The sequence below is a fragment of the Nyctereutes procyonoides genome, unplaced genomic scaffold (assembly GCF_905146905.1).
Source record: "Nyctereutes procyonoides isolate TBG_1078 unplaced genomic scaffold, NYPRO_anot_genome, whole genome shotgun sequence".
NCBI classification, from domain to species: Eukaryota; Metazoa; Chordata; class Mammalia; order Carnivora; family Canidae; genus Nyctereutes; species Nyctereutes procyonoides.
In genome coordinates this window covers 6,109,732-6,181,820 of record NW_026575120.1, presented here as the reverse complement: position 1 = coordinate 6,181,820, position 72,089 = coordinate 6,109,732, and the positions used below count along the sequence as shown (strand labels likewise).

At 42.3% G+C, this 72,089-nt stretch overlaps 1 protein-coding gene and 1 pseudogene across 2 annotated transcripts; both read left to right on the top strand.

The window, feature by feature from the left end:
• The first annotated feature begins 33,381 nt into the window (after window positions 1-33,381).
• LOC129516107 (60S ribosomal protein L10a-like) lies at window positions 33,382-60,286 on the top strand (annotated as a pseudogene).
• On the top strand, window positions 60,273-71,539 carry PPP1R3B (protein phosphatase 1 regulatory subunit 3B). Of its 2 annotated transcripts, none has more exons than XM_055334728.1 (2): window positions 60,273-60,505; window positions 66,942-71,539. In XM_055334728.1, the coding sequence occupies exon 2, from the start codon at window positions 66,967-66,969 to the stop codon at window positions 67,822-67,824; it is 858 nt and encodes a 285-aa protein (XP_055190703.1). In that variant the 5' UTR covers window positions 60,273-60,505; window positions 66,942-66,966; the 3' UTR covers window positions 67,825-71,539. The 2 variants fall into 2 exon arrangements, with proteins under 2 accessions (XP_055190703.1, XP_055190702.1); XM_055334727.1 differs by lacking the exon at window positions 60,273-60,505 and adding an exon at window positions 61,249-61,437.
• The last annotated feature ends 550 nt before the right edge of the window (window positions 71,540-72,089 follow it).

Here is a 72,089-nt window from a genome sequence, read left to right as displayed (position 1 = left end):
AGATAGAAGATGCTTTCATGGATGAACCCTACGGACCCAAGATGAGGAAAGAAGCTGGTCACATTGCCTTAGAATCCTAGATGATAAGAACTGGAAAGGACTTAAGATATCTGTGGCTCAACCAGTCAACTCCACATGTAATGAAACAGAGGCTCAGAGAAAAGACCCAACCTTTCCCAATGTGGAAGGATAATTATTTAGATATTTCACTAGTAAGATTTTGCTAGATTATGCTATGATTACAAACAACTCTAGCCCCCAAATCTTAGTAGTTTACAATAAAGATTTATTTTGACCTCATGTTGCATAGTGGCTATGGGGTGGCTCCAGACTAGGGCTTTGCATAACCTATACGTTGGCTGTGGGTCAGTTTCATAAGAATCAAGGTTGAAAGAGCAGGCTTTATTTGGAAGATACTAGTCTCATAGCACAGGGGAAAAAGTAAGGGGAGCTAATGGAAATACAGTGTTTAGAAGGGTTATCATGTAATGTCTGCTCATATTCTATTGATCAAAGCAAGTCTCAAGCTAAGCCTGACATCATTTGGACAGAAAACTATGTTTTTCACAAGGGAGCATGGCAAGTTACAGCAATAGGTGGGGATGTTTAACCTATTTGTAGAAAGAGAGAATGAATAACTGGGAACAAGAATGCAATCTACTGCAGATATTAATTTGTGTTTCATTCATACTGAATTTTGCCATTCCCAGTAATGAAGGTAGCCCAACTGTTGCATTTGTTTGCCTCAGAAGGGTTTGTGTTGTCCAACCAGCATAGTTTGCTGGTTTTGATTTTAGAAAGTCCAAGCAAGTAAAGATGTCTCAGGGTCTGGGGGAGGAGATGAGGAAAGAAGTGAGTGCCTTGGAGAAAAAAGAAGGGGAGAAGCTTTAAGCAAAGGACAGAGATTTTATTTTTCAAGCCTGAGAAAGGAAAAGGATTTGTTGGGGGAGGGGTGGTGAAAAGGTGCATCATCGGTGATGTTGAAGAGGAAGAGGTGAACACCTGGTCTCAAAGGTTGTGAGAATCACTTGAACTTTGCTACTTCATGGGGTTTGGGGATGGCAAGACCTCATAGGAGCATGCTTCTGAGGTATTCCTGGGGAGGCCAAGGATACAAGCCTCAGTGAGAAACCCAGCTTGGTTCCGGCTTGGTTCTCCATGTTTTCAAAGAACAAAAACCTTCTCCTAAGGTTTTGGATGGTATAAGACCCCAAGGACCTACACAATACCTTGAGATACAGGGCAGAGAGGAACCATCATACCATTAAAATTACTATCAACCTAGTGGGATGGGAAGCAGAATATATTTGATTTAAAGAAATGCAATAAGACATTTCTTCCATCTCATATTATGGAATAAAATTCATTCATCAAGATCTCACAGCTAGTAAGGAACAAAACAAGAACATAAACTTTCATTTGAACAAATGTTCATTATTCTCTGTGCCAGGCCCTTTGTATTGGTTTGCTAGAGCTGCCGTAACAAAGCACCACAAATTATGTGGCTTAAACAACAGAAATTTATTGTCTCTTATTTCTGAAGTCTGCAAGTCTAAGATCAAAGCAGAGTCATACTCTCTCTGAAGGTACTAGGGAAAGATCTGTTCCAGGCCTCTCTCCTTGCTACTAGTAATTTCTTGGCTTGTGGTGTCATAAGTCCCATCTTCACATGGCATTCTCCCTGTATGTGGATCTGTGTCCAAATCCCGCCCCCCCCTTTTTTTTTAATTTCCCCCTTTTTATAAGTATGCCAGTCACAGTGGATTAGGGGCCCACCCTATTCCAGTATGACCTAACTGTAACTAATCACATCTATAATGACCCAATTTCCAAATAAGGTCACATTTACAGGGGTTAGGACTTCAACATATAAATTTGAGGGAAACACAGTTAAAACTGTAATACTCTTTCAGAGGCACTGGGGTATAATGCCCCTGACACAGTCATGGTCCCTGACTTCATGAGGTCTACCATTTGGGAGAGGGCAGATAACATGTCTGTCAAGTGTGAATGGAAGGCAGATTCCAGTTCTTTCCATTTCAACTTCCTATCTCTCAGCTATTTGGGGGCTACTTTCTAATTAAACAAACATTAGCAACACTCTTATGAGCCTTTACTGATACCTGGCAGCCTGTGGTGGTGTGCACACCCACCTCATCCTCTCCCCTAAGAAAGAAGTCAAGAGCTTTCCCCTTGTGATGTGGCTTTGGCCAAGGAATGCATCCCAAAGACATTAATGTATTTGTTGTTCCAAGTTAACTGGGTGGCTGATGTACTATTTTTAAAAGCAGAAGAAAGCCAGCAAACTCTGGTGCCCTAATGGTCACTACCCTGGAAGTGGTCAAGGTGGCTAGACCAGGGATTACATATTTACAACTTTTAGGAAATCTCTAGTGAAGTGAGGTACCAATTCTCACAGTCAAGCTCATTCCATGCCAAGCACATACACACACAACAAGGCTCCCTTGAATTACTGCCTCCAGGTCTATTTCATTGCCTTTCTCGTCCATACAAAGAGAGGAGCAGCTTCCTTATGTGGACTGAGCCACTTGTGGAATTTAAGAATAAGTTCTTAAGAACATGAAATTGAGAAGATGCAGTTTGGAACACCTGGCAAAGGATGATCCCAATGCATTTCATGAGCATTCTCCCACTTTGCATCTTTCCTGCCCAAATGATAATTTTTTTCTAATGCAATGAAAAGCTCCTGGGACCAGTTGATTTATGAAGAATCTGGAATTAGACAACCATTAAATGACCTTAAACATGCTAAAGACTATGACTTTGTCTTACAACTGGCCATTTTCTTTTTTTAAAGAACTTTAAGGTGAAATGAGATGGGATGGTCAGCCCATAGCTACAGCCGTGGTTGGATACCTCAGATGCCCTCAGCCTATCTGTTGCCTATTTTCTCCATGAGCACAGTTCTCTTCAGGGTTCTAGGGTCACAAAAACAGTCTGGATCACCATAAAGTGCCCTTGGACAAAGGCCTCCTGCATTGTGAGCCAGGTAAGGTGGCCTTGCCACTTTGGCCTGCACACTGGCACTTTCCCTCGGCTATGAGCCTGGACCTGGAACAAAAGAAATGGATCATCAGCATGGTTGTCCTTCCCCTCCACCTCTTTCCTTTTCAAGATAACAATTGTTCTCTACAGTGATGTGCCCTGTCTTTTCCATGGCCTGGCCATCTAATTAAATGGCCATTGGATATATCTTCAACATTCTGACTCATACATTTTGGGGATGCTCAAGTTCAGAGAGAGGCATGTCAGAGAGACATCACAGTGTGGGTTGAGAGGTCTAGCAGTGGAACTGATTCACCTAGGTTTGAGTTCTTTTTCTGTCACTTGCACCTATATTAAGTCAAATGATTTAATTGCTCTGTCCTTGTACTCATATTAATATTTTATAATACTAATAATATTAATTAGTAATATCATAAATAGTAATATCACTAAGAGCACCACCTATGATTTTAACTTGTTCTAGGTGAATTTGGGATTGTGTCAGTTTTTTTCTAATTGAAGATGGAGCTTTTGTGTCTATTTTTCCATATTTTGGGTGGGATTCAGAAGATGAAGGAGAAAAGTGTGTCTACTCCTCTATCCAACAACTGGCCATTCTCTGATCATAATCCCCAAGTTACCCCAAAATTCTAGTAGAGAGGTTACATTTCAATTTATTCACTCAGTAACATTCTGGTCCTTTACCTTATCCCTCTTCTCCATGTAGGAGCCAACATATTAAGCCACTGCAGGCAGCTGGACCTGAGCATGGCATACTACCTGGAGGCTGCAGAGTAAACAGCTCTTGTGGGAGGAGGGAAGAGGCTGATATGACTGCATGGTTCGGAGAAATGGACTGAAGGCATAAACATTAAAGTAACAATAATAATAATGATGGCCTTTGATTGAGCACCTAGTATGCACCAGACTCCATACTAGGGACTTTAAAGGTATTGTCTCTTTTCGTTCCATCCATTTTAAAGGTGAGAATATTAAGGCCCAGAGAAGTCAACAAACTTTTCTGAGCAATGAAATGGCAGAATGGGGATCAAAACCTACAGGGCCTCTACCTCTTGCTCATAGATTTTTCTATTTCCCAGCTCCCCTCCAAGCAGAAGTGAAAGAATCGGTCTCATTTGACTCTCAGGGGTCAAGACTGCAGGTTGGCTCCCCTCCTTGGAAAAAGTAAGCTTTCTCTCACTGTCCCCCTTTAAGAAAACTAATTAATTACATATATTCTCAAGAAAGTTACTAGGAGAGACATGAACACTTGCCATATTTTGGCGGCCCCACATCCCAACCCCTATCGTAAGTTATACCTTAATGGGAACCTTCACGGAAGGAAGCTTGGGTATGGGGCTATAACCAAAATACAGCCATAGTTCACTCTTGCCTAAGATTTTGAGTCTGGAACAGTGACTCCTAGGAGCAGGGGCAATTTAGAACTCCTCCTGGTGGAACCACTGGCAGCATCCAGGTCCTGTGGCACTCATATCAGCGGTATTGGTGACACAGCAGCAGCTCTCCAGCCTGTACCCGATGTGTGGGGGGCCTCGCCTATGTCAGTCATCCACTTCCCTTGGCATTTGTCAGATTCTTCAACCTCCCTATTAACTCTGCTAGCTACCCTGTGTTCTACCAGCAAGTTCTTTTTCTGCTTATAGTAATTAGAGTTTGTTGTTTGCAAGTACTGAAGGGGCATGAACAATTATAGACACACAAGTTAAATAGAGCAGCTCCATCCAGCTTAGGAAGAGATAAATCTTACTTTGAGATTTCTCAGCTGCAGAGGCAAGCCTGCATGATCCATCTCCCCCGCCTCGTCAAAAAAAAAAAAAAGTTATCCTTTACACATTCTAAATTTTCATCCTTTCACTCTGCTGAGCTGTTCTTTAGAAGAACCTCAATGAAAGAAGAATAGGCTTTAAGCAAGAAGTGGAGGAGATATAAATAGTGTTTAAGATGGTGCCAAATGGGAAGAGCTCAGTGTGAAAGCCAAAGGCAAATCATCTTGCTCATTGTAAAACTGTGGTTCCTCTCTATCAGGAATTTTTTTGAGTTTGCTGATGTCATGTTTCTTTAGTTCATTGCCACAGCTGCATATTGGGCAGGGCTAAGTAGAGTCCAGTTAGCCGTGGCCACATGGAGCAGTTTGAAAGCATCCTCAACCTGCCTACACCTACTCCCTAGGGACGGAGGTGGAGAATAGCTGCAGGTGTGGGGAAACAGCCTGATAGGGTAGAAAAAACATGAGAAACCAGGCAAAGGCCCAATGGGAGCAAGCAGCATGGTCAGTGCTGGGGCTGGCTGTGATTGACATGACTCATGGCTGTCCTTTCCTCAGTCATGGGGGATGGCTGATTCCTAGCAAGCATCTGTTAGATAAGCAACACAGCAGGAAGCTTACGCCCAACCCTGTGTGGAGATGAGGGTAAAGTTCAGAACTCCTGTGAAGAGCAATAGAGGGTTCAGACTATAGAACCCCAGACTTTACAGAATAGTGATATACAGAAAGAGAAAACAGGGCAAATACCAGTCATCAGACTTGGGCACAAAGGAAAGAAGAGTCACCAGGAAGAAATGGATTTGATGTAAGTACTAGAACCTTCCCTCTCTGCTGTCTACAGTCAAGGTCATTGCCAGGGGAAGGAAAGCAGCAGGGCCAGGCCCACAAATGGAAGCCTCATATTCAGACAGAAAAAGAACACTGCAAAGACTAAACAACCATTTGCAAGACATTTTGCCTCATTTAGTCTTTTCCTACCAAATTTGATAGCATCAGAAATCTGGAAAAAATCCTACAGGACAGCTAGTCTATGTCCCATCTAAAGACCAGTAAGGAAAGTAAAAGCACTCTTTGGAGCCTTTTCTCTGATTTGTTTTGGGGTAAGATTCTAAAACTTCCCTCTATATCTGAGTCTACTGTTTATTTTCTACTTTTGTTTTATGTCTGACTCAAAACTCTCAATGTTGATGAAAATTTGTTCATGAAATTATGTGTATATTTATCAGTACTCTTAAAGATGTTCCTTATTTGCTTCAAGTTCAAAGTTATGTCACCTTATTCAACAATGTAGAATTGATGTATTATTTTAGGTTTTGAGGATTCAAAAATAAATAAAATATAGTCCCATCTTTAGGAAACTATAGTGTGTAGCCTTTTTTCAAGACAAATCAATCCCAATTCCTTCAAACTTGTTCAAAAACTTTCAAGGAGAAGAATGTGGCATACGATAATGGAAGGATAAGGTGAAAGGACAAGAAAGGCAAGAAAGCATGCAGGGATGAACCTCAAATTACATCCCATTATTTCTAGGATTGGCTATCTCCCAGCACAAAAGACTAGGGCTACCATGGTGGAACACCTACTGGTCCTCAGCACTTGTTTCACACCAATCTGACACAAACAAAGAAAGCCAGTGTGATTTACTCCCTGATTGATTGACTGACAGGGAGTGGTGTGTGTGTGTAACAAACTATTACCCATATGACTTTTGCCTCACTTAACGAGAAGAGCAACAAAGATACACATACACCCATATAAAACTTCCCTCACCATGCACACACACACATACACACAGATGGAAAGATTTATAAATATAAAATCAAAGGCAAAAAATTATACAGGAAATTATTTATGTACTCATCTTTTATGTATCAAAAAATAATCAAAAACAAAAGTACAAAGCAAATGACCACCAATAGCATAATAATAGCTCTCTTACAGAGAAAGGGCTCTAATAATTCAAGAATAAAAAGACCAACACAAGGGACCCCTGGGTGGCTCAGTGGTTTAGCGCTGCCTTTGGCCCAGGGCGTCATCCTGGAGACCCGGGATGGAGTCCCACATCAGGCTCCCTGCATGGAGCCTGCTTTTCCCTCTGCCTGTGTCTCTGCCTCTCTCTCTCTCTCTCTCTCTCTGTATCTCTCATGAATAAATAAATAAAATCTTTAAAAAAAAAAGACTAACACAATAGCTAAGTTGACACAAGAGATTAATAGAAATTCACAGAAGAAAAAGCACAAATAGTAAACATGTATGGGGAAAAGTTCAATCTCCTTAATAAGCAAATTAATTAAAATTATAACAAAATTATTCAAATGAGATATCAAGTTGCCTTTATTAAATTAACTAATATTTTTACATATCTCAACATAAGTAAGAGTGTGGTGATGTGGGCATTCTCAGATACTACTGTAATATTGATACAGCCTTACTGGAGGTCCACTTTCTGAAGCAAGTCACAACCAGTCTGATCCCAATTTCCTTGCCTGTGTAATGAAGGAGAAGATCTCAAAGGGTTACTTACTTGAAACTGGGTGTGATTTACCACACCAGTTCTTACACTCCAAGTCAACAGAACATTCCAGGGTTTTCTGTGACTGTAATCTAGCAAAAGCTGTCTTCAGTCAAGCTATTGGAGAGAATGTCCAAAATGATACATTTTTTTCTCCAATATGTCTTTTATAAGAGCTTTAGTACTTGCAAGAATAGAAGTAGGATAAATCAATTAATAAGGTACAAGCAAATATGAGCATAAATGCCTTGAAATAGTCCATCTTTCTTAGTTCAACAGTTTGCTGGGTTATGTTTTTGTTGATGATGTTGCCTGTGGACATATGTGTTTATAATTTGTTGTTATAAACATCATATGGCCATACTTACTGCTGATAAGTTGTTCCTACTTGCTATGATGGAGTTAAATATAAATATTTTATGCCATTCCACAGGAATGTCATGATTTCTTCATATCTTTTCACTCGTTCATTCCTTCAGTTGATATTTATATAGTATTCCTTTCAGGCTAGGCTCTGTTCTGGGCTGGAGATATAATCATGAGCAAAACAAAGTCCCCAATCTCACAGAGTTTACATTCTTGTGGGAGAAAACAAACCATAAACAATAAAAGATAAATATCTAATGTGATAGATGATGATAAATAAAGCAGAAGAAAAATTCAGCAGAATGAGGAAGATAAGAAACAATAGGGGAAGAGAGTGGAAAAGAGATTGCTGTAATTTACAGGATGGTCAAGGAGGGTCTCACTAATAAGGGATATTTGAGCAGAGCCCCAGAAGACAAAGGAAAGACATGCACTTATCTAAAAGAAGAGGATTCCGATTAGAGGAAAGAGCGAGGCCCTGAAGTGGGAGCAAACTTAGCATGTTCAAAGGACGGCAAGGAGGACCATTTGGGCAGAGCAGATAGAGTAAGGGTAATACTGGTGGGTGACAAGGGCTGCTCACATAAGACTTTGTAAATAGGGTGACCATACATCTTATCTGCCTATGATAGCCTTGTTTATGCCTACTGTTCTGGAATAATTCATAATAACTCTCCCTTTTCAAACTGTCCCTGTTTGTAGGACAAATTATAATGTCACTTTACTTACAGATCATTGTATGGATTTTAGCTTTTACTCTAAGCAAAGGGAGAAGCCATTGAAGGATTTAAAGCAAAGAAGCAAGCATTCTGACTTTTATTTAATAGGAAGGGGGTTTGGTAGAAAAAGAGAGATCTGTTAGAGGCTCCTACAACTTAAGCTAGGCAAGAAACAATGGTGGCCTAGGCTGGGACAGAAGTAATGAAGAAGTGGTGGAACTCTGAATGTTTTAAAGGTAGAGCCTATAGGATGTACTTAGAGATTTCACTGGAGAGTGAGAAAAAGAACAGTCATGATACCTCCAGAGGAATATGTTTGGAACCCCTAATTTATTATATGTTTGGTTTCTACAGAACCTTCACACATAATGGGCCTCGACTGCTTGAATTTTAGATCTTGGTATACTTGTCATGGATGTGAACAAAACATCTGTTGCCCAAAATAGACAATCTGGCAAATAGAGATTATGGTCTTGGAACCCAAAGACCTACGAAATGAAGAATAATATGATTTGGGCAACTTTTTGGAGCCTCAAATCATAACTGGCACAGGCTCTACAGACAGTTCAAGGCTGTCCAAAGCTGTTCCTGATTCACATAGGTGATGGGGCTCAAAGGACAGATGCTTCATCAACTCTCTGACTGACTCCATTGGGAACCACTCTTTAGCTTTGGGAGAAAGTGTTGCTTGCTGGATCTGGTTAATCTCCTTTTGATTGCACATGTAATTCTACACAGTCATTCTCCAGCAAAGAAAAGACATAGAGTAGATGATTTCTGCTTTGAGTCAGGGTCTCAGTGATGATGAGTCTGTCCTGCCATTTAGGGTTAAGGAAAGATCACTGAAGAGTGATAACATTGTCAAGTGGTTACGTGTGACATATGCCTAGTCCAAATCCCAAAACTATAAAAAGTATTGAACAGTGTTAAATAATTCAGAAACTTACTGAATCTGGAAATTTGATGCCACATTAATATTTTCTGATCACATTCTATAGAACCCTATACTGCTATTATTTGATTTTCCATTCAGCTAATGAGCTATGCAGTAAACATTGTCCTTTCAGAGTAGCCTAAGCCATTGGCCACTGATAACTCCTCTCCATTTATTTGTCTCTCATCCTGTTATTTCCATCAGAGAAATTTTATAGGTTTCTTCAAAAAGATTTTTCTCATTTCTTTTTAAGTATATTGTATTTTATGATTTCAGTGCTATCGTGAATGGATCTCTTTTCCATTAAATTTTCTTTGTTTTGTTTTATTTTTTTATTTTTTTAATTTTTTTTATTTTTTTTAATTTTTTTAAATTTATTTATGATAGTCACAGAGAGAGAGAGAGAGAGAGAGAGAGGCAGAGACACAGGCAGAGGGAGAAGCAGGCTCCATGCACCGGGAGCCCGATGTGGGATTCGATGCCGGGTCTCCAGGATCGCGCCCTGGGCCAAAGGCAGGCGCCAAACCGCTGCGCCACCCAGGAATCCCTGTTTTATTTTTTTAAATTCAATTTGCCAACATATAGTAAAACACCCGGTGTTCATCCCATCAAGTGCCCTCCTTAGTTCCCATCACCTAGTCACCCTATCCTCCCACCCTCCTCCCTTTCTGCAGCCCTGTGTTTGTTTCCCAGAGTTAGGAGTCTCTTATGGTTTGACTTCCTCTCTAATTTTCCCCACTCAGTTCCCCTCCTTTCCCTTAGTCCCTTTACTATTTCTTATATTTCACATATAAGTGAAACCATATGATGACTGTCTTTCTCTGATTGACTTATTTCACTCAGCATAATGCCCTCTAGTTCCATCCACATTGAAGCAAATGGTAGGTATTCATCCTTTCTGATGGCTGAGTAATATTCCATTGTATACATAGACCACATCTTCTTTATCCATTCATCTGTCGAAGGACATCGAGGCTCCTTCCACAGTTTGGCTATTATGGACATTGCTGCTATAAACGTCGGGGTGCAGGTGTCCTGTCGTTTCACTACACCTTTGGGGTATCTTTGGGGTAAATCTCTAGCAGTGCAATTGCTGGGTCATAGGGTAGTGCTATTTTTAACTCTTTGAGGAACCTCCACACTGTTTTCCAGAGTGGCTGCATCAGCTTGCATTCTCACCAAGAGGGTTCCCCTTTCTCCCCATCCTTGCTAACATTTTTTGTTTCCTGTCTTATTAATTTTAGCCATTCTCACTGGTGTGAGGTGGTATCTCATGGTGGTTTTTTTTTTTTTTTAAGATTTTATTTTTTTATTCATGAGAGGCAGAGAGAGAGAGAGAGAAAGAGAGGCAGAGACACAGGCAGAGGGAGAAGCAGGCTCCATGCAGGGAGCCTGACGTGGGACTCCATCCAAGGTCTCCAGGATCACACCCCGGGCTGAAGGCAGCGCTAAACCACTGAGCCACTGGGGCTGTCCCTCATGGTGGTTTTGATTTGTACTTCCCAGATGGCAAGTGATGTGGAGCATTTTTTCATGTGTTTGTTGGCCATGTGTAGATCTTTGGAGAAATGTCTGTTCATATCTTCTGCCCATTTCATGATTGGATTATTTGTTTCTTGGGTGTTGAGTTTGATATGTTCTTTATAGATCTTAGATACTAGCCCTTTATCCGATATGTCATTTGCAAATATTTTCTCCCCTTCTGTAGGTTTTCTTTTAGTTTTGTTGATTGTTTCCTTTGCTCCATTAGATTTTCTAACAGATAATTGATGTGTGAAGAAAAGCAACTGGGTTTTGTACCTATTTTTTCTCTACATTTTACTGGCCATACTTATTCATATCAATATTTTTTCAGCTTATCATCTTGGATTTTCTCTATATAAAAATAAATCACTGGAAAATAAATTTGTTTACATCTTCCTTTCCAATCTGTGTATATTGTATTCCATTTTTCCCATATTTCACTGACTATAGTCTCTATAACAATGTTGGATACTAGTAGTAATGGGGTGGGGCATTGTTTCTGATTTTTATAGGATTCCTTTATTAATTCACTATTTAATACAATGGTTACTATTGGTTTCTGCTATATATTCATTGCCATATCAATTTTAGTATACGTGCTGCCAAAGTGAGCACTCATTGCCATATCAAAAAAGTTTCTTTCAATTTCTAGCATATTAAGAATTTTTATTAGCATTAATTGGGGTTTTAGAGCACTGATGAATATCACTTTACCTGTTCCCCACTTTAAGTCTAAAACTAATTCTCAGCAAGAATCAGACTGATGCAGATCAAATCACCAGCTAAATTAGTAAGACCAATTGGAGAATGTGGCATAGATGTGTGGACTCATGTGGCTCCCTAATTATTCACCTAGAAATAAATTCATTCAGGTAAGGTGGGTAATGGCAAGCCTCCTCCACAGAGGCACAGCTGCCCTGGTAAATATAATATCACATGGAGAAAAGCATTCCAGAAAAGAGCCTCTTTGGAAAGTAAGCCCATCTAAAACAGAGAGATCAGAAGGGGCAGAGGCAAGAGATCTGTCTTTTCTTCAACATTCACCAGACATTCCCGTGAAAGGAAGATATAGAGAGAGGACAGACACAATATGATTAGAAATTCCTTTATGGAAAGAGGAAGCTCACTGAATAGAGGTGCCCCCCACAAAAATGGTTAGTTGATTTTGCCCAATATTGCTAGGCATCAGTATTAGTTATCTATTGCTACATAACAAATTAACACCAACTTAGCCACTTAACGCAACACACATTTAGTGTCTCACAGTATCTGTGAGTGAGGAATCTAGGCTCAGCTTAGCTGGGTCCTCTGTTCAGGGTTTCTTATGCAGTTAAGGTGTTGGCCAGGGCTGAGGTCTCATGTAAAGGCCTAACTGGGGAAATATTTGTTTCTAAGCTCACTTATGTAGTTGTTGGCAGGAATCAGGCAGGCCACTGGGGCTGACCTAACTGAGGGTCTCAATTCCTAGCTGGCTCTTGACTAGAGGCCACTCTCAGCTCCTTGCCATGTGGACCACCCCCAACATAAAAAGCCAGCAAGGGGGAGAGTCTGCTACTTCATAAAAGCCAACAAGGGGGAGAGTCTGCTACTAAGAGGGAAGTCAGAATCTTTTATAACTTAATCAAGGAAATAACATCCCCCTCAATATTCCTAGTTTGCTGTTGGAAGCAAGTTACTCAAGAGGAAGGGACTACCCAAAGTGAACACCAGAAGGCAGGGATCAGTGGGGGCCATCTGGGAGGTTGCCTAGCAGAGGCATCTATAAATAAGACGTAACTAATACATTTCTTAAATTTGAACAACTCTCAAATTCCTGAAAGAAATTTGCTTGAATCATGACATGTTATTCCTTTGACTGCTAGATTAAATTGCTAATATTGTATAGGATATTTATATACATTTTTATATATTTGTATTTTTTATGTATTTGGTCTATAATTTTTGTCATTTTTAATGGGTTTGAAATCTGGATTTTATATACATGTGTATTATATATAAAATATATAATATATATTACATATAATATTATGTATTATAAAATATATATACACACACATACACTTTCCTTTCTCATTCTTAAAATTGTATGGATTTGCCTTCTGAAGTGTTCTCATGGCCAGATTTCCCAGCAGTATGTCTCTCTTGACATTTTAAAATGCTGGCTGTATGGTTTTGTCAATTTCAAATTTCTGTTTTCTAATTATTTATTAATTTTTTTCCAACTTTATTTTGGTCTTTTTTTTATAACCTTTTGAGTTAAGTTTTACGTAATTTTCATTTTTCTTGTTTGATCATAAGACGATTTAAGGCTATGAATTTTTCTTGAGTACGGCTTTGGCTATATCAATACCTGTAGGTTCTGATGTGTGCCATTTCATTTTTAGAATTTATGAGTCTTCTAGGTTTTAGATTTAATTTCCTTACTTAAGAGATAGGTAAAAAAGTAGTTTTGCTTTTGTTTTTAAGTAATTAGACCACTTTTGTCATCTTCTAATATTTAATTTCCACTTAATTATATTGCAATAAAATAATACATCCTTTAATAGTACTAATTTTTGCATTTTATTTAGATTCTCTCTGTGACTTAGTACATGACCAACTTTTGCAAATATTCATTGGAGATTTAAAAAATCTCTGTAAAGAAAAAATTTTATATATCTATAATTAAGTTTATTATACATTCAAAATATTTAAAGTCTTATTTATTTTTAAACTACTTAATCTGTTTAACACTAAAAGAGTAATATTAAAATCTACCACTAATATTGGAATCTATTAAATTCTCATAAGCTTTCTAATAGTTTTATTACCTTATATATATTTTTGGCATGTTTGTGAATAAAGCTTTATGACTGTGATAGGTTTTGTGTTATTGCGTCTTTTATTATTTTTAATTACCATATTGTCCTAGTTAGATAATTTTGTTCTTATTTTTCCTTTATGTGATAATCTTGCCATCCTGCTGTATTTTTTGTCTTAGTATATCTTGTCCCATCCTTTTATTTTAAACCTTGATATGACTTATTTTTTTAAGTGCAATCTTAGGTATGCAGCTAAATTGTTTTTGAAACACTCTAAGAGTCTTTGTTTTGACAGATCTTAACCTATTCATGTTGACTGATTTTACTTACTTGTGCTGTTAAAATTTAGTACAAATATCTTGGAAACACAAGGTGATGAGCTCATATATTCCATAAAGTTTTTCTCACTAGTTCCTATTCTTATCTAGAGCTATTCCTGCAGAAAACGGTCAACTTTGTACTGAATAAACACAGGACATTGGTGAACTTGGAGCAACAAAACTGGGTTGCTAACTGCCTCAACTTAGATCTGTTACTTGCATCCAGTACTTAAGTGAAATGGAGGTAGAGTAGAGGTCTGGGGGCTGTTTCTGGGTTGAAAAAACTACACTGACAACACTTCAGTATATGTCAGCTCTTCTGCAGTGATAACAGACATGGCAGCAATGTTATCCTATAACCTGTCTTAAAGGACCCAGAGCAACAATTTAGCTGCATACCTAAGATTGCACTTAAAAAATAAGTCATATCAAGGTTTAAAATAAAGAGATGGGACAAGATATACTAAGACAATAAAAAATACAGCAGGATGGCAAGATTATCACATAAAGGAAAAATAAGAACAAAATTATCTAACTAGGACAATATGGTAATTAAAAATAATAAAAGACGCAATCACACAAAACCTATCACAGTCATAAAGCTTTATTCACCAACATGCCAAAAATATATATAAGGTAATAAAACTATTAGAAAATACAGAGAAATACTAAGAAAGCTGCATTTGCCAATTCTGTCTTTTCTTTAACACGGAGATAGCATCCTTGCTCAAGGGAGAGTATCCTTGAGGGTACTCCCAACAGATCTCCAGGTCTCCAGAAAACTTTTGCATTCTCTTGCCCTAACTTCTTCAGAAATTGGACAGAAGTCCATGCTTTGCATGTTGGAAGCTCTGATGTTTCCCTATGCTGTTTGTATAAAATTAATCTAGATGAAAGACAAGGTTGAAGCAAAATAGATGGATTGCATAACAGTCCTCTTGTGGTCTGCCTGGGGTATTCTAAATAAAATCAGAGAAAGAAAAAATGATATATTGTGATCCCACCCTCAAAACTCCCTCTGTAAAAGTTACTTGAAAGAAGCCTCTAATAAATGTGGGATCCTAAATAAGAAATAAGACAGCCTTGCTGTCTCTGGAAGAATAAAAGGTGGGGCACCTGGGTAGTTCAGTGGTTGAGTGTCTGCCTTTGGCTCAGATTGTGATCCTGGAGTCCTGGGATCAAGTCCCACATCAGGCTCCCCATAGAGAACCTGTTTTTCCCACTGCATATATCTCTGCCTCTTTCTCTGTGTCTCTCATGAATAAATAAATAAAATCTTAAAAAAAAAGAATAAAAGGTAAAGTTTGCTTTACTATAGAAAGTTACTAAGAGTAATATTGTAAGAAGGAAAGGTGAGGAGTTTTTAAATGGCATGTTTAAGTTCACATGTAATTTCTCTTTTATAACTATATCCAGGCACTTAAGAAGGTGAGATATTAAATGATTTTATGTATATTTTCAGATTAAGCAGGTATGTAAATATATGAGGACTAGGATTCTAACTATCCAAGAAAAGAGCTACAGATGAGAAAAGAGGAAGGCAGGAATGAGCCCCATGGGTTTGGATTGGAACTGGATGTAGAATGCACTTATGGTTTTTAATATGTGCACAGGTAGACAGAAACAAAAACAAATGATGCTTACCTGAATCAATTATTAGAGGGATGTTTTTAATTTTATCATTATTTCTATGTTTATTACTTGAAATATACAGTAAGGAAGAGCTTCCTCTTCTCCCTTTTTAAATTTACTGTAAAATTGTTTGTTTATATCAGTATGGGCTTATGATTCTTATTTTCTTCTATGACTTATATAATCCACTACCATCGTGATTTATTTTCTTGTTCAAATTACCCAGTTTTGGCTATTGGGAGCCCCTTCAAAGAGGTTCCTGTGTCCTTGTGACACGTTCCTATCATTCTTTGGGTGCTCGCTTACTTTCCGACACATGAAAATGTTCCAGGCTAGTCTTGTCTTTTCCCTGCCTCAGCCCTGGAATTAGCCAGTTCTTTGAGGAAGCCTGTTCCTTTTCTTGGAGAATGGCATTTAGAATCTATAATACATATATTTCTTATCTCTGCCCTTGGGAGAGCCCAGAAGAAATGACACACCAAAAGCAATGAGAACAACCAGTTCCAAGATCTTAAGATTCTAAATACCATTCTCCAAGAAAAGGAACAGACTTCCTCAAAGAACTGGCTAATTCCAGGGCTGGGGCAGGGAAAAGACAAGACTAGCCTGGAACATTTTCATGTGGCGGAAAGTAAGAGAGCGCCCAAAGAATGATAGGAACGTGTCACAAGGACACAGGAACCTCTTTGAAGGGGCTCCCAATAGCCAAAACTGGGTAATTTGAACAAGAAAATAAATCACGATGGTAGTGGATTATATAAGTCATAGAAGAAAATAAGAATCATAAGCCCATTCTGTTATAAACAATTTTACCATAAATAAAAAAAGAAGAGGAAGCTCTTCCTTACTGTATAATTTCAAGTAACAAACATAGAAATAATGATAAAATTAAAAACATCCCTGTAATAACTGCTTCAGGTAAACATCATAAGGAAGCTAAATGTAGTTGATATCAAGGTGTCTCCTCATCAGATTAAAAAAAAAAAACCAACAGAGAAAAAAGAACTACAGTAAAGGAACCTGGCAGACATCATCTTAAACCAGGTCATCAAAGTGAACTTCACCAGTAACAGGACATATTAACATCCTGATATACACACAAAAATTGTACAACCTGAATCTATTCCTGAAGGACCATGAGACCTACCTAAACTGAAGGTTGTTCTACAAAATAACTAGCCTGTGCTTCAAAAGTGTCAGGGTCATGAAAGAAAAAAAAAAAAAGACTGAGGAACCACTGCAGATTAAAGGAAACTAGGAGACAGGAAAATGAAATGTCAGGTAAAATCCTTGACTGGATCCTGGACCAGGAAAATAACATTAATGGAACATCCAGAAAAATCTGAATGTCTGGAGATTAGGTAATTACACTGCATCAGTGTTAATTGCCTGATCTTGATCACTATGGCTATGTAAGATGTTAAATTTGGGAACTCTGGATAAGACATATATGGTATTTTAAATATTTTTTAACCCTGAGATTATTTCAAAATGAAAGTTAAAAAAAGAAAAAAAATTCTCTAAGCCATACTTTTCTGGAGATAGACAATATGGCCTTGCTCCCTTGCCCTTTCCTTGTGGTTTTGAGCTTGGGAACTCACTGGGCTATGATATCCCCATATATTATAACAGTAGTTTAGGCTCCCAGAGACTGAAAGTCCAGATGAGATGATATACTCCACGGACACAGTCATACTCATAGTCATGAGGCTATTCAGGGAACTCAGAAGTTTCCATACTCAGAGCCATGAAAAAGAAAATTAGAAGTATATGCAAAGGGGCAAGCAAAATTCTTGTCTTTTTTCCCTTTGTACTTCTTTTTGTTTTCTGGCCACATTGAACTAAGCCTGGATGAAGTCCAATCTCTTCAAAATACAGGCTGAAAAAAGGCGTGTTTATGGTACTAGATTCAGGACTCTAGTAGAAACTTCTAAGAATGGTCAAATGGAAGGTTGGGGGAGAGCTTCCAGGCTCTCATCATCAACTTGAAGAAAATCTGCTGGCCAAAATCTGTAGCCAGGCAGACAGACTCTCAAGTGCTCTCTGAAAGGAGGACAAGAATTGGACCTTCAGTAAAAGAAGAAACTGATTCTGGTTCTCGAGCAACTGCTCATCCTCATGGAGCCTCCAAAGACCAAAAAGAGTGCAGAGAGGAAGAGCCCAAGAGCCAAGAGTGGAGGTTCTTCCTCCCCAAGCATCTTGTTGCACTGTCCATTTCTCCTGCAAGACTGCGTGTCTCCAGCAGTTTAGAGGTTCCAGAAGTTTCTTCTTTGTATTTTCATTCCTTGAAGTCCAGTCATCTCATTCCATCTAAATGAATATAGCTTTAATTCAGACCCAATGTTTGATGTTTCTTTATAAAGGTTGTTTTGGCTGTGGGGTCAGTTCATACTAAATCCAATAGATTTATTCTAATATACTTGCCTACACAGAAAAATTCAGTGTAGGTTAATTCCTCTCTGAATCACTGAGAGACTATAGATATGATAAAAAATTGTGGCTGCTATATAGGTAACATTAGGAATATTTATGTTTTATCAATGTGAAATAAGCAGCAACGGGTCCCCTTGCACATTTCTTGCATTTTTAATATAACCAGAGCTGCAAAGCAGGTCTGGTAGAAGAAATCCCTGCTGTATTAGTTTTCTGCTACAGATATGGAAAATCATTCGATTTTTGCTGGGGCAGGACATTCTATCTTTCTGTTTAGACCTTCAGACGTTGCGTGTGTGCCTGGACTCACAAGTAGATGAGATGCTGCCCTAATGATCCAGGCACTCCAACTAGAGGCTTTGTATAACCTCTCAAGAAAAATATGCAAGACTCATGAGCAGGGCTAATGGAATGCCATTTGTTCCAACTTCTAAATTTTCTTATAGGTGAGGAATCAAAATGGCAATCAGTAAATTTAAATTTTAATTTGAACCCCTCTTCTACCAACACTAAACTTCCTCTAGAGACAAGCTGCTTGGTCATCTGCATGCATGACAAGTTCCCAACTCCTGCTGCCAGATGCTGCTTGCTACGGAGTGAAAAATGTGTTTAAAACTGAACCTTTTTTTTTTTTAAGAAAAAAAAATATCTAAGACACTAAGATAGGGTACTTTTTCCCAAAAGGACTTGCACAAATGGAGAGTTTTTAATGAATACTGATAAGTCTGAATTTGAAATGAAAGATTAACAGCTATGTAAGCCAGTGACAGATGTTGCAACCCAATATAATGTGGCCTCATACACCATGGGCATCCCTCCCGATAGAACTAAAGCAGAGCTGCTTGTTAATATAGAAAACATCTCCTGTCTTTCTTCCACTTGAAAGGAGCCACTCGGTTTCCTCAGTACCAGACTGGTTGTTTTAAATACTAGTTATAATTTATTGTCTTGGCATGAGCTTTTGGGGGAGGTTTACTGTTGAATTTTATTTATATAAATCTCATTACTTTTTAATTATTTTGCAGCAAAAACAAAACTTGAAGACAACATTGAAATGCACGAGCGATTCTAACTTATATTCGAAGATACAGAAAAATAACAAAAACCTATATAAATGGCATTTTTAAAGGCTCAACTCCTCTAAACCAGGAAACTTTCGTACAAATGAGACAAATGAGAGATGAGAAGACACCAGAGGTAAATGCTTTGCTTTTGTCCACCAATCAGTTGAAAGGTAAATACTTTGCTCAGTATCCACCAATCAGGAGGAAAATCTGAATCAGAACTGGAAGTTCTAGAAAACCAGGCCAGAACAAAGAACAGAAAGGTAGGGGGCAGCGGAACAAGATGTTCTTTGCCTTGGTGAGATCATAAAGTTCTGTGATAGTCCATAGTTTAGACATGGGTTGATTCTATTTCTCATCTCTTCTGGCAATGTTCTTTAGAGAATTAGCATTGTGAATTTGAATGGAATTATGTCAAATGAAAACCCCTTTTTAACTGTCTTGAGTCCAATTTATACATATATAAAAAATAAGGATCCTGTGATTTAAAAAAAACTATGACCTACTTCGAAGAATCTCAAAATGCACAGAAGATACAATCAGGATAGGTTAATGAGGAGGCCTATTTATCTGCAAATGCAAAAGCAGTTCTCAGACATTTTCTTGGTCGTTTTATTACAGTGAGTTATTGGAACTTGAGTTGGGGAACTATTGGTCTGGAGGTACAATGGGAAAGAGCATGGGAAAACAAAAGCATTCCAAAGACTTGGAAAACCAAAAAGGTAGGCAAATTTTTATTTCAATGATTTCTAGTTTGACTTTTAATATTGTGTCATGTTATTTGTTTGCTTCTTGGCATTTATTGCAATCTGCAACCATTTGATTTATTTATTAGTTAGCTTATTACCCTTCTCTCAGACGCAAGCCTTGTTCAGCGTTCTAAAGCCAGAGCTTCACTCAGAGCCTGCCATATGGCAGACAGGTACTCAGAGATGATTTTTTAATGAATGAAAAAGGATGTGAATGAAGGAAATTCATAATCAGTAAGTCAATACAGAATCAACAAGGAATCAATAAGTATATCAATGGAAAATCAAATTCTATTTTTAAAATGTAATGCTCTTTTATTGCAGGAACTCCTACTATATAAAGACCAAATGGTCTCTGATGTTCTGTAACTGACACCATCTTGAATGTCTCCCATGGATCATAGTACCTATGACATAGGTATGCTCTTCACCAACACAGGTCTTTGAGGACTGTTGGTTAAGTTTTCAGTTTAGTGTACTCTGAAATGATCCTGTAGGTTTTATATGCTGTCATTTTTCTGAAGCTTCTGTCTGAATGACAAAGGCTTCTAAACTAATGTTTTGGACTGAGTCACTGAAATAGAGAGCAAGAACATTTCATGTACCTTCTTCTTCTCAATTAGCTGAGGAAGCATTTCTTAAAATTCTGTGGGGAGAAAATCACTCCTCAGAAGCCAGCTGGAACTGAAGAGAAAGTTGTCTAAGAAAAGTATTGGTTGTCAGCAGAAGACAGAAGTTATATGACAGTAAATTTAGGTTTTGATGGTATCATTGTAACCACATTTTACAAGTGGGAACTTGACAAGCTATATGAGTAAGGACCTTGGGGCAACTTGTGTAATGGGGGCTCCTGTGACACCAGCCTCTCTGAGGTAAGTCCCACACCACCCCTAGCTCTGATGAGGCCACTTTGAGTCACTTCCTAAAATGAAGCTCCAGCCAGCACCTCTGAAAAGAAGGGTCTCATCATCTTGGCCCTGAAAAGCTAGGAGATACCAGGCCCCCGTAGGAGAGGCCACAGGAGGGCCTAGGTCAACACTCCTGGGAGTACCAGAGCTCCAAAGTAAAGAGAAGCACTCCCAGGGCTGATGGTATTTGGGAATAGAGAGGAAAATTAGTGCAGTGCTGGACTACTCAGTCTAGAAGGGCCTTTCATTTAATAAAGGCAAAATTGGGACCCAGAGAGGTAAAGTGATTTATGTAAGATGAAATCTCAGTAGGAAAATAGTTGCCAGGCAGGATATAGGTCTTAAGAGACTAGAAACAGAAGGTCAGGTTTGATTGTGCAATAGATGTGTCAAATCCTTCTGTCCAGTGGAGATTGTCCAGGAACCCCTCAGCCTAGATGTGGATCTCTTTCTGGAACAGACCACCCCCTTTTACTTCTGCAGCATAAACAGTAGGAGACGTAAAGAGATTTACACCATAGCAAGTACATAAGAGAAGTTCTGGCAACTGCACAGATCTGAGGGGGAGCACATTACAGAAAGCCATCCCTTGAGTGTTTGAAATAGAGTTAATGAAACCAGGACATTCCATTCTAAAGTTGATTCAACTGCACTCAGAGGCAAGGAAGTTTCCACAGTTGGTGGGAGAGGTCTGATAATGCCGAGGAGAGCATTCCGACTCCAACCTGCAGGAGACAGAGAAGATGTGGAGTAGTGGCAGCAAGACAACAAAGAGGAAAGTCCAGATGCACATGACAGAGACACTGCCTTCAGCCACCACGGGCTCAGGGTTTCACAGTGACCGGCGCCTGGATCTTTCCTTGCACAGCAATGAATCCCAGCATGCTTTCTGGCAGGCCTTGGTCATCCACACAGTTTTGCTCAGGGTGCTGGTAAACTGTGTAGACAACATTCCATACCAGGGCTTCTGTCATTCTCAACTAAACCATTTAGAGGGTCCGTCATGCCTGAGCAATTTTGTTAAAGGTAAGAATTAAATTTCCCAAGTGTGCCAGCATTAAATCTTACCGACTCACAAGACATGGCGGGGAGGTTGGGGGGCAGACTGGATGTCCCAGTGGGGAAGCACACTACACAGAGATGTGTCTGAGAAGGGCGATCCAGCCTGAGTGTACTGCACATGACTCATGCTTCTCTGAGGCTCTTGAAAGAGTCAGGGAAATCTGGGAGGGCAGAAGTTTACATCTGGAAAAAGCACGAGTGCAGGGCTAGGCAGAGCTGGGTCGGAACCCTAGGCTATAGCACTGAATGACCATCTTGGCCCTAAAGTTTCAGGAACTTCTCTTTCCTTATCTGTGTAATAGGAACTGGATCATTTAAGGACTAAAAATCTAATAAACTGGCCACATGGTGGGTATACATATTCATTTTGTCCTTTATCTGTACAATAAACCTGTGAACATTTCCCCAAAACTTGTTTTTTTAATTGAGGTAAAATACACATAACCTAAAATTTACTATCTCAATCATTTTTGGTGTAGAGTTTGGTAATGTAAAGTACATTCACATGGTTGTGCAACCATTTCAGAAACTTTTTCATCTTGCAAAAGTGAACCTCTATGCCCATGCAATAAGTCCCTGTTTCCCCCTGCCACAAAACTATTTAATTGAAAAGAACAAATCAAAAAAGTAAGAACTTCAACCACTACACTGAAGAGCTACTAAGAATCAAGTTTGTCTAATGAACTAAATTCCAGATTAAAAAAAAATATAAGACATCCCAGTTGTTCAACAATTAGCAGTTCATGAAGGAACACATGATGAGTTAAAGGTGTATGAAAAGATTAATCCAGCAGAACTCCTTTTTAAACAAAATTACAAGGGTATAAAATTGCCACATTATATTCAAACCGCCAGTGGAAGCGTCCACCTTCATTTCAAAGGCAGCATGTATTATGGGGCAGATATTTCGCGGGTCTGTGTGATTTGAGTAGAAAAGAGAAAAGTCGAGTATACAATAAAGTAGTGTTTTCCAGGCTTCTCTGATGATAAGAATCATCCGAGGTGTTGTTAAAACTACAAATTCCTGGGCCCCATCCCAGACCCACTGAATCAGAATCTTCGGGTTGGATTCCAGATATAAAGTTTTAAAACAACAATCTTCCAGGGGGTAAGAGATCTGTATCCAAGTACATGTCCATCTTTCACAAAAGCTGCTGGGTAACACTGATTACAATATAAAACAAGTAATCCAGTATGGTAGTTCCAATGTGTTAGACTCTGAAAGGCAAGCTCAAGTGTTTGTTCCAAACACAGCCTCTCGATTAGTTGCAAACGAGGCTAATTGTTAGGGGACACTGTTAGGGCGCTTGGAACAGAATCAGAGACATGGTGCCTTTAGGATTTGGATAGAACTGGTCTAAGGACATGAGAGACTCCTAACTCCTAACTCCGGGAAACGAACAAGGGGTGATGGAAAGGGAGGTGGATGGGGGGTGGGGGTGACTGGGTGACAGACACTGAGGGGGCACTTGATGGGATGAGCACTGGGTGTTATGCTATATGTTGGCAAATTGAACTCCAATAAAAAAAAAAAAAAAGAACTGGTCTAAGGGCACAGGCCATAAATACAACATGGTGGGGGGAGGGCTTATGCATATCCATGTCACACTGCTCTTTCCAACTTCCAAAACAAAAAGTATGACTTTTCAAAACATCATAGAACATGGAACCAGTTTATAGCAACAGGCTCTTATTTGTTCTTTGACCAATTTTTCATCACAGTGGAAACTGAAAACAAAGAGAAATTCTGTACTACCTCCTAGAGAAACCCATCTACACCACCTGGAGCTTCTAGTTCCAGGTGCAGGCTCTACTGCAAGCAACCAAGTGGATAAAAAGGAAAGATCCTGGGGGTGCCACTGGGGACAGAGATGGGTAACAGGATCACAAGAGGAACTTAGCTCTGGCTTTAAGTTGGGGGGGGAGGGGTTTGTACCTGATGAAGCTTCCAGCCCTATGCCTCCTGCCCAGCTCCCACTAGGACAGGTGCTTGGAGAATCAGCCTTCATTGACTTCTAACCTGACTATTGCATGTCAGTTACAAGTAAGAGTGGGGTTTTTAAAAGATTTTTATTTATCTATTCATGAGAGTCACAGAGAGACAGAGACATAGGCAGAGGGAGAAGCAGGCTCTATGCAAGGAGCCTGATGCGGGAGTCCATCCTGGGACCCCAGGATCATGGCCTGAGCTAAAGGCAGATGTTCAACACGGAGCCACCCAAGCGTCCCACAAGCAAGAGTGTGTTAATGCCACCATCTGTGGCAGTGATTCTTTGCTCAATGTTATTTATTTATCCTCTTTATTTCAATATCTCTCTTTATTTCAGTAGTTCAATCCAATATCTTAAGTACCTTTATTTCAATTTACATCCAAGAAAGAAAAATAAGAAACATTTCCTTGCAAAGCTCAATCAACACTCTCCATTTGTCGAAAAGTGCGCTTTTCTTGTGTCTGTACGTGACTTCCACTTCCAATATTTTAAGCATTGATTCATATATAATTCACTCAGCCCGATCTTCCACTGCTTTCCTTTCTCATTGTTGAAGGATTAATAGATTGTGTCTAACCAAAGTCATTTAGAAAGTGGTGCTGTGGGTGGAGGAGAAAGTGGGGACTCTTTCAAAACTGTGCAGTCCGTGTTTAAAGAAATTCCACGTACATCTAACTTCTAGACTAACGCACGTGGCCTCAGATAAATCCGTCTGTTTCAATCCCCACTTCCTTCAGGTCTGCATCACTGAAGCATTGCACACCATTCTGAATGAATATTATTCAAGTCGCTGATAAAAAGCACAAACAATTGTAAATCCCTTTTGCTATTATAAAATTTCACAGATCTGCTGCTGCTGGATCGTGGCTCACCGGCAAGGGAAGAACTAACCAGTCAAGGTCAGAGGATGGTGGAGAAGGGGGAAGAGAGGGCTGGAAATAGGGAAAGAATGGAATATGTCCATGAGGGTGCATAAGTTTTTAATAAGATTCGATTCTTGAAACTGCCCAAACTTAGCACACGTTTGCGATTCCTTAAAAGATATATACTCAATTAAAAACTCAGCCAGATTTTCGGCAAATGCATATTCTACAGGATAAAGTAGGTTTTTCAAGTGCTTCATCTCTCTAATGGGGCAATCTTAGAAATTACTTTTGTTATAACTAAAGAATTAGAAGGACACATCTAAAGGCTTAAGTTTTCAAACCTGAAAATGAGATTTGCACCCAGGAGAAAGCTAGAGGATAAGGTTATGACTCCACCTTTCGTGCCAGGGAGAAATGCGATGACCAAAATAATTTTAAGCAGCGGGAGTACATTATTTTGCCAAGGCTACCTGGTAGTCCTGATCATCCACTGGTCCTTGTGTCAAAATAGTAGAGATAGAAGGCCATGTTATTCATAGAGATAGAACTACATATACCAATATTTTATCTGGATTTCACACAGCAGATGCCTAGGTATAGTGATACACAGGAAAGTGCTAGAGAGAAATGAACCTAAAGCAGTAACCCTAGAAATAGGGAGAAAAGCTAAGCCAGTGCAAACAATGGCTCACAAGTTAATCCTGTGGCAATTTCTTAGAAAGCTGGCATCACAGAGAGACTGCAGCTCCTCAGAGAGAGCCATGTGATTGGGAAAGATGTGTACTGCCCCTGGTGGTGACTCACAGGGTCCCTGAGGCTGGGAAGATGTAACAATAATGATAGTCCAGTGATTAATGTTTATCAAGCACTTACTACCTTCCAGGCACAATGCTAAGGGCTTGACATACATCATCTCATATAATCCACACATCTCTTATAATCCATGCCATTATTATCACCATTTTACAGGGTAAGACAGTAGGTTTTGTGAGGTAAAGGGAGTTGCTCAAGGGCACACAACTGGTGAGTAGTACTTAACTTCCTGGTAGAACTTTCTGGAACTTCCTAACTTTACAGAGTATGAGTTCTATCATTTCAAACTTAATGTTGCAGTCAAGCAGAAATGTTGCCCCCCCCCCCCCCCGCTGAGAAGAGCCTTGCCCCATCTACCTTTGCTAGCTCATTTCTACGTACCTCTCAATTTCAGCTCAAATATAATCTCTTCTGGAAAGCTTCCACTCCTTGATATCCTCAGGGCCCCTTACACTTCCCTGGTATACAACTTAACTCTCAATACTGTGAATTCCTGATGACTTGGCTTCCCCCCCACCCCGCCCCCCAGAAGACTACCCTCTTGGAAGGCATAAATCTCATCTGTGCTCCCCACGGTTGTACCTTGGTGCTAAACATGGTGTCTGATACACAGCAGATGCTCAAAACGTATTTCTGGAATGGATGAGTCCTCTAAGTGCTCCATTTACTGATGAGGAAATGAAAATTCAGAAAGGTTATGCAGCTCGCCCTATGCCACCTAGGAAGCTGGAGCACAGATACAGAGATACAGAAGCTCTAGCACACACATAGAAGAGCCAGGTCTCCCAACTCCTAAGTGGGGTTCCTTCCACTTTGCTGTTGCCACTTTCTTAGCTAAATGTCACAGTGCAGCTGCTCACCATCTAAATCACCCCATCCTTAGAGCCCCAGCTCCTGTCCTTTCCTTGCTCACACTAACTCAGAGGGGTCTATCAGGATCTAAAGCATTCAGCGGGTTATTGATCACTCATCACCTCATGCTGGAAATTCCACTGTGGTTTCCACTTGCTCTCCTACCCGTAGCTAATGCTTTTCAGTACTCCCAGCTGCACCTCCACTTCACCTGTAGCCTGTAGTTGGGGTTCAAGCCAATATTAATTTGACTTTACTGCATCAGGCAAAGCACAGACTCTCCTTTCTTTTTCTGAGGGTAGTAACAGCAAAACAAGAGAACTTCCTACCCCCAAGATTGCCAGAGAGAGCAAAGTGGATTCTCCTTCCACATTCTTGCTGCAGTTCTAAAAGGCTAATGCCTCATATCTAGCAATGCTGGTCCCAGTGGCTCAGTGTTTTCTGGCACCTGACTCCTCCCCTACTAAATGTGTTGATTTAATGAGGGGCCTCAACTATCTCCATTAGAGCAATTCAAACCAATGCATCAGATTACCTCCGGAAACACTGCAGGCAGGTCAAGGGATGAGAACAGATAGCGTGGAGCTTTCAAAGCCACTACCGAATGGAAGGCTAAAGAAAGGAAATCAAATGTAACCAAGAGAGAGGAAGAGTTTCAAGGAAGCTGCTGAGCTGTCCTCACAAGTACTGGAACACAGGAGCCAGTGGATAGGCAAGGGCACAGAGAGTAGAGTCGCCAGGGCTTGCCACCCTGCTTGGATCAAGCTGTCGCTTTGACCCTCAGGCAAGAGAAATGAGGGGAAAACACAGCCTGCTCCATCTACAGTGTCCCGAAGAGGAGAAAATATTAAAATAGAGTATTGAAGTGTAAAAAAAAATCTGGTTGCAGGAGAAAAATCTTGGCCCATTTTATTGCTCTGTTACACAGTAAATACATTCATTCATCATTTAGCCAGCATATCTCTGAAATTCTATAAAATGCTGTCTACTTCATCTTGAAATATCTGTGCTTGGAGAAGAAGTGCGGTTTAAGCACAAAAGCTTTAAAATGCCACAGGAGTAATATCAAAAATCAGCTTAAGAACTTAATGCAACAAGACAAAAGACCAATAAATCCCAAGTAGGAGTGCATGTGTGCATTTTAATAAGAGAATTCTTGAGTACAGTATTACAGTTTTGCTTGCCAAATATAAGATACTTTCCAGTGTCCTATGTTCATAATTGTAATAAAAGGTCTTATTGTAAATTCTACAGTCAGGGGCAGGGGGGCATTTTGGATTAAAGAGTTTTATTAAGGAGGTTGATTTAAGATTACTGGGAAGATTTACCATTGATTTTCCAGCTCAAATATAGTATTTGAAGTAAGGCAGTTGAGTCTTGCCTTTTATTATTTTTTTTCCAGACAGCTTTTGGTTTTTAAAAATGGTGATTATATGCGAAGCTCCCATAACTTTTATTCCCTTGCTTTTGTTTCCTTCATCAGAGACATGGTGTTTACATTAATATACCTTCACACATTTACTTCTAAGTGCTTAGGAAAACTCAGATATATTTTGTGGTGTTAGGAAAAATAATAATCCCTCCCAAACCTTCACTTCAAACACACAAGTCCCCATTCAACATGCACAGTGATGAGAAAAGATGGTGGCATCTCAACTCCTACAGGCGTTGCTGGGAGACTGTCATCAGACTCATAGGGTCGAAAGGCAGATTGAAAGCAGGGCATTGGGCCAGGTGGCTCACAAGGGACTTAAGCTTGCTTTCCTGCACACCCAAGTGGATGGGACTGAGAGCAAAAGCTATTTAGACACCATGGAATTGAAATGTCCTATCAGATGGCAACGTTGTCCATGGACTGAGGAGAGAAGTACAGGATTTTCTGCTTCCTGAAATCATGAGTAAATCACCTTCACCCTAGGATGAAATAAAAGGTGAGTTATTTACTATCCACCTACTGTTATTGGAAACACACACTCTCTTAACAATTAAAGCAATTGAATTATACTCAGAATGCTTACCTTCAGTCCCTAGAAAGGCCAGGCAGGGGCAACTCAACCACAGTAGGCACTCAGGACAAAGTACTGGAAAGGTCACTCTATTGAAGTTATGCATAGGCCCCTGGGGTGTCATTAAAGACAAAAAGTTTGAAATAGAATGTGAATGTTAATTATGAAAGAGAAGTAAGTTACAGCGCCTCATGCGGTCACTCTGCAACTCATCTTTCTTGGGCCTCAAAGTGTATCATCACTGTGTGTGTGTGTGTGTGTGTGTGTGTGTGTGTGTGTGTGTTGTGTGTGTTGACAGAGAACACATTACTTTCTGTCAGTCCCCTTTGGGCTCATAAGCAAGTGCTTGTTTACAGGAAAAGGAAAAGTGGCTCTTTAGCACCTTATATTGACAAAACAAGCCATCCAAAGTGTATCATTGATCAACTTCCTGACAGCTCAATATCAAAAGGTCAAAACCAGAGAGGGGAAGAAAACTGGCTAGGGGAAAAGCCAGCCGAATTGGCCAAAGTGCTAAGTGCTAAGTCATTATTTCTTCTCATCTCTAAGGGTGAGGAAGCAGGATCCCATTTGTTATCTCCTGGCATTTATTTCTAAACTTATACAAATTTGCCTCCAAAAAGACCATGACCTGTCTCCTGTCCCTACCTGTCATGTCAGTATTGAGAAAGCTGGGCCCCAAGTAGTTCTGAGAGTTTTTACAACCTTCTCACGGTCTTAACAGGTGGTAACTATGGAAGAGAGCCCAGCTTGCCTGGCTCTCAGTTTGTACTACATAAGGCAACAGTGAGAGCCACAGGGTGGGGGCAAGAACCTAGTCCCAGCCTTGTCCCCAGGTGGTCATGGCCATGTGCTCCCATCCCTGTGTTAATGGTGATCCACACTGCTGCAGGGGTTTGACCTTTCAATCCTCATGATAACCTGCATCCTTATGCTTTTTTAAAAATATTTACTTATTTTATTTGAAAGAGAGAGAAGAGGGCAGAGGAAGAGGGAGAGAAGCCGACTCAACTAAGTACAGAGTCCAATATGGGGCTTGATCTCACAACCCTGAGATCATGACCTAAGCCAAAATCAAAGGTCAGATGCTTAACAGACTGAGCCACCCAGGCGCCCCCTCATCACTATTCTATAGATAATAAACTGAGGCTCTGAGAGCCAAGGCAACTTACCAAATTAAATTGCCTTGCTCATAAGTCACTCTAAATTTTACTCCACTGCTTCCCTTTCTGCTACATCCAATATTTAAAACAAGTCTACTCATTATACAGACATGCAACTCTTACAAGGTAAAGGAAAAGAAAAAGAAAACAAACGGAAAGCTCCGTATGCCTACTCCTGACAAGCTATAGTAAGGCTGATCCATCACATACACACACATTCACTTATCGGTTAAAACAATTGAACAGTACTTAGAATGCTTGTCTTATATCAGTTTTCTACATGAAGGCCAACATTTATTATTACAGTGCAAAGTGAATTGAAATTGAAGTGAGATCCTTTAAAGAACTACATGATTCCACCCTGATTCATGGACTATCGTTACTGCTATGTGTTTCTTTAACTTTTAGGAATGTTAAAACTCACACTTCTTAGTGGAAAAATAAGATGAACTTGCTATCGTTACTGCAGACTACTGGCAAGTATCCATACTTTAACCTTCCTATTAAGTCATGGTTCATCTGTATTTCCCTAGCATTTCTTGGTTGAAAATGAAAATCTGATATATTGTACACCTGAAACTAATATAACAGTATATGCTAAGTATACTGGAATTAAAAAAGAAAGAAAGAAAATGAAAATCTGATCCCAGGCAAGCACGAAGCACTGGTCTTGACATTTGCAGCTTCTCTGTCCAAAGCAGAGGATTAAAACAGTCAGATGCAGCCCCTTTGAGACCTGCTCCCAGATGCTGTTTTGGACAACAGCAGCAGTAATTCCAAACTAGGGTGTCTGGTCTCTGAGCTGTGCTCAGAGCAGATTTATATCATGTAAATGGATGTTCTCATAAACAGACTGGTATATTAGTCAAAACTCAGGGACATGCAAAATGTATTAGATAATTTATAGTCCAACAAGTTTCCTGTGGGAAAGGCAGAGAAACATTTCCAAAGAAATGTCATTTTTATTCTTAATCTAAAAAGAATCATCATAACTCCCACAGTTTTCCCCTTTATAATTCTGCATTATCACCTCTAATGGAGCAGGACAACATAAAACTGTGACAACCTTCTGCCCCTTAAGTTCAGCACTGCTCAGCATGACAATCACATCTCTCAAATGCACAGAAGTCCTCTGAATTCCTTGGGATTACATAAACCTAAAACTTTGGCACCATTGTGTAGACTATGTTAGTATACTTCAATCAGGAATAATTGCCATTCCTAAAAATGATCTTTAATGGTTGTATGGATTTGCCACATTTAAAATATTGATGACATTGCATTGTGGAAATAAAAGGAAAATGGAAAAAACTCTCATTACCTGCAGAACTATGATTCTGAGTAACTATAACTGTTTTTTTTAATGATACAGAGGAATTAGTAGTAAAAAAATGACCAAAATCAGACAAAGACACCAACAAGAAAGAAAATTACAAGCCAATATTCCTGTGAACATAGATGAAAAAAAAAAATCCTCAATGAAATACTAGCAAATTGAATTCAACAATATGTAAAAAAATATCATATACCATGATCAAGAGGGCTTTATTCTACAAGTTCAAAATCTACAAGTAACATGAAAAATCACATTATTAAAACAAAGGATAAAAATCATATGATTATCTCAATGGATGCAGAAAAAGCATTTGATGAAATTTAACATCCATTTATGATAAAAACTCTCAACAGAGTGGGTATACAAGAAACATATCTCAACATAATAAAGGCCATATATGACAAACTTACAGCTAACATCACATTCAGTGGTGAAAAGCTGAAAGCTTTCCCTCTAAGATCAGGATAAGAAAAGGATACCCACTCTCACCACTTTTATTCAACATAGTATTGGCAGTCCTAGCCACTGCAATTAGGCAAGAAAAAGAAATAAAAGGCACCCAAGTTAAAAAGGAAGAAGTAAAACTGTCACTATTGCAGATGACATAATACCACATATAGATAGGACTATACACACACAAAAGAAACTTATCAGAGCTAATAAATTAATTCAGTAAATTTGAAGGATGCAAAATTAACAGACAGAAATTTGTTGTGTTTCTATACACTAATAATGAACTGTCACAAAGAGAAACAAAGAAAACAATCCCATTTACAATTGCATCAAAAAGAATAAAATATCTTAGAAATAAACTTAACCAAAGAGATGAAAGATCTATACTCTGAAAACTGAAAAGACGCTGATGAAAGAAATTGAAGATGACACAAGTAAATGGGAAAATATACCATGCTATGGATTGGAAGAATTAGTATCATTAAAATGCCCACATATCCAAAACATTCTACAGATTCAATGCAATCCCCATCAAAATACGAGTGGAATTTTTCAAAGAACTAGAATAAAGAATCCTAAAATTAGCATGGAACCATAAATGACCCCAAATACCCAAAGCCATGTTGAGAAAAAAGAACAAAGCTGGAGGTATCATGCTCTCTGATTTAAAACTATACTACAAAGCTGTGGAGCCTAATTAAGATTCTCTTTCTCTCCCTCTGCCCGTCCCCTCACACACTCTGCCTCTCTCTCTCATAAATAAATAAATAAATAAATAAATAAATAAATAAATAAATAAATAAATAAAAACTGGACCACTCTCTTACATTGTATACAAAACTAATTTCAGAATGGATCAAAGACTTGAATGTAAGACCTGAAACCATAAAACTCCTAGAAGACAACATAGGCAGTATGTTTCAATACTGCAAAAAAATCCTAGCAATATTTTTAAGGATCAGTTTCTTCAGGCAAGGGTAACAAAAGTTAAGATAAACAAAGGAAATTATATCAAACTAAAAAGCTTCTGCACAGTGAAGGAAAACAAATAGGCAACCTACTGAATGGAGGAAGATACTTGCAAATCATATATCCAATAAAAGGTTAATATCCAAAATATATAAAGAACTTACAGAAGCTAATATTTTAAAAAATCCAACCTAGTTGAAAAATGGGCAGAGAATTTGAATAGATATTCTTCCAAAGAAGATATACAGATTACAAATAGGCATATGAAAGAGGCTCAACATCACCCACCATCAGGAACATGCAAATCGAAACCACAATGAGATTTCACCTCACACATGTTAGGAATTATCAAAAAGACAAAAATAGCAAGGATTGGCAAAGATGCAGAGAAAAGGGAACCTCCATAAACTGTTGATGGGAATGCAAACTGGTGCAGCCACTATGGAAAACAGTATGGAGGTTCCTCAAAAGATTAAAAATAGAACTAACATATAATCCAGCAATTGCATTTCTGGATATCTATCCAAAGACAATGAAAGCATCAATTTGAAGAGATGTATGCACCTCTATGTTCATTGCAACAATATTAACAATAACCAAGATATGGAAGTAACACAACCTAAATGTACATCAATAGATGAATGGATAAAGAAGATATGATATAATATATATGTATACATATATATAGTGGAATATTATTATAATATATAAAATAGAATGAGATCTTGCCATTTGCAACAACATGGATGGACCTAGAGGTATATATTCTAAGTGAAATAAGTCAGACAAAGGCAAATATTTTTTCACTTATATGTAGAATTAAAAAAAAAAAAAAAACAAGGATCGAAAAGAGGAACAGACTCATAGATATGGAGAACAAACAGTTGCCAGAGGAGCAGCATTGGGTGATAACAAAATAGGCAAAGGGGATTAAAAGGCACAAACTTCCAGTTTTGAGATAAATCATGAGAATGTCATTTATAGGAAGTACAGTCATTAAAATCACAATAGCTTTATATGGTGACAGATGGTAACTAGACGTATCGTGGGGATCATTTCATAACGCATAAAAATAATGAATTTTTCTCTTTCCTGGTTACTGTGGCACAAGGAACCATGAGCAGCAAAGTCTCCAGAGACACCCTGTAGAAGGCATTGCAGGTAGTCCTCCATCAGAACCAGCACAAGCACAGGGTTTTTGGAGACATTGGAGTTGTAGAGCATCCTGAAGAACTATGACGCTCAGAAGGACAGACGCTTCTCAGGCACCATCAGGCCGCCCCAAGTTCTCTGCCCCCCAAGTTCTCCGTATGTGTTTTGGGGGACCAGCAGCACTGTGATTAGGTCAAGGCAGTGGATATTCCTCACATGGACACTGAGGTACTGAAGAGACTCAAGAATAAAAAATTAGTCAAGAAGCTAGCCAAGCAGTATGATGCCTTTTTGGCTTCAGAATCTCCAATCAAGCAGATCCCTCCAATCCTAGTCCCAGGCCTGAATGAGACTGGCAAGATCCCTTCCTTGCTGACCCACAACGAGAACATGGTGGCCAAAGCAGATGAAGTCCACCATCGACTACCAGATGAAGAGGGTGCCGTGTCTGGCCCTGGCTGGTGGCCATGTGAAAATGACAGATGATGAGCTTGTGTACAACATCCACTTAGCTGTCAATGTCCTGTTGTCATTGCTCAAGAAAAATTGGCAGAATGTCTGGGCTTCATACATCAGGAGCACCGTGGGCAAGCCCCAGTGCCTGTGCTGTGGCACAGGGTAATAAATATATAAATAAAATATATATATTTTTTTTCATTTGTAAAGAGAGGCACAGAATTTAATGCAGGTGATAGCATTAATATGGATATCCACATATCCAAAACATTCTACAGATTCAATCCAGTCCCCATCAAAATACCAGTGGAATTTTTCAAAGAACTAGAATAAAGAATCCTAAAATTAGCATGGAACCATAAATGACCCCAAATACCCAAAGCCATGTTGAGAAAAAAGAACAAAGCTGGAGGTATCATACTCTTTGATTTAAAAGTATACTTAGAAAGCTATGGAGCCTACTTAAGATTCTCTTTCTCTCCCTCTGCCCCTCCCCTCACACTCTCTACCTCTCTCTCTCTAAAATAAATAAATGAATGAATGAATGAATGAATGAATGAAAGAAAGAAGAAAGAAAGAAAGAAAGAAAGAAAGAAAGAAAGAAAGAAAGAAAGAAAGAAAAAGAAAACTGGACCACTATCTTACATTGTATACAAAGTTAATTTCAGAATGGATCAAAGACTTGAACGTAAGACCTGAAACCATAAAACTCAGGTTCTGCTGGTAGAAATTGCAAATAGCAGATAATATTCAAGACTTTTCTGTATTCAATTCAGCACAGTATTATCTATTATTAAGGCTGCTGCTGGCTTCTAGAGCCTTTGTATTAATTAGAAAAAGATGTTCTTTAGCCTGCTCCTTTTAGCCGATTCCACCCTGAGCCCAGCTGGATTTCAGCCTTCCCCCAAACTGACGGGAGCCCTTCTGCAACACACAAAATGCACACTCCTTTATGAAGGGCCTGTCTCTAGAAGTAAGGAAACTGAGAAACAAATCGATAAATTATGGTCTATCCATATGATGGAATTTTAGGAAGTCATCAAAATTGTGTTTTACAGAATATTTAAATATTCAAACTATTCTTTAACTATATCAGGGAAATATTCATGATCTAATGTTAAGTTGGGGAAGTAGATTATAAAGCCAAAATGCAATAGGACTCCAATTTTAAGAACAAATTATCGGATGTAAATAAAGGCAAGGAAGTGTACACCAAAATGTTTACAATTGCTTATCTCTGGACAATACAATAATGGCTAACTAATTATTTTTCTATTAATCAATTTCTTCATTCAAAAGATTTTCTTCCATAAGCATGAACTACTTGTATACTAAAAATGAATTATAAATAAAAAAAATACATCTTAATCCCATCTTGCTTTTCAGTCCAGTAAATAATAACATCTAGTTCCTCATTTTGATTCAAAATCTATCCAGTTAAGGAGGCATAGACATGCTGAGGTAGCAAGACAGCAATTCATTGTTTCTTCAAATCTATGATGCCCATAATGATAAAAATACAGTTTAAAGCAGGGGACGAGGGTATGAATTCTATCTCCAATAGCCATTAGAATATGACCTTGGAAAAAGTATTTAACCTTTTTGATTCTGTTTCTCCTTTTTATGATGGGGTTAATCATTTCTACCTTAAAGACTACTCTGAGCGTCAAAAGGAGCCCATGGATCTAAAGCACATCGCGTGTTGCCTGGTACTTATATGTATAAAATAATTTAGGTCTTGTTATATGAATGATCTCATGTACCTTACCAGTCCCTAGCCCACAGCCTTGTACATAGTAGGAGCTCAATAAATGCCACAATAAATGTGTCATATTAGATTTAGAAGATGCTTGATGGTCTCAGAGAGGAAATCTCAAATGTTGTATGGTGAGGTTAATTAACCCTGTAGGAATTGCTTGTTAGAACTGACCCTAAATTGTGTTAGCAAGCCCAGAGCCCCTCCAAAAGATCACCACCGCCACTCCTGACCATATGTTTGGATGACTTGTTACATGTGGTAATATATGGTGTCAGTCCCTAGGCTCTACAACCTTTGTGGATGGACCTTTAAAAACACAATTCAGGAATTCAGGGCTTATGGATGAAACTGGATTTCCTTTGAAAGCCCTTTTATGAATCACCAAGGTCAGCTGACCTTAGACTATTAGTAATAATAATGACAAACACTTATGAGGTGCCAGTCACCATTATAAACACCTTACTTCCCCCCTCAACACACATGAGGACCTTGGCAGGAAACCCCCTGCAGGAGACAGAACCTCTGGGAGGTTTGACTCCATCAATGTTCTGAGCTCTGACAGGATGGGAATTTGTAGGGATATCAGGGAAGAACAAGACCAATCCTGTCCCTCCTCAGACCAGGGACACTGAAGGTACTCAACATGTGGGAGCAGGAAGTTTTGTACAAAACTTACAAAACGTTGAATGAGATCTTTGGGGCCATTATGTAGCTCATGCCATTTAAGAGGATTCCAGGCAGTATGGTGATTCTCCTAGTCCTCTCTGTGGACTCAGACACTTCACTGTGGAATCCTAACAATTTTCACATAATTTTTATTTTCTCTAACCCTCTCCTGGCATTTTGCTTATGTTTATTTTGAAAATACCAGCCGATATGGGGAGACAGTGTTCTCTTGCTCCAACCTGACCCCTCTGACGTGGAGACACGGAGGCCACCTCCCACAGGGCAGGATGGTACAAGTGACAGCTAGCAGTAGGTTCATGAGAATTCAAGAAAGTCAAGAGAAGGGGCCTCTCACTTGCCTAGGACACTTCCAAAACTTTGTACCAAGTTCTATATTATTTATTTATTTGCTTCCTGTATAGAGGGCTCCCAGACTGCACAAGTTCTAAGCTGTGCACACCTGGATGCAGCTGGTGCCCAGGTAAGTCAAATGAGAATTACAGAGAGCAAGACCACCTCCAGGCGGGGGCATCGAGGTCAGTCTCCTCAGAGGCTCTGACCTCTGCCGCAGGTTGGCATTATTTTAAGAGTTTGGACTGGGTCCCCTACCACCCATCAGCAAGAAGTTATTTGTAGGCTTTTATTATTTTATGTACTGACAACTGATACCAGAACAGAGCGAAAGGGAATTCTTTAGCATCTGATGCAAGATTATAGCCTCAAATAATCTCCACTCCCTGGGCAGCACTAAAGCCTTTAAAAAGAAAAAAAGAGAGAGAGAGAGAGATAAAGGCAGCACTTCAACCATTGGGGGCTCTTTGCCTGTAACCTGTGAGACCACCTGTGTCCTCAGGAGGAGGTGGAGAGCTGGCTTAGCAGCTGACTCCTTAGAAACTGTGTCTCAGCCTATGGTGCCAGACTCTGAATTACTAGCATATCCTTAGCTCATTGCCCCCTGGACAATACTGTGGTGGGTTAGTGTTGTGGGGAATGAGGAAGAGGGGAATGGTGAACATCTTAGAATAACAAACAAACAAAACCCTTAAGGAACATAAGCAATAGTGAAAAGGACCATAAAGGAAGGGGGGGGGAACTGAGTGGTGAAAATTTAGAAAAGACAAATCATGGGAGACTCCTAACTCTGGGAAACAAACAAAGGGTTGCAGAAGGGGAGGAGGGTGGGTGGGAGATGGGGTGACGGGCATTAAGGAGGGCACATGATGAGATGAGCACTGGGTGTTATATGTTGCCAAATTGAATTTAAATAAATTTTTTTTAAAGACCCTTAAGACCCCTCATTTGCATTGATGGATCAACCTGCTCTGGACTTTGGAATGTTCTGGAAACTCTTCCCTCTACCTTTTTGCATCCTAGCCGCTAGCGTTAATAAAAGGCCTCATTCAGAAAAAAGCAGGATAAAATGTTTTATATTCAGCATTATTATAACCACATACATATTTCATGTTACCCAGGAAGAAAATACATCAAAATGCTACCAGCAATTATATTAGATTTTTCCCCCCGAATTTTCTTTAATATACATGTATTACTTTAAGGGACACAATAAACTTGGTAGGGAAGAACATTTTATTAGTAGTTCTGTCCCCAGTACAGGGCCTACCGGAAAGCACACAATAAATGCTGTTTGAGATGAATAATCCATAGAGAGAGACGGCGATGCCAGGCTTATCAATGGTACAGAGCAGGATCCACAGAAGCTGCCAGGCTGTCCTGGTCAAGACTGTTGTCAAACTATTTTCATTAGACTCTTTCTCTATATGATTATTTTCCTGGCCATAGGTATGAGTCCAGCAAAAAGGCAAAGACCCAAAGAACACACAATGCTGCTGCTTTAAGTGATGACAATAAGCAAATTACTTCTTTTCCTTACAGTTCTGAACCACCTAAGCTCTTATGAAAAGTTGATTTTTAATTCTTCAGCTTTATTATTAACATGCATTTGCACAGCAGAAAAATATGCCTCTCGTTTCAGCCAGATGGGCAAGTACCAACTCCAGCCAAGTCAGTAAAAAAAAAAAAAAAAAAAAAATTCTGATTTAATTCCAACCACCCGAGGGTCTCCTCGGTGGGATAGATTGGCTGAGCAAACCTTGTGTATTTATTTTAAATATTGTAACCTAGAGGAGGGAAACAGCTGGTTTGGTGGGGGAGGGGGGGAGAAGGAGAGAGAGAGGTGCAAGTTAAAGCAAAATTCATTAAAGTTTCCTTATCTTACCAGCCCAGCTGAGGTCACCAGCACTGGTCACGCTGAGCCAATGCCAACTTCACCAACCTTTTAATCAGTCTGCCTTTTCTCTGTTTATTTTTTTCTCTCCCCATACTTTTCTCCCTCCTGTAGCTCCTCTGCCTTGGGATGATTTCTCTCTGCTTTTGCCTGGACCAGGTGTCCATGGTTGGTAGATGTGTGGTTCCTTTGGTTCCCACCAAGAGGAGATGGCCGCAAATAACCAGGTTAAGAGCCACACTGGAAAATATCTCTATGGTAACTGTTGGGACTTGGTAGAACCAGGTTTATACCAGTCCAACCACAGAATGGCCCCATGCGGCATCTAGGTCAGGCCCTGGATTTTATACAAAAATCCAGAGACTCAGGGTTTCCCAATGTCACAAAGCTGGTTTGTGGCCAAACAGCCTGGGAGCCCAAATGCCTCCCCTGATCCTTCAGTTCCAAGTGGAGAGCAAATGAATATCATCCATTGGTGACTCTGAAAAATCTCAGGCACTCTGGTGGTTCAGCAGGTGCTCGGGTGCCTCACAGTGACTCTAGATGGCCTTTTCCATCATCAAAGTCCATCTGTCATAGCTATGTAGACATATTATTTACTAGGGCACTTGTTGAGTGGAATGATGATAACCAAGAACTCACAGTAAGATGAGCCCTTGTTAATGAAGAAAGTGCGGCAGATGGTACTTTACAAAAACGCTCACAATATTTCCAGACCCTCATGCTCTTCTAGAACCTTGCCACTCTCCCATCAAGAGGTGGAGTCTATGTCCTCTCCCCTGTACCTGGGCCGGACTTTGTGATGGTCTGGCTCAATACAGTGTTACAAGATTTCTGAGAGTGGATTATAAAAGGTTAAATGATGGTCTCCTTCCCTCCTTCTCTCCCTGCACCTTTGAAGTGCTATTCTTTTTCTTTTTTTAAAAAAAAATATTTTATGTATTTATTCATGAGAGACACACAGAGAGAGGCAGAGACACAGGCAGAGGGAGAAGCAGGCTCCCTGCAGGGAGCCCAGTGTGGAACTCAATCCCAGGGCCCCAGGATCATGACCTGAGCCAAAGGCAGATGCTCAACCCCTGAGGCACCCAGGTGCCCCGAATCAGGCTATTCTGACATTGAGAGGCAGAGAGAGAGAAAGAGAGAGATGCCTCTTGAGCAGCCCCAGCTGTTACGGTCTTCGGAGCCCAGGTGTCAGACACGCAAGTGAGTCTTCAGATGGTTGCAGTCCCAGCCACCGTCTGCCTGCCACCGGACCGAAGGCCAGTAACCGCTGGAGGCAAGACAAAGGCACAGTTTGGCCTGTGGAGAAGTGGGTGGCCTGGGGTAAAGGCTGTCTTCACAAAGAGGGTATAACTCGACTTGGGTCTTGAAGCATGAATAACAGCCCCCCAGGCAGACAAAGGAAGAGGCTATGCGGGCAGGGGTAACAGCTGAGGAGGTGCAGAGGCTTGAAACTGCCACAGGAAGATGCAAGAAGTTCCGGGGGTAGAAACAAAGGGTTCAGCTTATAGAGCCAAGGAAGGACTTGGAACAAAGAAACCATGATCTGATTTTCACTCAAGAAAGATCATTCTAGCTACAGTGGAAAGGGCAAGGTGGCGGTGGCAACATCAGTTAATGCTATGGAAATACTTCAGATGAGATGCGATCAAAGCCCTAAGCTAAGGCGGTAGGAGTCGAGATGGAGAGAAGGTGGCAGCGGTGGAGGAGGGGGTGGGGGGTCAGGGAGTGGCTCAGAAAAGATTGCATCACCTCTTAGGGGTAAGAGGGAAGAAGTCTGAAGTGCATCCACGTTTCGAGGCCAGAGAACACATTGGCTGATGGAGCCACTCACTGAGCTTTAGACTGCAAGCAGCGGGAGGGCCAGTGGGCTCATGCTTCCCCACCACCAGCCACCCCGCCCTGCCCGGCCATCTCTGTGCTTCCAGTGGGGATGCTCAAGGACCAGGAGGAAGTGCAGGTCTCATCAGCAACAGAGGCATTTTTTAAGCCCAGAAAAATGAGTGATCCCTGGAAGGGTAAGTACTCTAGGTATAAAGGAAGAGCAAGGAGAGAATCCTGAGGAATACCAGCCTTTGATGGATGGACAGAGGAAACAGACCCTGGAGATGGAAATGGAAAGAAGACAAGTCCAGGGACCAAACTGCTGAGAGCTCCCCATCCCTGATGCAAAAATATCCTCTCTGAGGGATGCTTGTCTCTGGATAGAGTCCCTTTCCCTTCTCTGGGTTCTTTCACAGCTCTTCATTATACAACATTTAAGGAGTTGCATGGGCCAGCACGAAGCCCTGCTGGCTGATTTATCACTTAGGGTTAATAATAATGATACATTACTGTTACTTTTTTCCAGTTTACCCAATGACTATAATGGTTTTGGCTAGGAGCTCACTGAATCCTTTAGGTATTCATCAGAATGTTCAGTAAGAACCCACTTGAAATTCAGGAAGCAGAATGTTGTGGCCTTTGGATGTGACCCAATTGATACAGTAACCAGATCTGCAGGTATATCCAAATTCCTCACGGGCACACACGATGAGTAAGCTTGCACATTTTTTAGAATAACTAAGGAATCTTGAGATCTGCCAGCACTTAATTAATATTGATGGGTCCCTTCCTAGAAATGTTGGACTTTGAAAGCACCTTGGATGTCATCAACTGTGACCTCTACAGACTTTGGGTGTATCATGAGATGGCAGGGGACTGGGAGTTTTAATTCAACTGGAAGCAGAACAAGAAGGGGAAACTTGATTCTACACAGAGCTGACCTGCAGGTGTATATAAATTATTGATGAGGACTCGCCTGGGGGGTAAAGGTGGGTTGGCCACAGATGAATCATAGATTTTCTCTCAACTAGACGGCCTGTAGCCAGGACTCTCATTTTCCAGATGAAGAAACAAAGGACTACAGAAGTTAAGCAACTTGCCCAAGGTCAAACCCAAGTGAGAGCCCGGATGATGCCTATGATCGAATCCCTCACAGCGTCCATTCCAGGCCATCCTTGGTTTTTGCTTCCATGTGTTTTGTGTCAAAAGTCCATAGACAGAGAAAGCAGAAGATATTGTTGACAGAGACTTTTCTGGCATCAGCAGCCACTTGCATTTGGGGATTCTCTTTAAAGCTTCTCCAATGTCCCCCCAAATGCAATGGTGAAATATGAAAACAAAATGCATACCACATATGGCCAATCTAATACATCTTAGAGATGAGGTGCATAATTATTGTACTCTTAAGGTGGGTTTGGAAAATTAAGTGAAATTTTATCCACAGAGGGAAAATGTCATTGTTAACTGCTTCTCAAAATCTAGTTATTTTTATTCCTTGAGATAAAGCATCACCGTGGGTTACTAGGAACTTGCCAATTATAGCCTAAATTTGCTGGCTCCAAGTATAGTGCTCCCTTGAGCAGGCAACAGACAGGAATGCCAGCATCTGCTGGAATCCTGCACTCTGACCACAGTCCTGCTGCTCTCTACGGATCCATGGGACCATCTATTCACTTAGCCCAGCTGAGTTTTTTCAGGTTTTGTTGTCTTCTGCTCATCTAGTATAAAAAAGGCCTCCCACCTTTCCTCTCCTCTGCACAGGCCTTTCTTCTCTTGACTTCTATGGCACCAGAGATAGCAAAGAGTTTTTCTCTCAAGATTGAGATCTCTCAGTCTCCCAAATCAGATTAATTAGTGTTGCTTCCTGGAGCATGGTGTTGGAAAGGACTCTGAGAAAATTGTCACAATTGACTAGTGATGTCTGCAGTGGGTAGAGCCAGGAAGAGTGGTGGTAATCGGTAGATCTGCTATCTGCCATTGCTGAATGCCGTTCTCAACCATCTGCCTCCTTGTTTAATCTTGTAAATGTCTGTGTTTTCTAGACCTTAGGCTGGCTTAGTGTCTGGTACGTTACAGTGTACAGTGTACACGCTCAGAGATTGTTAGTGAATTTCTACATTTCAGTCCTCTCTCCCTTAACTCTCTTCCATTGTTTCAACTACTACTGCCATACACCCAGATCTTCCATCTATACCTCTTGACCTGAATATCCACCTGTCGATGGACAATTTCACCGGTATGGCATACCAGCATCTCAAGTACAAAATTTCTAAAACCAAGTTAACTTCTCTCATTGCATGCCATTCTTTTTTTTTTTTTTTTTTTTTTTTTGCATTCCTATCATCTTTGATGGCCATCTCACTTCCTTCCCTTTTCTTGTTTCCTTCAGGCATCCTCTTACCTTGGTCCCCCTCATCAGATGGCTATGTCATCCTTTCTCTGCTCTATTCAGGACATCTCTCAGCCCTACAGTCTATCTCATGCACTGCTACCAGATTGGATTTTCTAAACAAAAGGGAAGATCTTTAAGATTCCTGTCTTTGTGTAGGTTCCTCCACAAGCGGGCCCTGAGACAAACTACAAATAAGACAATGCTCGACGTGGAAATGATTACAGACAGTGACAACTGCTCTGAAGAAATCAAACAGGAAGGAGCTAGACTAGCAGGGATGCAGGGGCATGAGGGGACCTCTCTAGGCATGTGATATTTCAGTTGAACCCAGGAGGATAAGGAAGAGGCTGCCAGGGGAAGGCAAGTATGATTCCACACTCACAGGGCAGGGAAGCCTGCCAAGGCTCTGTGGATGGTATTTGTCAGACTGGGAGGGGACACTTCAGCCTGGGTCTTTCAGAAACAGGCTGGGTGTTCAACTCCTGCAACATGTACATGGTAGCACCACAGAAGGGCACCCTTTGAAACGAGATCTTAGGGAATGCTAGAGACAGCTGGACAATGAGGTGCCTCTGGTGACTCTCAGGCTGCTTCTCATGGTTTGCAAATGTCTAGTATAATATGCACAGTTTGAGAGTTTTGTGGACAAGGAATAGCTTATTTTAGAGGATTAGGCCAAGTGGTGTGGATGTGATTACTAGTGACATAAGTGCCCTGCCCATGACTGCAATGATCCCTTTATTAAAAAGGATAGAATTTATGTAAGAGACAGAAACTTCATAGACCAAAGTGCAGGCAACATTGACATGTGGCCAGGAACAAGGAGACTACACATTCTCTCGGGGCGGGGGGTATAGAGCGAATTCTCCCAACGCATCTTTGGCCAACATGCAACTTGATAGAAACCCTTCCTCTCCAGAAAGAGGTTTTGTGAGTAGCTTTCTATCTTACCATTTATACAAGGAGCACTTGAAAGCCCCTCATCATTCTGTCCAGTGCTCCTGTGAAACCCTTGAACAAACTCCATATTGCAGTTTGACAGAAGTTATAAAGTGGGACCGTGCCAGAGTCGAATTCCAAGTTTCCATGTCTTATCTTTTAATGTTTTCAGCATCTTCCAGAGTGTTGTCTGATATCTGCTTCCAGAACCTTCAGGAGAAGAGATATATTGCCAAGCCCAGTAGTTAATGTTCGGTTTTATAAACAATCACAACCATCTGTTGGTTTGCTTCAGTGACTGAGAAAGCACTGTTTAGTTGCCGTGGGAATCAAAGCAGACAAGCCACGTGGGTGATTCCATTCCGGGTTCAGTCCAGTGGCCCCAGTCGCCACATTATGAAAGATCCCAACGTGGTGGCCTGTGGTTCCATGCTTCTATCGCTCCTCTGTCCAGTGTGAGAGCCGACACAACAAGCATCCTGGCTGGCTCGTTCTGCAGCCTCAGCTCTGGCTGGCACATACAGGCATTCAATCAATTGTATTGAATGAACAAATGAGTGAGTGAATGAATGTTGATTCTACAAAGATAAAAACCTTTCAATGATCTTTTTTTTTTTTTTTGGCTTAAAACAATAGGAATTTATTCTCTCACAGTTCTGGAGGCCAGCAATCCAAAATCAGGTCGGCAGGGACAGACTCCCTTCGAAGGCTCTAGGGGAAGATGCTTCCTTACTTCTTCCAGGTGTCCCTTAACTTGTGACGACATCACTCCCATCTCAGCCTCCATCTTTATATGGCCTTCTTCTCTGTTTCTGTCAAAACTTTCCTATTTTTCAAAAGAAGGAAGAGTTTTCCTTTTCAACCCTGCACAAAATGTTAATGCAGTGGGTTTGTGTCTAGTACTAGACATTGATATCCAACGAAGCACCCGAGTCTTGCCATCATGTGCCTTGTTGAATGAGAACGGCTATTCTGGTATGCTTTCCTGCCTTACTGATCAGCCTTGAACTGTTTGATTCAATCTTTCCTATTTGGTTCTACTTCTTCCACTGTGACTTGCTTCTGGTCTTGCATGGAAGAAGGCACCCTTCTGATTGTCCTGTCCTAAGAAAATGTTTCTGTCCTTCTCTCCATGGAGGCCAAACATCACACAGAAGTAAATCATGCATGATACGTGTCCCAGTTCTGCTAGACTTTTTTTTTTTTAGATTTTATTTATTTAAGAAAGAGAGACAGAAACAGTGGGAGAGAGCATGAACAGGAAGGAGAGGAAGAAGCAGGCTCCCCATGGAGCAGGGAGCCCAACGTGGGGCTCGATCCCAGGACCCTGAGACTATGACCTGAGCCGAAGACACAGGTCCATCTGACTGAGCCACCCAGGCACCCCTAGACTTCCTTTTCTAAAATTTCAGTCATGCTCACCTACTTCTTTTCTTTTTTTTTCACTTTTACTCTTTGCCATATAGTAAAATATAATTCTGCAGGAAACATTAGTTCCCAGGTCAGTCTGGGAAATGCCAGGTTAGATAAACGGAGCCAGGTTTCCTCACTGCAGGATTTATCAGAGCCTTCTAGATGCTCTCGAGCACTGGGAATTGCCAACGTTTGTCAGAGTCTCCAGATGTATTTGATCCCAGAAAACTTCTCTCAGGAAGGTTTTGACCAACGCACTTGGGAGAGCCATTACGTATAAGCTTTTTCATTGTTTCTGCACATCTTTTTTGTTTATCACATCTTTTCTGCAACATTTCTTTGGATATAAAATTATTTTCCTTTACCCAGTTTTGGTGTCTCTTAATGAAAAGGTCTGATTTGAACAAATGGATATTAAATGGATTTGAAATTAAAATTAAATTAAATACATGTAAGTGTTTGGCAGATAGAGAGAGGCTGGAAATCTCGGGCCCCAGAGCATCCCGGGAGGGCAGTCACAGCCCATGTTCCGCATGGCCTGGGAGAGGAGGAGAACATTCCTGGCAGCTGGCGGCATGAGCACAGGATCTAGAGGTGCTTCTCTCTGCATCGTTGTTCCCTAGCCAGCAGTGATCAGATAAACACTAGAAACACATATCCCAGTAAAAGACTTTCCAGAATCCTTATAACCCTAAACTGGTGGCTTCCCAGTGTTCTGGGGAGCCTTGGAATTTTCAGTACTTGCTTCTGCAATATTTCCTCTCATTTATAAAAATGCCTGCTGACCCATATTCATGTTTGTTTTTTTAAGATTTTTATTTATTTATGAGAGACACATAGGGAGAGAGGCAGAGACACAGGGAGAGGGAGAAGCAGGCTCCATGTAGAGAGCCCGATGTGGGACTCGATCCCAGGTCCCCAGAATCACACCCTGGGCTGAAGGTGGCACTAAACCGCTGAGCCACCCGGGCTGCCCCATATTCATGTTTTAAATTGGAGTGAATTAGAATTAAAGTTAATTTTTGTTTTGATAGGATGTCTTTGTGGTTGGTAGGACCCCTTGAGAAAACCATCTATCTATCTGGAGATCCCATGAGTCCTCAAGGCCCAAAGATCAGTGGAAGATAAAATTCATGGGCAGCCTGGGTGGCTCTGCGGTTTAGTGCTGCCTTCATCCCAGGGTGTGATCCTGGAGACCTGGGATCAAGTCCCACGTTGGGCTCCCTACATGGAGCCTGCTTCTCCCTCTGCCTGTGCCTCTGCCTCTGTGTGTATGTGTGTATGTGTGTCTCATGAATAAATAAATAAAATCTAAAAAAAAAATTAATGTTCAAGGTGACCCACTGGCACCCTGTGCCCTCTTCCCCATCCCCAGCCACCTTCTTTGTCCTGATGCCTCTCAAGAGCCACTGCTTCGCACGCCGGATGACAGGTGGCAGCCCTGGCTGGGGGCTGTGGAGGGCTGCCCAGAGATGAGAGGACCAGAGTCAATCACCAGGGACACCCCCGCCCCCCAGACCACAGACCCAAGCGTGATACCCCTTTTGCACACACAGCTCTGTGCCTCCAGCTTGTGACAAAACCAGAGAAGCCAACAGAGTGCCAGCTGCCCTGTCCCCGAGGTATTCACCCATCCGAAAGCAGTGTTGACCAAATGAGTTCCTCCGGGTTTACTATGAAATGTCCTACCTTCACTGTTTATAGCAGGTTGCTCCGTCCACTTATTTTTCGGGCTGGCTCAGGATGTAGGGTGTACTTGCGAATCATCTGGGGTCAGAGGACTTCTTTCCATGTCTGCCTTCCTCCTGAAAACAGAGATGTTTGGCATCTGTTCATCCATTGTGTGACCTTTCCCTTTGACCCTGCACAAGCCTCAGGAAGCTTCCTCCCCACCGGTTCCCTATCTCCCCCCTTTCCTCCAGCGCTAAGGTTTCCCTCTCCAGCTCCCCAGATTCCCTTCCGGCCCACTTTGCTACAGCGGGTCCAGGGAGGCTCCAAGCCTCTCTCCCTCCAGCCTGAGCCACGGCCATGAGAAACCTAATTATCCTTTGGTTACCGGTTGTCCTGGCAGTCGAATCAAATCGAGGGCTGCGCCTGCAAAATCCAAAATGTACTCTGCTGGGGCCCCGGGGAAGGCCCTGACGTTTCATTTAACAAGCTGAGGAGGCAACACCAGAAGTCCCCGAGGTGGGACTCTCAGCTTTTCCTGGGTGCTACGAGCTGCAGCCTGGTGTGGTTGGAAGTGGCCTAGGCATGGGAGACAGATTTGAATTTTTTTTTGTTGTTTCTGTTTTTGAAATGCCTTATTCATTAGATAAATATTGAATATCAATGTTGCACTGAACATTGTTCTAAGTGTCAGAAATACAATGGTGAATACTGTAATCCAAACCACTTAAAAAATATTCACTCTGGTTGTGTTTTCAAATTATCAACAGCCAGACCATTTGGCTAAAATTATGGTGATCATATAGTGTGGTTTACTTGGGTTCATTCTTTCGTCCTGATCTAAGTCAGCATAAAGATAATGCCCCTTTCACTCTCTATTTTTTTTAAACTTTATGTATTTTATTTATTTATTTTTTGTATATGTTTTATTGGAGTTTGATTTGCCAACATATAGCATAACACCCAGTGTTTATCCCATCAAGTGTCCCCTCAGTGCCCATCACCCAGTCACCCCATCCTCCCCACCCTCCTCCCCTTCCACCCCACCTTGTTTGTTTCCCAGAGTTAGGAGTCTCTCATGTTCTGTCCCCTCTCTGATATTTCTCACTCATTTTCTCTCCTTTCCTCTTCATTCCCTTTCACTATTTCATATATTCCCCAAATGAATGAGACCATATAATGTTTGTCCTTCTCCGATTGACTTACTTCACTCAGCATAATACTCTCCAGTTCCATCCACGTTGAAGCAAATGGTGGGTATTTGTCATTTCTAATGGCTGAGGAATATTCCATTGTATACATAAACCACATCTTCTTTATCCATTCATCTTTCGATGGACACCGAGGCTCCTTCCACAGTTTGGCTATTGTGGACACTGCTGCTAGAAACATCGGGGTGCAGGTGTCCCGGCGTTTCACTGCATCTGCATCTTTGGGGTAAATCCCCAGCAGTGCAATTGCTGGGTCATAGGGCAGGTCTATTTTTAACTCTTTGAGGAACCTCTACACAGTTTTCCAGAGTGGCTGCACCAGTTCACATTCCCACCAACAGTGCAAGAGGGTTCCCCTCTTTCCACAGCTTCTCCAACATTTGTTGTTTCCTGCCTTGTTAATTTTCCCCATTCTCACTGGTGTGAGGTGGTATCTCATTGTGGTTTTGATTTGTATTTCCCTGATGGCAAGTGATGCGGAGCAGTTTCTCATGTGCATGTTGGCCATGTCTGTGTCTTCCTCTGTGAGATTTCTCTTCAGGTCTTTTGTCCATTTCATGATTGGATTGTTTGTTTCCCTGCTGTTGAGTTTAATAAGTTCTTTATAGATCTTGGATACTAGCCCTTTATCTGATAGGTCATTTGCAAATACCTTCTCCCATTCTGTAGGGTGTCTTCAAGGCTGGTTCAACACTCGTAAAGCAATCAACGTGATAGATCATATCAACAAAAGAAAAAACAAGAACCGTATGATCCTCTCAATAGACGCAAGAAAGCATTTGACAAAATACAGCATCCATTCCTGACAGATCTGAATTTGAATCAAGACTTTGCAACCTGCTACTGTGTGATCTCAGGAGAGTTACTTAACTCCGCTGGGCCTTGGTTTTTGGACCTATGAAGGGGAGTTAATAGGAATAACCACCATTCAGGCTACTGGTATAAAGTGTGCCAAGTGCCTGGTACTGAGCTCAATGATGAGATGCCCTGTTTTGATTGGGCCTATAAGGTGTAAAGGCAGAAATGAAGCTGAAGAGCTGGCAAGGGGGCTCCCCATGGAGAACTCCGGCACTCGCTTTGCTTGAGTTGCACCAGCCACCTGCACAAGGATGGAGCCAAGGACTGACCAGGGTCCCGGCTCTGCCCATCCGACCAAGTATGAGGGCAGCATCTTGGAGACTCTACCTTGGCTGTCTCCCCCTCCTCCAAAATGACCACATGATGAAATTGTTTCTTGCCAGGTCCCAGGTGAGCCTCTTCCTCTGCCCGCCCTGCTGGTGGCTCTCACATGTAAGGGAGGGAGAGAGCCCCACCAAGACCCCTGGGAGTGGCTCTGAGAGGGAGTAGAAATCACCGCCCCCCCGCCCCCCAGCACAGTGGCTTCCTGGTTACTCAGGGCAAGGTGCAAAGTACTTGTGCTCTCCGCAGTCCTTCCTAGCCAGGAGACAGCATCCAAAGTAAACTTCTGGAAGTAGAGTTGGTGATGGTAGTGAAGGGGAAGGCAAACGGCAGGAGCTATTGATTTTTTTCCTCCTTTTTTGGACAGACAAGGTGGCAGTAACAATAGTATTTCACTACATGAAACCTGCTACAGATAATAACCAACACATGGCTATTGATTATACCTGCCCTGTGCCCATTTCCTGCCCACTCCCTTTAATTTAGTGACAGGAAATGCTCCTCAAAGAGAAGTGAGCATGGAACCAGGCTGGAACAATCCCTCAGTGTCCTCTATGGAATTCTGTATACTGACGTGAGGGGAGAGGTGCCCTCTTCCCTCTGCACTCTGACTGGGATGGGTGTTGGCCCAGGAGTGGGTAGCGGTTCCCCACAGTGTAGAGAAGTTAATCCTAGGACCAAGCATACGCCTGCTCTCCTGGTATTTGGATGTGTGAACCAACTTATTTTTTTCTTCTCATTTATTTGATTAAGCTCTTTTGCAACTTAATGAGTGTCTGACTTACCCAAGTACAAGTAAAAGAGCTACGGAATCTCCAAACGCAGGCCATGACCTTAACCCCTGTTTGATGACAGGATGCCAGGTATCATGCGCTAAGTCTGCTTGTTTAGAAGGAAAATGTCCTTCTTACTAGAGCCCTGAAAAGTTAAATCTTTGAAGAATTCTGAAGAAGTGGCCAGAGGCACCTCATCTGTGTCCCCAGATTCTTCTACATGGAATATCTTTGGTTGTCAGCTGCTTTGAGGCGCCATGTTGAAGGTGTATCTCCACATATTGTTGGAAATTCACTAGCCTTTTTTTTTTTTTCACTAGCCTTTTGATTAGTGAGTATTAGCTTTGCATTGGGCCATTCCACGGGCTCTGGGCGCTGGCCAACATAAGCCTCTCCCTCACTGTGAACACTGGCTTGCGTGGGCCTGTCAATAGATCTTGCCCATCAGAGCCTGCCTGGTGGTGGGTGCAGAAAAATCAGGAGCCTAGTTAGTTCCAACTCAAACGGTATCTGAATCTATGGCTTTAAACAAGTGATGGCACCTTCTGGATCTCTGTCTCTTCACCTGTAAACAGAGGGTGCTGGACTAAAGGATATAAAGTCCTTTTAACTCTACTAGCCTATTATGTTTCAATAAGATTTGTAAACTAGAGTCTTGGCATTTGGAGTGAAATCAAGGAGCAGAAACTTGGTATGTTGAGCTTTTCCACCTGAGCAAACACTACACTCACCAAGTGTAAATTCCCACCAGCAAGGAAACAATAGGACCACCCCTGGAGTGGGGGGGTGAGGTTAAAACGTCCTCGTCATCGGGAGGGAGACCTTTCTCAGCAGCAAATAACACTACCACTGCCAGATGTCAGGATCCCTGAAACCAGAGGGAAATGGGAGCCTGGAAGAGACTTCCACATGTGATGTTAGAACCTCATCAGGGAACTAAATTAGCAGGGTGGATTCGCTGTAACCACTTTTTTTTTTCCTTTTTTTTTTTTTTTAGTACTATTCAGTCTTATTGATGTATTTTGTGATGTGAGGGAAAATTGGTAAGAAAATTGGGAAGTGTTAGGAAAATAGGTCATGTCCACATGAAAGTCACCTCAGTTGAGTACAAAATTCTTTCAGATGCTTCTCTAAAGTGTTCACTGCTACAAAGAGGTCAGAAGTCAGGCTGGTATTTGTTCTCCCATCAATAACTTGTTTGGAGGGGTTAATTATTTCCTACCTGGATACTTGCACGACTTCTGTTTTTTGTCCTTGTAATTTAAAGAGAATTTCATTAGTATGTGTTTCTGGGTGGGTCTTTTAAAATTGATTTTCTCTGAAATATGTGAGCCTATTCAATCTATTTACTCTGGACTCTTTCCAGCTTGGAAATGTTTTCTTCACTAAAGTTATTATCACTTCTGTTTCTATTCTGGGTTTTTTTCCTTCGTAATACTATAGTTCATAAATTGGATTCCCATTCTCTTGCTCAGTAGCTCCTTTTTCAGTAATTCTTTGTTTGTGTCATGTCTAATTCAATTCTTTTCCCTTACATCCCAGGAAACTTTGCAAGATTAACCTCCAAATCATTGATTCCATTGTCTACAGTGTCATTTTTGTTGATTTCCACATCCACGATAGTATTTAGTTATTTGATTGCATTTTGGGCCATCATTCTTATCTATCTCATCTCTCTTCATACCTCATCTTGCTGACTTTTTTCAAGACCTGTTTTTTTTTTTTTAAAGAAGTTTCGGGTTTACAATAAATTTTTTTTTTTAATTTATGATAGTCACAGATTGAGAGAGAGAGAGAGGCAGAGACACAGGCAGAGGGAGAAGCAGGCTCCATGCACTGGGAGCCCGATGTGGGATTCGATCCCGGATCTCCAGGATCGCGCCCTGGGCCAAAGGCAGGCGCCAAACCGCTGCACCATCGGGTTTACAATAAAATTGAGAATAAGGTACAGAGATTTCCTAAATCCTTTGCTTCCACACCCGCACAGCCTCCCTCATAATCCACACTGCTCACCAAATGGTATGCTTTTTACCGAGGATGAAACAGCATCGACACATCACAATCCCCTGTGGTCAATAGAGTGTTTACCTTAGGGTTCACTCTTAGTGCTGTACATTCTACGGGTTTAAAACAAATGTATAGTGACCTATATCCATCATTAGAATACCATACAGACTATTTCCACCACCCTAAATATCCTCTGTGCTCTGCCAATGCATCTCCCACCTGCCTCACCCTGGCAACCACTGACCTTTTTACCACCTCCATGATTGTGCCTTTTCCAGACTGTCATACAGTATGTGGCCCTTTCAGGTGAGCTTCTTTCACACAGTAATATGCATTTAAGGCTCTTCCGTGTCTTTCCATGGCTGGATAGCTCATTGCTTTGTATTGCTGAATAACATTCTGTTTTCTGTCTGTACCACACTCTACCCATTCACCTACAGAAGGACATGCTGATTGCTTCCAAGCTTTGGCAATTGTGAGTGAAGCCATTGTCAAAATCCACGTATAGACTTTCATATGGACTTAAGTTTTCAGCTCCTTCGGGTAGAGACCAAGAAGCGTATGATAAGAGTATGTTTAGTTTTGCAAGAAACTATCTTGCTATTGTGTTAGAAATCAGTGGGTAATTCCTTATCTCTGGTAGGCAGCTGGGAATAAAAGGGGCTTCTGTAAAGCTAGTGGATAGGCACTATGGCAATTTATTAATCTATGCACTTAGAATCTTCACTTTTCAAAATGTGTGCTATGCTTTACTTAAAGTTTTGCTGCAAAAATTATTATATGACACAACTACCTAAGAAAGCAATGAACTATATTGGATAAATTCACATATTTCTAAATAAATTTTTCTTAATTAAAAAAGAAAAAGAATTATCTCACCAACTCGTCATCTGAATCTTTTCTCTGTGTGTGGTTTTCTGTAATTCACAAAGACCATGTCTTCTAGTGATCCAAGATATCTTAAATTTCTCTTGTTTCCTATGGTAAGCCCATTTTGGAGGTCGGCTTCTTTTCAGTCTTTAGAAATATCTCTTTGTCTTTTTCATAAGCTATATCTTAGTTGTTATTTCCATTCACCGGCCCTCAAATAAGGGGGTATTTGGCAAACTAGTGATGCTTTTGGAATATTTACCATACACTTGATAGTTTACAAGTATATCAGCATATAAATTTGGGCTTTATTCTCCTACATTCCAACACCTTACACTATAGAAATAGGTAGGTCTTGTTCCCCCCTAAAGCCCTGGCACTCTTAGCCCTTAGGAAGTGCCAACAGCTCCTTCACATTTCTGGAGCCTCGGAAGAAACTGCCCTGGTACAAAGTGTTGTTTGGCAATTCTGGATCCGCACAGAAAGTGTCCCGAACTTCTCTAGAGTGGGAGAGATTTAAAGCCTGGCGCTTGAATGGGTTTGCAGAAAGTTTCAGCCCAGAGAAGGGGTGGGTGCCTCCCCTGTGACTGTGAGATCTGAAGTTTTTGCAGGTGATAGAAACTGACTCCCTGCTTCCGTGAAAGAGGCTCGGATCTGGCAGTACATGAGCTCCACACCAGGCCTACTAGGTGGGCAGTAGCTCTGGTGGGTGGTGAAGACCAGGCCTCTACAGAGGATGGGCTGTAGAAGAAGCAGCATCAAGGGCAGTAACCACAGAGTTTAAGAACAAACGGCTTGTTGCCGACTTCAGGGGCTACATAAGCCAACTGATACGAAGTTTCTTGCTGGCTTTGGTAAGTGGAGTGTTCAGATCCAGATTTTATTGCATTAAGAATACTCAAGAAATGTGACTGTCATTGCACTTGAGCTCCATGGAACAAGTCATCCTGATTACACATAAAGTGTTTCTGGAAATCCTCCAAGTATTGCCAGGCAGACATTAGTATTCCCCTGTTACAGTTACGGAAACAGAGGTACAAAGTCAGGAATAATTTTCCCAAGGTCCACAGCCCATTGTGCAGAATCGGTATTGAAATCCAGGCCCACCAGATGGCCAAGCTCTTAACCGCTATATGTCATTAATCCCGGATATGAGGGTTATCGGAGTCTTCATCTTTTTATGTGTCTTCCTAGGAATTTTAACAGGAAGTTCAACTAGAAATTTCCTTGTATTTTTAAAATATACTTATTATAACATTTGGACTTTGGATTGTCCCTGAAAGTTGATGGAAAATGCTGATTTATAAGAAAGAGAAATGCTTACTTATACTAAGGAGAGAGAAATTTCTGGATCTTACAAATTAAGGAGCACTCAAGGAAAGAAAGAAAGAAAGAAAGAAAGAAAGAAAGAAAGAAAGAAAGAAGGGGAAAGAAGCAAAGCCAAAATCGGGGAAGAAAGGAGGAGTTACTGCACTGTGTGGAGCAATGAGCCTTGAGAAAGATAGGAAACAACAGACCCTACATTTAGGGACTTTGCATTTGAAGATGACCAAAGAATTAACAAAAGAAAATAGGAACAATGCCAAATATCTTTGCTAAGCTTTAATACATAGCTATATCAATTTCCAAGTTTTCGATGGAAGCAATTGTCAAAGGTGGGCTTTGTATATTTTATAGTCCTGGCTACTCACCAAGTAAGATTCATACTTAATAGTTAGTTATCGGGTTGTTGTTTTTAGTGAAGTGTAATTTTATAACAAACCTGAGTAGCCTTTATAACAAATGCTCTATTGTCCTCTGCTTTGTTTTATGCAATAGGTAAAATAACCACATTAGACGATGAGCCCCTTCTGCCCTCTGAAATCTGTGCTCCTTGAGAGTACAGGCAAGGCAAGGGGCAGAGAAGGAGTATTCCCCACATGGGGTGACTTCCTAGCTTTAAATACTCAATTTCTAGCTCCCAAACAGCTCATGGCTCCATGTGGAGAAATTGTTACCATGAGTTTCAAGAAGGAAGAATGTAGTCTTTAAGTCCTAATTCTCTAGAGGATATCGAATGATCATAAGGAAAACCGTGAAGGCGGTTCAGCGTCTGACTTCTAAATTTCAAAGAAAAGGAGGAGTGATGGAAAATTAAAGGTTGCTGGAGAATGTGGTGGTGTACGTTCAGAAATCACGGTACATAAATATTTAGTATTTTTCCTCATCCCTCAAGTGACTCATTGTTTTCTTATTACAAATCATATCGCTGCCTGTTTCTAAGAGTGCTATCCAGGCAGTTTGGTAAATAGCAGACGAAAGCAGCTAAAATACAGTTGCTTACACAAAATCCAGAGTGCTTGCAGTACCCAAGGCGTCTGACCCCAGAGGCAGGCAGCAGAAACAGCCAGACCTCAGGTACAAGGCACGCCACGGCCAAGTGGGTTGTCTCAGTCCTACAAACAGTGTGACATACTGTTCTCCTCCAAAAAAACGCATGCCACTTGTCTTGAAACTCTGGATGTTATACATTGGATCACATGTATATAGTTACACGTTTAAATATAATTTATGAGCACAGCAGTCATGAACAGGGGATGAAGGAGCAAAGAATATAAATATATACAGAGTCCTGCCTAATTCCTTTTAAGCCTGTGGCAAAGTTATTTCCTCATTCCCAGCTTCTGTACCTTCTCTCTGACCAGCTACCACTTAATACCATTTAAGTCAGTAATACGGGTTGTGAAGTCTTCGCTCATAACACGAATTGGTCGTGTACTTTGAGATTCAAAGCTAAAGCAAAAGATGAGGTATTTTCACTCAGGCACAGAGTATATGATTCATTAGTAAAAATTCTCATTGGCTTTTATTTTTTTGGCAGGATAAGGTGTAATTTGCCCCAAATCCACAAACCAAGACCTTATTAGGATAATTGAATTCTTATTTTCCCCCAATAGTGAGAATGAAAAATCAACATCGCTCTTTCTAAAAACAACTTGGCAATATAAACCAAGAGTCCAAAGAGTGTAGTCTGTACTCATGGTCTGTGCTCTGGGAAATAGGGCGATAGGAAATAACTGGGGATGTGGACAAAGATTTAAACATAAAGATGCTTATCAAAGTCTATTAAAAATAGAGAAAATTTGGGGGAAAGGATCTGTGTCCCACAATAAGAATGTAGCAAAAAAAAAAAAAGAACGTAGCTAAAGTATGATCTTTGTATGAAGGAATATCATGCAGTAATTAAGAAGCATGTCAGAAAAAGTAGATCAATATTAATATACTCAAAATAAGACACTGCCATGGGTAAAAACTTAACATATTCTACTTTTTTATACTATGATCCTGATAATATAATGTTAATGCATAGAACAAATACTGAAAGATAGTGAATTAATTATATAATTAATTATATTACTGGGCAGCACTGATTCTATTCTCCTCTTTATACTTTTCTGTATTTTTCATAGTGTCCACAGTGATCTTATATTACTTGTATAATCATAAAAAATAATAAACAATACAATCCAAAGGTATTATGTCAGGGTTCGTTCAAAGCATTGCACAAGGCCTGAAGCTGCGGAAGCTGCTCTGTATACGTAGCCTTTAAAATAGTGGTACATCAGAAGAGACTCTTAACAATAGAGAACAAACTGAGGGGTGCTGGAGCGGAGTTGGGTGGCGAGTGGGCTAGATGCTTGATGGGGATTAAGGAGGGCACTTGTAGTGATGAGCACTGGGTATTATATGTAAATGATGAATCACTAAATTCTACTTGTGAAACCAATGTTACACTATATGTTAACTTGCTGGAATATATTTATTTATTTTTATTAAAGATTTTATTTATTTATGATAGTCACACACACAGAGAGAGAGAGAGAGAGAGAGAGAGAGGCAGAGACATAGGCAGAAGGGAGAATCAGGCTCTCCACAGGGATCCTGATGCGGGACTCCATCCCAGGACCCCGGTATCACGACCTGAGCCAAAGGCAGACGCTCAACCTCTGAGCCACCCAGGTGCCCCAACTCACTAGAACTTAAATAAAAATTTGGAAGAAAAGGTATCCCTGGGTGGCGCAGCGGTTTAGCGCCTGCCTTTGGCCCAGGGCGCGATCCTGGAGACCCAGGATCGAATCCCACGTCGGGCTGCCGGTGCATGGAGCCTGCTTCTCCCTCTGCCTCTCTCTCTGTGTGTGTGTGACTATCATAAATTAAATAAAAAAAATTAAAAAAAAATTTGGAAGAAAAATTAAATAATTAAATTAAAAATTAGATTAAAAAGTGGTATATCAACTGCACTCGGGAACTCAAAAGCCCTCAACAGTGAGTTAAGTGCCCTGGTGAACTCTAGGAGCGTTGATGTGTAAATTATTCAAGGTTGTCTCCCATGCTAAGGACACATTCTCCATAGACAGGAGGCTCGTGGAATCCCTCTGTTAGTATTCTGGCTGTCCCATAAAATGTGACCTAGCAAGTCATTTTCAGTCAAATCTGAAAGAGGGGCAGAGGGCCCCAGGTAACATAATGCGCCCAGAACATGTCTGCCGCTCTGACAGGTGCAAACAACTCCACTTGTCTAAATATAAATTCACTCAGGCAGTTTGGAAACAGTCTTTCCCACTTTCTATTCTGATCAGGCAAAAGAATGTCTGCTCCTTTAGTTCTGACTCTTGGTGCTGGTTATTTATATTTAGATGCACTGTGCAATAATTTTTATTCAAAGAGAAGGAAGGTTAGAATGCTATGAAGAAAAAAGCTTTTTTCCTTCTAAAATCTTGGATGAAGAAAGACCTAGGTTGAGGTTGTTTTCAAATGTGTTCAGTTGAGAAGAAGATAAGATATTAATAATATTTCTTCAAACGTTCTGGATGAACAAAAGGCTGATGTTGACACACGCATAAAGAAACATTGTCTAATATTTAAGCCAGAAAGAAGACTTAATTTTTAATCAACAGAGTGGAAATTCTTTGGAGGAACATTCAGAACTCTACTCCTTTGCCAACTCCTGCCATGCTTTTTCCCATTACCCCTAAACTCTGACTCCCCCTTCAGGATCCTGCTCAGGGCTCACTTCCCCAGAAGCCTCAGCTGGCCTTCCTCATTTCCCACCCCACCTCCATGGCCACACACATGCAGTCCTCCTCTTGGCTCCCAAATATAGAGAATTACCCTCTACACATTTATCCTACATCATTATTTATTAGCCTAAGAGCTTCTTGAGAGTAAGAGTATATTTCACTCATTTTTCCACTTCCAGCACCCCAGCTAACAGTAGTTACTCAATAATGTGTTGTTAAATGAATAAACAAATGTTTAAGAGAGGATTGAAGAAGTCACAGATGAGCCCAAGTGCAAGGAAGATAGCACCAAATAGCTACTACCAGCCACCAAAAAGAAAGTTCTTTAAGGGAGAATGATAATTAGCTTTGCTTAGCTACTGCTAGGCTTTTGGTTTATTTTTGTGGGGAGGATTGGGTTATTAAATGAAATGAAGGCTACATTCCATGCCAGATATTATAAAAGGAACTTGATACGCAGTGACTGAAAGGTTGATATTTAGCGGTTTTACTTTTTTTCTGCTATAAAATGAGGGCGAGACAAGATTGTACGGGAACTAAGGGCCAGTCCAGCCCTGAGGTTCTGGGGCCCTGGAACTGCTGAGTTTGGCTCGAACCATGCTCCAGAGCTTGCATCCCAGCTCGATTCTGATCGCTAAGGAGACTGCGCTCTTTGCAAACTCACAGACGCCACACTCCTACCTACCAAGACTGTGGTGTGCCACAACTAAGTTTAGCCCCACTCTCCTGCTCTGAAATAGTCATCTAAACCACAGGGGAAATTATTACGCACGGTTTCCTAGATCTATGTAAGGAAGATGCTTCCAAACCTCAATACTATAAGGTTGGATTTACTTGCCCCAACTTCTCGGTTTGGTTCAGATCACCCTTAGCCTGCCTTCGTTTTGCAATACCAGTTGGCCCTTATCTTTGCCCACTCCTCTAGCATGCTCACTACGCTTGAGAAACGGAGCCAACACTTGGCTTAATAAATCGCCAACCTACTCATCAGCTAATGAAAGGAGTCCAGGGTTGGCAAAGGGAGTATTGCATTAGAAACTTTATTTGCCAACCGCCTACCAATAGCTGATTTCAGAGGTGGTCCTTTTTCAGATATGCCCATTAAAGGAGAAGGAAGAGGACTAATAATTGCCCTTCAGACAGGGAGACTGTATCTTGAGCTGAAGGCCTGTATTGGATTAATGCAACCTACCCGTGTTTTTAGTTTTACATTTCTAGTAAAATTAGAACATGCTCTCGTATCCCTCAAAGCAGAAATTCCCAAATGCCACGTTCAACACAATGAATTTTCGTAAAGCTAAAAACATCCACTGTGGAGGAATGGCCTTTACTCTGATATTATTTGTTATTTTGTTTTTATCGTCGTTAAAAAGCTGTTGTTGTTGGTTTTTTTTGAAATAGAAGGTCAGTAGCAAAAGACAGTAAGGTTTGTTTATTTTAATGTCTTGGCACTTTAAAGAGCCGGCAACCCTCTATCAATTTCCAAACTTCATTGAAACTAGAAAACTAGGCTCCTCATCCCTATAGTGGCTAGCTCAGAGCTGAGCACCAAGGAGATTAATATAGGATTATATGACTATGTATTCAGATTAGTTTTATCTGAGAGGAAGGGGCTGGTCTCTTCTAGGTTCATCCTTCTCTGCAGACCTCAAGGTGTAGCACAGGGCTCGTGGGGCCCCTGCAGGTACAGGTAGTTGTAACAGATTCAAGTCAGCTAATTTCCTCCGAGATGCACCTAGCCACGTACCTACAGATATGGTACCCTGTGCGATGGCCCCAGTGACAACTTTATGAAACGGTGTCCCTGTAACACCTGGAACCCCTCGCCCCCCCCCCCTCCGGCCCAGCACAAAGCCGGTGGAATCGTTTCGGACACTCCACCCTCAGAGCCGGAGATGCCGATCCCAGAGGGCGTCCCCCGAGCACGGAGGCAAACCACGCTCGGCACCCCTGGGGGCTTCTCTGCGATGGGCGGGGGAGTTAGGGGCCCCGGGTGAGCCCGGCCGCGGCTGCGGCGCCCGGGGAAGGCGGAGGGCTGGACGGCGCGCCCGCAGGGAGCTCAGGCCCCCAGGACGTAGCCGGGAAGAGGGGCTTCGGGAGCCCTGGGCGGGCCGGGTCGTGCTGTCACGGGGCGCCCTTCGCAGGGACGTGCCTCTGCCCCCTGGCGCCGGCCGGGCCTCGGGCGCACGGTGACCCCACTGCCCCGTCGCCAGCCCTGGCCCGCGGCCCCAGCTCCCCGGGCGCGCAGCCCATCACGAGGCGAAGCGATGCCCTCCAGCCCCGCGGCCCCGCGGTCATTGGTCGACGGCTCGCGACCCGAGCGCCCCCATTGGCTGCGGGGGGCGTTCACGTGAAAGGGGTTCCGGGATGGCTTCCCGAGCGGGGCGAGGTGCTGGAAAGTTAAAGGGAGCGGCGCGGCGGCGGGGAGCCCGAGTCCGTGCGCGGCCCCGGAGGAGCGAGCCGGCGGCTCTCGCGCTCCGACCGCTGCGTCTGGCCGCCGAGGGCGCGCACCTGCGGCGCTGAGTCCCGGCCCCCGCCGTCGCCGCTGCCCCCCCGCCCCCCCCCCGCGCGGATGCTGCCGCGGGCCGGCGCGTCGGCACTTCCAGCTGCTGAGCTGCCCCAGGTACGTCGGGCCCCGGCGCGGGCCGAGAACCCGCGGCGAGGGGCGCGCCGGGGACGCCTTCTTGGCTTCCTGCCACCTGCACCTTCACTGTCCCGCTTGCAGCCACGCTCCGGGGGTGGAACAGTCTAGACGGGCTGGAGGAGGCTGTTGCTCCCAGGTGGGACGTGCCGCCCGGGAACCAGAGGTGGGATGGAGCGGGGCCGGAGCCGCGTGTCCACCCAGGCGCTTCCAGCCGGGGAGCCGACACTCCCGGAGGGCGTCACCGAAGCCGGGCGGTGGGGGACCAGGAAGAGGAGCCGCGTCTCCCCCCCCGCCCCCGCCCCCGGCCCCGGCTTCCCTGTAATACGCGAGGAAACACACTTGGGAGCCTCTCGGGCCGCCGAGCGCGATGGGACACGGAGCCCGCCCCGGTGCGCGGCCCCGGGCACGGGCCCCGGTCACGATCCCCGCCCCCCGGCAGGGTCCCCCGGTCACGATCCCCGGCCCCCGAGTCACGATCCCCGCCCCCGGGCACGGTCCCCGGGTCACGATCCCCGCCCCCCGGGCAGGGTCCCCCGGTCACGATCCCCGGCCCCGGCAGGGTCCCCCGGTCACGATCCCCGCCCCCGGGCACGGTCCCCGGGTCACGATCCCCGCCCCCGGCAGGGGCTGCCCCGGGCCGGCGGGGCCGAAGCTGCCGCGCGGGGACGCTCGCGCCGCGCGGCTCCCAGCGGGTGGCCCCGCCGCCCCGCCCAGGGGTGATAACTCGGGCTCCTCCTCCTCGTCGTCCTCCTCCCCCTGCGGGTCATATCTCCGGGAACCGAGCGCGGGCCCTGCCTCCCGGACACACGACGCTCACGTAGTCCGGTGGCGGCAGCCTCCCCGGCCACCTCCTTCCAGGCGCTCCGATGCGACGAGCCAGCCCCAGAGGGGGCTTCCCCACGGCCCGACAGGTGGGTGCGGGACAGACCTCGGAGGCTCGCGGAGTGCTTGGGGCGGGGGCCGGGTCGCCTTGACCTGTGCAATCTTCCAAGTCTGGAAGCTCTGCCTGCCTCCTGCCCCGTGCCCTGTTCCTGCCACCCTTTTGAGCCCAGAGAAAGGGGGTGTGGAGGGGCGCCTGCTAGCAGAACAGAGGGTATAGGACCCCGGACGCCCTACCAGAAGTGTTGGGGCACGTCTGGGGATTGTTCCCTGCAGAAGAGGAGGAAACTGAGGACAGACTTGAAGACTTGGGGAGCTGCTGGAAGGTGTTGGAGCCTGTGGGTGTGTGTGGCCAGGCCTCCCTGGGAGACCCAGGGCCCGGGAGAAGAGAAGTTAGGGATTTGAGCAAAAAGGGGGGTGGGGAGAGAGAAGAGGAAATGGTTCATTTGGTAAGGTTGTCCCGCAGCCAAGACCAAAGTGAAGCCGGCCAGCGGACTCACCACAAAAGTAAAGCTATTTAGGGAAGAACAAGAAGAGAAGGAAAGTTACTGGGCATTACTAGCAACCAGGAGTCAGAGCTAGAAGGGACTTCTGAGGACAAAGCTTAAGCCCAGAAAGGTTCAGGGACTTGCTCCAAGCGGCCCAGCTAGGTGGAGGCCTTCCTAGGCTAGTGCTCTGTATTTGACCTTGGGTACTTCTAGGTGGCAGGTACTGTGGCATTTTAACTTAACCTCTTTCCTGTAATATGCAGTCGCGTGTGTATGTGAATCTCAAAGATGCTTTAGATGATGGTGACAGAAGAGCACAAGTGGCTTTTAAGGCTGTGAATAAAGGGCCCCGTGGTCTGAGTACAAAGGAAAATAGGTCCATTTTGCTGATACGGTGTCAGCCAAGACCTTTGGGAGGGAGTAAAGTAATGCCAAAGGGTAGATGGACATGTCTTTTAGAAACTACAACATGGTAACCTGGTTGTGAATGCTTGACCTAACGGAGTTTCGGTGTTCCTGGTGAGTTCTTGGCACATCTGAGTTTTCCGTCTTTTCCTATCAGAGCATGAGAATGGAGGGGAAAAAAATGTCTTGGCCTTAATACAAAAAAAAAAAAATTTCTTTTTTTTACTTCCTAGTAAAGGCATAGCCAAAAAGTCAGTAAGTAACTCAGCTGCCTGAAACTGTGAAGGTCATGTCGTTATTTTCTATGCAAGGCGAGAGTTTCCACAAGAAAAACCATCATAACCTCTAACCCGATGAGCTCTCTTGAGGTGTGTTGTCAATCGTGGAAAAGGGAAAGTATTTATGTGAAACCATCCCTGTTTGCTTCAGTTGTCATGGAGTGTTAGGGGTTGCCCTCTTTTGACCAGGAACACTGAAATCTATCCTTGGACATGGCCCATTGCCTTATGGGGCAGAAGTGATCTCGTAGGGATCTATGTGGAAGCCAAGTTTTTGAGAATCTGAGTAACAGCCACTCATTCTCTCACTATCTCGGTTCCCGCAGCGAACCGATATCTCATCGTACTTCATACTCTGCTGCTTCAAGGATGTGTCTATGTCTTCTCCTTCTGGCTTTTTCCCTGGCCAACCTTGGTGACTCACAATCCCTGGCCTGGGAAAGGGCTGAGCAGTCAGGAGAGTGTGTCGGGAGAGGAGGCCTCGGGACAGCCTGTGCTTACTGTGTTGGCGCTAATCATTTAGCCAACAAATTTATCCTCAAATGGATAAAACACCTGTGCAGGTGCCTTCCTTTCAGAGACTTAGGAAATGTATCTTGTACATCTCCACTGCCAGGGGTACGTCTGGGCGATGATCTCCCCCCTGCCACAGTCCGCTGGGGAATTCCTGAGCCAGAGGGTCAGGAAGGCCTACATCAAATCAGCATTTGGTACACTAGTCCTTGTAGAATGATCCAGTTCATTAAAGCTAGACTCTACCTGTGAGGATACGCAGGAGGCCAACAGTCAGATCATACCTTGTCTGAGGCCACAGGTGTTCACGTCCTCACCTCCAGTTATGGCGACACTTACACAGTGAAGGGATCCTGGGCAGTGGTTGCCTGGGCAGTGCCCCTGAGGCAGCGGCCCTGGTAGGAACCCTTGGGCCACCAAGTAGTTAACTTTATTTTTGCCTTTCTGGAAGATTATTGCAAAACCAGTAAGGCTCTAGAAAGTGCCAGTGGGGTTGTTTAATTAGCTGGCTCTGACCAGAACCACACCTTCCGAGCCCCGGTTCCCCTAGCTTTTACAGCTTGGTGATAAAAAGGGTCTCGGGCAAATTTACACCCACTGGGTCCAACCAGTGAAGCTTTACCAATGTCTTCAACTAAGTCTTTTTAGTCTGTAAGATTAAAAGTTGAGAGGGACTTTAGTCATCTGCAAGTGTGCAGATTCTTTGATCCACTGGTTTTAGAATTGTTTCCACAGGACCTTGAGAGTTTCCCAACCTTTTTCTAATGAGCTGTTTTAACATTGTGTGGGGAAGCACGTGTGAAGTGCCGGAAAGCACGTACTGAGGTCAGGTTGGAGGCTGGAAGGGATCGAGAAGAGGATAGAGAACTTACAGTTGACCTTGCGCTGACTCAGGCGAGGAGGAAGGGCTGTAGCCGTCAGAGAAGGAACCTTGCCTCCCTCCCTTCACCCCAGGTTGTCATGGGTGGGCAGAGTGTGGGGGGGGCTGGGATGTAAGGCTTTGCCCACCACTTTGGGGGTATTTTTAATCCACATTTAATTAAAAACAAATTCCGGTGCATTCTAATGAAGTTTTGCAATGGACAAGGGAAAAACAAAATTCAAGTGCTTTGTACATAATATGGTTGTTGGGTTTTGTTTTTGTTTTTGTTTTTGTTTTCACATTGAACCCATTAGCCAACCTAGTGACCCTGTGTAAAGCTATCTTGCCCATTTCGGTGAGAACTTTTCCTTTCCAGAACAATTGCACAGGTACAAGAACAGATTAGGAAGCAAATTTGCTCCTAAAATTTTCACTTATTGATTTTGTTAGAAGGGAAATAGGAAGACAAATTTCCTTTAAAATGTATGTTTAGATAAGTACACTGTGCCTAGAAATTATTGTTTTGTGTCTCTGTGTTTTCTAGTCAATCATCATTAAATGGTGCCTGCATCCTATGAGTGGCTGTATTTCTTTTGGAAAATGGGATCAAACCCATTGTGTCTTCATTCTTATTTTTCTTTATATATTTGATTAATCAAAATCAGAAGTTGAAAATGAGATATTTATTGGACTGAAACAGTGGTCTCAGCTCCTGTCAGAAGATGAGCAACATTTTGCTTATTGCTTCTCCTTAACTACCACCATCACCCTGAAGCCCCCCACCAGTGGGCAGGACCTAGGGGAGGCCTGAGATCAAGCACCCCAAACACCACCACATGCCTACACCATTGCCATAGCGAGGGGAGAGAGGGTTAGGAACTAATCCAGATCCTGTGTTCTGAGGTTCTCAGACTACAGATTGTAAGCCTCATTTCATCACTGACTTCTTCAGTTAGCCCATTGTAACTATCAGATCAGAATATAATTTTGCTATGGTAATTAAATGATAAAAATTATTTGGCTTTAGTGAGGCAGGAGTGTTGGATGGGATAGGTTTGGGGCCCATCTTGAATATTTTAGGCGTTTCATTAGATTCATTTTTTTTCTCCTTGATCATAGAAGGGAGGTTATTTTTAAAAATATAAGAAACACAATGCAAGAAAAAAAAATTCCCTAAAATCACATGACCTGGATATTCAGTTTTATGTATATAAAAAGACTAGAGGGTATATTTTCTGTTCATATACCTAATATTTTTTCCCCACAAGTCTAGTCTCTATGTACAATTTTATCCTCTTGGTTTTTTTACATTAACAATGTATTATAAATTTTTTCCATGCCATTTAAACCTTTTTTCCAAATAACGGTTTTAATGATGATACAAAATTTTATTGCTGGATATCATATACCTGATTTAACTAGATACCTGTTTTTGATCCTTTGTTTTCTCACCTTTTCCTCCCCATAATGTTGCACTGAACATTGAGTACATTAACCTCCATGCATTTTTCGTTAATACCTTAAGATTAATACTTGTGTGTGATATTAGAACCAAAAATGATAAAAATATTTAGAAAGGTTGTGGTGATTTAGGCTAATCCATGTATTCATATCTTCTTTAAAAATATTTACTCATTGAGTGAGTAAAAGTAGGCATTGTTTCCTAATCTAAATTCTTTATAAGGTTGGACATTTTGCATATTTATGGGCCATTTTTAAGGGGTTTTTTTGTTGAATTTTCTACTCATGGTCTTTGGTCATTTTTCCATGTGGAATATTTGACTTTGAAATTGTTTTGTGAGAACTCTTTGTATATGAGGGTATTAACTCTTTGCTGCCATACTTTTTGTAAAGTGTTTTCCCAGTTTGTCTTTAATCTTCTGGTTTTACGTATTTTTTTTCACTTATAGAAAATTATCGTTTTAATGAAGTCTCATTTAACCTGATCTCTAGCATGATACTCTTTGCCTTTTATTCTGATAAACGGTATCTTCACTGTAGAAAAAGCGAGTATTCACCTATATGAAAGATTTATAAAAAGTAAATTGTTGGCGTTTTTTAAAAAGAAAATGTACAGGATTTTATCTTCACAATTGAATCCCAGTGTCTGGCATGCCACCTGGCATTTAATAAATACCCATCAGTATTTGTGGGATGAATTCATTTCTTTTGGGGCACCTGGGTGGCTCAGTTAAATGCCTGCCTTTGGCTCAGGTCATGATACCAGGGTCCTGGGAATCTGCCCAGTGGGGAATCTGTTTCTCTCTACCCCCCTGCCCCTCTCCCTGCTCATGCTCTCCTTCTCTCTAAAATAAATAAAATCTTAAAAAAAAGAACTCCTTTATTTTTATCATATTAAAGCAGTGTCTACCAAAGTACATTCCTCAGAGCATGTGTTCTGCAAGATGTTCCACAAAAAAGGGTTCCTTAGTCAGCTAAGTTTGGGAACCCCTACAGACAGCATGTTCTTGTTGTTACTCCCTAAGGCACTCTAGCATAGTAAGGGCCCCCAAGAAATCCTGATGGAAAAACCTGCAAGTTTATTTTTTATTTTATTTAAGATTTTATTTATTTATTCATGAGACACAGAGAGAGAGAGAGAGAGAGAGAGGCAGAGACCCAGGCAGAGGGAGAAGCAGGCTCCATGCAGGGAGCCTGATGCAGGACTCGATCCTGGGACTCCAGGATCACACCCTGGGCCAAAGGCTGGCGCTAAACCGCTGAGCCACCCAGGGATCCCACAGGTTTAGTCTTTAAACCAGCAGCTCCTTACTTTTTTGTTTGTGTTAACCTCAGTCCTCTTCTCCGCCCCACTTTACGCGTTTAACCTCCCCTGAAACCAAGGTCATGCTGGGCCACACTTGGGCTAACAGCACACTGCAGCCGTGCGGGCAGAGACGAAGGCAGACGCCGTTCACCAGCCCCTGTCGGGGTGATGCTGGAACGTCCATCTGATCTCACTGCCATTTCCTTTTGCCTCCTTTGGCCAGGGTTCTCGCCTGTTCCTCTAACCCCATGATGGCTGTGGACATCGAGTACAGATACAGCTGCATGGCCCCCTCCCTGCGCAGAGAGAGGTTCACCTTCAAGACGTCACCAAAGCCGAGCGAACCACTGAGGCCTTGCATTCAGCTGAGCAGCAAGAATGAAGCCAGCGGGGTGGTGGCCCCCACCGTCCAGGAGAAAAAGGTGAAAAAGAGGGTGTCCTTCGCAGACAACCAAGGGCTGGCCCTGACTATGGTCAAAGTGTTCTCAGAATTTGATGAGCCGTTAGATATTCCATTTAACATCACTGAGCTCCTAGACAACCTTGTGAGCCTGACGAGCCCAGAGAGCGAGAGCCTCGTTTTGGATTTCACGCAGCCTTCCGCCGACTACTTAGACTTCCGAAATCGGCTTCAGGCCGACCACGTGTGCCTTGAAAACTGTGTCCTGAAGGACAGAGCCATCGCAGGCACAGTGAAGGTGCAGAACCTGGCATTCGAGAAGATGGTGAAAATAAGAATGACATTTGACACCTGGAAAAGCTTCACAGACTTTCCCTGTCGGTACGTGAAGGACACGTACGCCGGTTCAGACCGGGACACTTTCTCCTTTGACATTAGCTTACCTGAGAAAATCCAGTCTTACGAGAGGATGGAGTTTGCCGTGTGCTTCGAGTGCAGCGGACAGACTTACTGGGACAGTAACAAGGGCAAAAACTATAGGATCATCCGAGCCGAACTGAAGTCCACTCAGGGAACAGCCGAGCCACAAAACGGACCAGATTTTGGGATATCCTTTGACCAGTTTGGAAGCCCTCGGTGTTCCTACGGTCTGTTCCCAGAGTGGCCTAGTTACTTAGGATATGAAAAGCTAGGGCCCTACTATTAGTGACCGTGTGTGATGGAGCACAGGGAAGCCTCGCTGCAGTCACAGGCAGATGGAGATGGAAGCCAGGATGAAAGGTGAACTGCCGTTAGGCACAGTCTTTGCAAAGAAAGGATCCTATTCACTTTTTTCTTAAGCCAGCAAAACCAGACAGGTTGAGATCACAGGACCGGTTTCACACTCAGAGTAGATGTGGAGTGCCCGGTCTGCTTGGCACCCAGGGTGGCCACGAGCACCATAGAGGTGCTGGAAGAGCCCTGGGCAGGAACCAGGCCTGCAGGCATTGCCAGCGAAGCTGAAGGAGGCAACGAGGAGTGTGCCCCGGCTTCCTGGAGGAGCCACTCCTCTCTCCCTTGGGATGTGCAAAGTCAGCCACCTGAAAGTCACTCCATCCCCAGCCATTTCTCACTGGACCTCTGCCGTTCATTTATTGGGTGCTCTCCACCCAGCCAGGTCCTTCCTGCCTGTTGCTGTGGCTCTGTGTCCACAGCATGTACCTCACGCTTGATCTCTGTTTTTTGTTTTTTGGGTTTTTTTTTTTTTCATTTTGTTTTCTCCACAGTTCATCTAATGTTCAGGAAAAGATAATCAAGGCAAATTATTAGCCTGTGACAGAAGCAGGCACTTCCTCTTTCTGACCCTGCATCTGTTTTCCAGCAGAGATCACCGTCCGAGTTATCAAAAGTAACTGGCTCCTGCACCGGGTTATTAGACTTCTGGCAGGCAGGACAGTCCGAGTGGGACACTTGCAGCTTTTCCTCTTGGCTTTCGAAGTACTCACTCCTACCCTGAGTCACCAGATAGCTCAATTACAAGATTTGTTTGAACTCGCTCAGCTGGTTTGCAGGCATCCCATGCTTCACAAAGGGATTTTAGACTCTCCTTCCTAGAGAGCCCTCCTTCATGCTGTGTTCAGGACATTTTGACTTGCAGATCCCATATATCCTCAGAGCCTTCGGTGAATGTTTGGTTTTACTTTGACTGTGATCTGCGATATCCAAGACTCTTTACAAGCACCCGGGGACTTTGATTTGGGTGTTCTTATTTATGGCGTGTGAGTATCTATAAAGGAAGGGACAGAGGAGAAAACCCTTACCAAGTTCTCATATTTTATTTTCAATGTTTGGCAACTCTGAAATATCAGAGATTAATTGTTCTTAACCATATTGGACAATGAATTAAAAGTCTGTTGGTTCATACTGTCATGAGACTCTTGGGACTTTCACTGACAGATGGATCCCCAAACCCTGTGATTTTTTCTTGGGCAAGATTGGTTTGTACTGGGGAGGGGGGTGTAAAAAATATTTTTACATATATATTCGGAGAAGATTGGGTTGGTTTTTTTTTTTTCTGTTTTGCTTTTGGAGCTTAACTAAATATTTTATTTTCCATTTGCCTGATCTTAGGAAAGCCTGATCCATCCACAGCTGCCTGGATTTGGAGGCACAGCTACTGGACCCTGCAAGCAGAGTCTTCTTTTGCTTGCATGTTCCAGATCAATTAGAAAAGACCTCCTGGTTTCTGTGGCTCGGGTCTTTTTTTTCCCCCTTCTTTTTTGAACTTTAAAATATTTTGACTTTTTAAATGTTCTTAAGTGATATTTGATGTAATTCTTGTTCCTAAAACTGGCTGTTACTAGTCTGCAATCGAGTGCTTTATTTTTTATGCCTCTCCCAGATGGGTAGGACTTGGGGATTACATAATATAATTTATGGGAAAGTCGCATTTTTATCTTATGCTGAAATTGGGCAGAACTGTGTTCTTTCTAAACCTGTCTTATATCACGTACACAAACGGTATGTTCAGTGTTACAAATACGGTGATCAGAACTATTGACAGTGCAAATCAAAATCAAAGGGAAACAAACCATTGTATATAGTTCGTGAATTTGTTTTGTTTTAAGAAGTCCAGTTCCTCCTCCTCCAAGTCAAGAAAGGTACAAGGTGCACTGCCATTGACAGGTTACCAGACTAAGAGTAACAAGACCATCTATATTCAAAAGAAAAATGCCTCAAGAGTCTCCTGTTTGGTTTTCAGTAATGATGATCTTAAGACATTCCCATGTCAAAATTTGAAATATGGTAATTCAGCGATAAGTATCTCTTAAAACAGCCATAAACCCCCCTGCCCCCGTTCCTTCCTCCCAGCTTACCCCAGCTTTTTTGCTGGGGGCACTGGCTGCAAACTACCCCGCCTCTACTGCCAGTCCACCTGGGATACTCACCCTACCAGGCAAGTCCTCACCTGTTCCCAAAGACCCTCCTCTGACTAGAGAATGTGGTTGCAAGACTCCCCTGTCAGCATCATGGTTCAGGGAGGCAGAGACATCTGAAGAATACTGTCTTTTTTTCACCAGTCCGTCTCTCTCCCTTGGGCCCAGTTTTGTCCCAGAATATCAGCAGGGACCTGGGATCTGCAGAACCGCTCCTTATATCCAGAGCTCACCATCAGTAAACAGGTCTACACACTTCAGACTGTACAGGTTTCTTAGTTGGAGACGTCACTGCGGCCTGGCTTGGGGGTTTCCCCCCCTCATGCAGCTGCTGCTTATGGTGACAAATGTCCCCTGCCCCCCACAGCCCCAATGCCCTTTCCAAGTTGCCCCCAAAGGATGGGCCTCCCACCACTGGTGCTGTTGTCCAGAAATAGGGAAGCAGCTTCATTTCGTTTCCTATTTATTTCCCCCAAATGCCCTAGGGAGCATTCGCAAATTAGGTGCAATAAATAAGCTGGACTATAGAAAGATACGTAATAAATAAGCTTTCAGTATTTCCTGGAAGAAAGGAAGCATTTGAATGGGTTTCTTTTTATTTTATTTTTTTTTAAGTATTCTGATGATAGGGGAACTGGTGAGAAATAATAGGAGTTCTGTAGTTCTCCAGAAACCAAAACCATTTCAGAGTCAACGTAGAACTTGTTTTTTTCTCTAAGCTTTCATTTTACTGGTGGCAAAACATTACTCTTTCAAAGTCCTTTCAAGATGTAAATTTCGAACTGCTGAAAGAATGTTTTGTGGTTTTGATCTCTGCATATAATTTGCTTTTAAAAAACAAGCATTACTATAGTCACTTGGATGTTAAATGGGTTACATATATGTTTATAAGCCAAAAAAAAAAGTGCCATCTTCTGGGTCTTCCCTCTCGGTGGACAGTGAATGAAAGAAAACCTTGACTGTTCTTCCTTTGTTTCCTCATTTAAAATTCCTCCGCCGGGTGCGGTTTGCCAGGGTAGGCCTCCTGGCTCTCTGCTCTGGGAGGCCCCCATCGCGATCACTGAGAGTGAGCATAAAAAGTCACAAGTGTAATGGGATCTTACAGTGTCATCGAAGACATTCTGGCGGCTTCTCTGCACTTCCTCGGTGGAACATGTGGTAAAGCATTACAGCCCGCTGGTCAAGATGTGAAAGGCGCTGCAGTTTCAGTTCCCGGTTCCTAGAGCCCGCTGATGCTGTGGGGACTCCAGGAAGGCAGCTGTGACGACGGTGTTTCACTAGGACCGCAGCGTGAATGTACACCCGAAGGCTCGTCTTCATCCGATGCCTGAAAGTGCCTTGTCAAGAAATATCCGCGCGTTTTAAAATAAATAAATATTTTTGTACACAAAGTTAAAGGGGAAATGCACTTTAAAATCCCAAGGATCGATGTCTTTTGTGTGGTCTAAGAGAGTGGATGGTTCGGCTCTCAAACACAAACATGGAATAAAGGTAGGAAACACAAAACTGAAACTGTTCTATTTTAAAACTGACTCTATTCTGGGAGTCCGAGGCTGGTGAGAATTTTCTTTCTTTTTTTTTTTTTTTTAAAGTAATCTCTGTGCCCAACGTGGGGCTCGAACTCATGACCCCAAAATCAAGAGTTGCGTGCTCTGCCAACTGAGCCAGCCAGGTCCCTAGGGACAATTATGTTGAATGAGTGTGTTTCCACATATAGAATGTAGGTTTTCAGAGGATGGGTGTCCATCAGTGGCTGAGTTAGAGAGCTAAGACACGGGAGAGATGGTAATTGCCTGTTAGCTGTCACAGTGGTCAAGGTTGGTCATAGCTAAAAAAGTAAGTGCTAGAGAAGCACAGGGCCAATGTTGCTCCAAATCCATTTGCACTGATCTGAGGGCATGTCTCCTACCCTCTCACTTGCTCTGGAAGCCTAGTTTGGGTTTACTCTTTTCAAAGGTGGGAAAATTATAAATGGCCATGGTAGCTTTTAACTGCTTGTCCAGATAAACTGTAACCAGCAAAAAGCAGCTCCTGGTGGGACCTCCCTCTTCTCCTT

Bases quoted from the DNA above. Each gene is read 5' to 3' on its own strand.
- PPP1R3B (XM_055334728.1), top strand. From the start codon at position 66,967: ATGATGGCTGTGGACATCGAGTACAGATACAGCTGCATGGCCCCCTCC.